The sequence below is a fragment of the Magnolia sinica genome, chromosome 10 (assembly GCF_029962835.1).
Source record: "Magnolia sinica isolate HGM2019 chromosome 10, MsV1, whole genome shotgun sequence".
NCBI lineage: Eukaryota > Viridiplantae > Streptophyta > Magnoliopsida > Magnoliales > Magnoliaceae > Magnolia > Magnolia sinica.
This window is the reverse complement of record NC_080582.1, coordinates 68,945,442-69,017,530: the sequence shown is the minus strand read 5'-3', so window position 1 is coordinate 69,017,530 and position 72,089 is coordinate 68,945,442. Positions and strand designations below refer to the sequence as shown.

General features: G+C 41.0%; 1 protein-coding gene across 6 annotated transcripts; it reads right to left on the bottom strand.

The window, feature by feature from the left end:
• Positions 1–14,271: 14,271 nt before the first annotated feature.
• LOC131216924 (putative 4-hydroxy-4-methyl-2-oxoglutarate aldolase 3) lies at positions 14,272–30,231 on the bottom strand. Of its 6 annotated transcripts, none has more exons than XM_058211542.1 (2): positions 30,066–30,231; positions 14,272–14,969 (listed from the first exon to the last, which is right to left on the bottom strand). In XM_058211542.1, exon 2 carries the CDS (start codon positions 14,950–14,952, stop codon positions 14,452–14,454), a length of 501 nt encoding a protein of 166 aa, XP_058067525.1. In that variant the 5' UTR covers positions 14,953–14,969; positions 30,066–30,231; the 3' UTR covers positions 14,272–14,451. The 6 variants fall into 6 exon arrangements, with proteins under 6 accessions (XP_058067525.1, XP_058067529.1, XP_058067530.1 ...); XM_058211546.1 differs by having other exon boundaries at positions 14,272–14,956; XM_058211547.1 differs by lacking the exon at positions 30,066–30,231 and adding an exon at positions 19,555–19,699 and having other exon boundaries at positions 14,272–14,956.
• Positions 30,232–72,089: the final 41,858 nt, after the last annotated feature.

The following is a 72,089-nucleotide window of genomic DNA, read 5'->3' as shown; positions in this document are numbered from 1 at the left end:
CGGTAACAGGCATTGAATAGGTGGCTGAGGTTGATTTCGCCACATAGGACGTGATCGATGAATCCGAGCCGTACTTGGGATGTCAGCAGTGGTTAGGCCACACGGAGTGCTTACGCACTTCATGTCGATCAACTCAACGTGCGCTCGTACTAGTCGAGCTCGTCAAGTAACCCGATTGACCCGATGTATGTTCACCATGTATGGACGCTATTGCTTGAATCTAAGGTACCAAACTCACCAGTGAAAACCCTTTTAAACCTTGGTACCTCGATCCGCTAAGACTCATGAGCCGGGCATGGTGGTATGGGACACCGTGGTCGAGCTGTCGGCCTACGCTGGGGTGACGAGCCTCCCCGTAGTGACCAGTGAGCAACCCAGACTCGTGAGCCGAATACGGTGGTATGGGACACTGTATTCGAGCTGTCGGCCTACACTGATAAGGTGACGAGCCCTTTGTAGTGACCTCGAGCGTATGCTAAGACTGCGTAGAGGTGACGAGCCCTTACGTAGCAACAAGAGTACACTAGGCCTGCACTGATAAGGTGACGAGCCCTTTGCAGTGACCTAGAACCGTAACATCGTATGAGATTTACTAGGATTGACGACCCTAGAATGGATCATTGTTTGGGAATTGATATAAGGGAGGTACCTTAGCTTCCCAATCCTGCTGTATGAAAAGGACTAATAAGAACTTGGTAATCACGTTCATGTACCGCACTGCATGTGCCGTTTGGCGTTGGGCAGAGCACTGAGGAAGTGACTGACATGCGCGACCGTTAGATGAAGATCGCAGAGGGAGTGCAGGCGAGGGCATGCATCATTTATATATACCATTCTTGCATTAACTGGAAGTGGGACTTCATCTCTATGAATTTCATCTCGGGGCTGCCAAAGACGAGGAAGGGTTATGACTCCATTTGGGTGATCATGGATCGGTTGACGAAATCGGCTCATTTCCTTCCTATCAGAGTTTCGAACTCTATTGTACGTCTGCATGGAGTTTCCTTGGAAATCGTGTCGGACCGAGACACACGATTTACATCTATCTTCTGGACTCGCATCCAGGAAGCGATGAGTGTAAAGTTGAAGTTCATTACCGCGTTCCACCCACAGACTGACGGGCAGACGGAACGGGTGAATCAGATTCTGAAAGATATGTTGCGGGCCTGTGTGCTGGATTTCAAGGACAGTTGGAATGACTGTCTTCCTTATGCAGAATTTGCCTATAACAACAGCTTCTAGGCAAGTATTGACATGGCTCCTTACGAGGCACTTTATGGGCGTCTGTGTAGAGCGCCGCATTGCTGGGTAGAGGTTAGTGAGAAGAGCTTGATTGGCTCGGAGTTATTCAGGCAACTTCAGAGAAAGTCGACATTATCAGGGGTCGACTTCTGATAGCACAGAGCAGACAGAAGAGCTACGCCGATATGAGGTGGCGACCGCTAGAGTTCGAGGTCGGAGACCATGTATTCCTCAGAGTTTCCCCTATGAAGGGAGTCCTTCGGTTTGGCAAGAGGGGGACGCTTCCGTCTCGATTCATTGGCTCATCCCAGATACTTGATCGAGTGAGGGCAGTAGCGTACCACCTTGCTTTGCCTATACTACTTGCGGGCTTGCATAATGTGTTTCATGTTTCTATGCTGAAGAAATACGTTCCTGATCCTTCCCACATTATCAAATGGGAGTAGGTCCAGTTGAGCAAGGACGCTACTTATGTACTGCGACTGACACGTATCCTAGACAGGAAGGAGCAGGTACAGCGTAGCAAGGTTATTCCACTTGTGAAAGTGCTGTGGACGCATCACACGGAAGAAGAGGCTACTTGGGAAACAGAAGCCGAGGTTCGAAAGAACTACCCTCAGATTCTCAATGAGTATGAAAAGGTACTAATTTCGAGGATAAAATTTTTCTTTAGGGGGGGTAGATTGTAACGTCTCAGAAAAATCCGTACAAGGACCCAAGTACCACCTCATGTAGAAATCACCCAGGACCAAAACCTTTAGAAATTAGGTTAATGTTAGCAAGTGCTAAACTAGAGTGCTTATGAAATTAGCACTAATCACTTTAAATATGATCTGCAAGACCCAAACCGTGCAGTATCATTGACGCTATGTTGCCCTGAAATCTAGAATCCATCCCTAAACCCGGTTGCTTTTGGGAGCACACCGAAACTTCGTATCGGACCTGGACCGCACATCGAAAGTCCGATTACACCGAAACTATATGGATATGACCGCATTACTGGACTTGACAACCCCCTCGAAAATCAAGTCCTAACTGTGTCTAGAAATGCACAACTTGAGCCCGGAGCAAAGTGTGTGAGAAATGTGAAAATATTTAGAAATAAAATCTGAATTTAAGTAATCTGAGTCGTGTCGCTTGCGGGCCAAATATAAAGATTCAGACCATCAGAATCTGACCCAAATACACCCTCGGATCAGGAGAAATGTCCCACACATGTCGGTGTACTTGTGACCCTGATCGAGTGACTGTGACCGTTAAACTGAAACTGGTCCGCCATGGCTGATCTGTAAATTCGATCGGAACGAAAACTCAGTCTGACCTAGATCCATGGTCAGGGAGCTTAAGTCCAACCGCACGTGGAAAATGGGCCACCAGAGGTGCTCCGTTGGGCCGGAACAGTCCATATTTGGATATAACGTAAGTATACCTTGGCCCTGGGGCCATTTCCATTAATCCTGGGCCTATATGAGGACCTTAAACACTCTCTTTCATATGCCATACGAATTTTGCAAACCCTAAGGGAAAGAAGAGAGAAAAGAGAAGAGGAAAGTGAGGAAGAGAGAGAGAGAGTGAGAGAGATAGATGTTGGGATCCTTCCCTGACGCTCCACATGCTTAGCCACCACTCCTGTGTCGTTATACGGGCAATATCAATCCCGTTCTTAGGTAAGAAAACCTAACTCTAACTTGTCTTAAGATTTCCGACTAGCGTATTAGATGAATTAGCTAACCTATTCCTTATTATAGGTTATTGTGGTGCCGTAGACAAGACTTAGCTTTAAAACTGAGTTTGTTACGAGTCTACAGGCGAAAGGTGCAGACTATAAATGTTTATGTTATGGTTTTTAAGGCTTTCAATGTCAATTAATGATTTATGACTGACTTGAATTGCTATCACATGCTTAGACACGTTATTCCCACACTTTACATATATATATATGAACTATGTTGAATATTGTGTATTCTTGTGTTTGTTGAAATGTTTGTATGTGTATGGATTCTGGATATGGATTTGCCATGATTAACTGTTGTAGACATATGGTTGAAGTATATGTGACAATTCCTTAGTGAAAGGATTTGCTCTAATACGTGCTATCACCAACATACGTCATGTATGTTGGAATATGTAGTCTAAGTGTTTGTAGAAATGTATGAATGAACAAGTGTGTAATAAATTGTATGTTATATGGGCGTTGAGAAGATATTCTCAACTATCTTAACGATGTGTATGATTTCCTCCATGTAACTTACATTCTTTGTCTGTTTTACTTAGGGACTACATATGTGTGAATTCATGTTTAAGTTGAAATCCATCAAATGCTCATATTGCTAGTATGATTGAAATTATTGATCCATTACTGTTCTGATTCGCTTGTATGATTATCTGTTATAATTGAATGTGTTTGGGACTACGGAATAGTCCAGGTAATCGGTAACAGGCATTGAATAGGTGGCTGAGGTTGATTTCACCACATAGGACGTGATCGATGAATCCGAGCGGTACTTGAGATGTTAGCAGTGGTTAAGCCACATGGAGTGTTTATGCACTTCATGTCGATTAACTCAACGTGCGCTCGTACTAGTCGAGCTCGTCAAGTAACCCGATTGACCCGATGTATGTTCACCATGTATGGACGCTACTGCTTGAATCTAAGGTACCAAACTCACCAGTGAAAACCCTTTTAAACCTTGGTACCTCGATCTGCTAAGACTCATGAGCTGGGCATGGTGGTATGGGACACCGTGGTCGAGCTGTCGACCTATCCCCGTAGTGACCAGTGAGCAACCCAGACTCGTGAGCTGAATATGGTGGTATGGGACACTGTATTCGAGCTGTCGGCCTACATTGATAAGGTGACGAGCCCTTTGTAGTGACCTCGAGCGTATGCTAAGACTGCGTAGAGGTGACGAGCCCTTACGTAGCAACAAGAGTACACTAGGCCTGCACTGATAAGGTGACGAGCCCTTTGCAGCAACCTAGAACCGTAACATCGTATGAGATTTACTAGGATTGACGACCCTAGAATGGATCATTGTTTGGGAATTGATATAAGGGAGGTACCTTAGCTTCCCAATCCTGCTGTATGAAAAGGACTAATAAAAACTTGGTAATCACGTTCATGTACCGCACTGCATGTGCCGTTTGGCGTTGGGCAGAGCACTAAGTAAGTGACTGATATGCTCGACCGTTAGATGAAGATCGCAGAGGGAGTGCAGGCGAGGGCATGCATCATTTATATATACCATTCTTGCATTAACTAGAGTACTTAGGAATGTTTGATTGTATTACTTTATCATTACTGCTTGACTGAATTGATAACATGTTAACCTTTGCTTTATTGTTCCACTGAGTTGATCACTCACTCCCACGTTACGGGACGGTGTTGTACACACCTACCAGACTCTGTCTTAGATGCAGATGGAGACCCGACTGATGAGGTGGAGGCGGACTTCGTAGACGATGAGGATGCCTTCTCCTATATGCAGTATTCTAGCGAGTTTACCTAGACCGTTCTGATCGGCGGAGCTTCAGGGTTATGCTTATAGTGGACTATTACATTTTGACAATTTGTAATTTGAATCAATACATGTAATTATTGACCTGATAATGCATACATACTTTGGGGACCTAAACCGGTTTATAAAGTTATACATACTCGTTTCAGTCTTCCGCTTGCGTATTACAACTATCCCTGGATTATGTTTTGCTGATTTGGCTTAATCTTATTCATGTTTTATGCACTACTACAGACAACATTTAATCATCACTAAATATGTTGCATAAGTGATGCGTTGGAACTCGGGAGTTGGACTTCTACTCGATCTCCGATTTTTAGGCATTACACATGCTTTGATACGATGTTTCCGTGTATTACACATATATATGAACTATGTTGAAAATAATGCATTTTATGTGTTTGTTGAAATGCCTGAATGAATATGGAATTTGGATTTGTGTTTGCCATGATTATTAATTGTAAATATATGATGGTTGTACGTGTGACAACTCCTTTGTGAAAGGGCTTGTCATAATATGTGTTATAGCTATTATATTACACGTCTGTGATATGTGTAGTCTAAGTGTTTGATAAAATGCCTAAATGAGAAAATGCTTGTTTAAATGTATGTAATGAGGGTGTTGAGATAGGATTTTCAATTCCCTCATCTATAGTTATAGTTTCCTTTATGTAACTTATCTTACTACTATGTGATTTAGGGATGAAATGCCAATATATGTTAACATGTGTAGTATGTGTTTTGTTGAAATGTTCAAATAAGATTTTTATGTAGATTTGGTTGTCACATGCTGTCTTTGGCTGTTACAAGCGAATGTTATTGTTTGGAGTGTGATTGGGGCTACGATGCAGTCCAGGCAATCAGTAATGGTTTACGATTGGTGGCTGAACTGTTTTAGCCATGATGGATGTGTCCGATGAATCCGAGTCGTACGGTGATTATCGACAGTGGTTAGGCCACGAGGGGTGCGTATGCGCTCCATGTCGACTAATTTAACGTACGCTCGTACTAGTCGAGCTTGTCAAGTAACCCGATTGGCCCATTGTATGTTCACCATGTATGGACGATATTGCTTTAATCTAAGGTACCAAACTCACCAGTGAAAAACCTGTTTAATCTTGGTACCTCGATTCGCTAAGACTCATGAGTCGGGCATGGTGGTACGGGACACCGTGGTCGAGCTGTCGGCCTACGCTGGGGCGACGAGCCTCCCCGTAGTGACCAGTGAGCAACCCAAACTCGTGAACCGAATATGGTGGTATGGAACACTGTATTCGAGCTGTCGGCCTACACTAAGGTGACGAGCCTTTCCCGTAGTGACCTCGAGTATACCCTAGGACTACGCTAAGGTGATGAGCCTTTCTGTAGTGACCTCGAGTATAAACTAGGCCTGTGCTGAGGTGACGAGCCTCTCTGTAGCGACATAGAACTTGCCTATCGTATATGATTAACTAGGATTGACGACCCTAGATGGATCATCGTTTGGGTAAACAATAAAAAGGGAGGTATCTTAGCTTTCCAAATCTGCTGTATGAATAAGTCTAAATAAATTACTTGGCTAACATGACCATGTACCGCATTGCATGTGCTTTGGCGAGGAAGCGCACGTTTAGGGAGTTTGCCATGCGCGATCGTGAGATGATGTCGCTGAGGGAGTGCAGACGAGGGCATGCATTATTATAACATACCATTCTTGCATTAACAAGAGTACTTAGGATATGAGTGTTGTACTACTTTATCATTACTGCTTGACTGAATTGATAACATGTTAACCTTTGCCTTATAGCTCCACTGAGTTGATCACTCACTCCCACTCTGGGATGGTGTTTTAAAACACTAACCAGGCACTGGTTTAGTTGCAGATGATGGCGATGCTTACGAGGTGGAGCTAATTTTTATGATGACGAGGAGGAGTTCTCCTACATGCAGTTATCAGGCGGGTCTATTTAGGCCATGTTCTGATCGACGGAGATTACTAGGATGCTGACTAGATGACATTACACATTTTGTATATTTTAGAATTTTACATGTAATTAATTGACCTAGTAACATGATCATACTCAGGAGACTTACAATCACTTATATGTTCTATATACTTATCACAGTCTTTCGCTTGCGTAATCTAATTGTCCCTGGAGTATGATATGCTGATTTGGTATAATCCCACTCATGTTTAATGCACTAATACGGACAACATTTAATCATCATTATCTATGTTACATAACTGATGTGTTGGAACTTAGGAGTTGGGCTCTTGCTCGACCCTCGATTTTCAGGGCGTTACACATGGTTGGACCAAAAGAAGTTGAACCATAAATTGGCTATAACTTTTGATCTGGGGATCGTTATGGGACGCACCTGACCAAGTATCGTGAACCGAAGTAGGACGAATTCTTATGAAGTGGAGGGGATGGATGTAGAGCGGGTCGCGGACACTTTCATGCCCAAGATGGACCAAAGAAGGCCCAATCGAAGGCGGAGGTGATCTGGATCGTCAGAACATTACAATAGGCATATCTCGCAAACCGGAATGAGTTACTCAACTTACCATTTATGATTTTGGGGTAGAAGAAGCTACTTTAGCTAACCATCCTGGCTATGCCGAGTTTCCCATGCAAAATTTGCGAGATTCCATCAGGTTGACAGTCGAAAATCCATTTTCTTTTCATTTTTACTATTTATAGTAAGTTTTAGTTTAATTATAACTCTTCATCCTTTGAGCTTTATGAGTTGTGTCCAACATGAAAAGTGCTTAGAAAAATTAGGAGAATAATGTGGTTAAACCAGATAGTATTCTTACTATAAATATTAAATTTACTATTTATAGTAAGTTACGAATTTTAGGGAGTTTGATTCTAGAATTTATTTCTATTTTCTTATTTTCCCTCATGGATTCAAGGTATCTTTGTGAGGAGTCCAGAGAAGCTCCGTGGATTTGGAGTAGTTATCCCGAGGAAGACGGTGATCAACCTCATCACGCCCATCCCTGTGTCACTACTCAAGTGAGCCATCCCATTAAGACTATACCTAAAACTTTTAAGTGGATATGTTATGGGCCACTTGAGTTTTGAAATAGTGTGGTTTTTGAAAATGCTTTCATCCTGTTGAGGCAATTTAGATAAATGAACCGAATGAAATATAGACACTATGGTACGACCTAAAAAAAGATTGTTCCATCCATTGTTCAGAGTATCCTGATATTATTGAAATATTCCTGATATTATTTTTATCTCTAGGTCAATGATGCTGATAACATTAGTAGCAATAACGATAACACCGATAGTCTCAGAAATTCTAGGTATCAGCGATGTATCACTACGTATCACCTGTATGTGGATATCGCTAATGTATTACCAATATTTCGATTATGTAAATTCCAGGTGTCGCTTGTATTGCCATTATATTGGCGAAGTTTCAATAATATCGCCAATGTATTGACATAAACAAAAAATTGTTTATTAAAAAACTTTCCATTTCAAATTTTTTAATGGGCGGTGCATGGTTATATGCGGTGTTCAAATTATTAACAAAAATATTGATCATATCATAATAGTATCGTTATCGCAACATGAACGATATCGAGACCACAATTTTTTTTTCCTTTTTAGTTATGACATTTCTCATCGAAATAGCATGTGTTGTCGATATTGTGAAATATCGATAGATATTTGGATGGAAGGTTAGATGGATGATTGGATGGATAAATGGGATGGAAGTGATGGTTTGACTGTTTTTTTACCACAACACATGCTTTTAGGCCCCCATTAAATATAAACTTGTTATGTATGTATTCTTTTTGTAAAATTTTTATTCCCAAATATACAAATATGTTTATTTTAGCATCTCTTGAAGTTTTACTGAAAAAAAATTCACCATTTTCCTTGTATTTCCGGTTATCGATGATATTATTAAGAATATCAATATTGTTTCTGTACCCCCGACTAGTGAAAATTATGGCGATAGAAATACTTTTTTTTTTTTTTTCAGTTATCGACAATTCTCAAGATTTCAAATGCACTGATGGGGCCACCTTATAGATGACAATGTTATCTAAACTACGAATACTTTTTTGGTTGTTGTTGTGTAAGATTACCTCATGAGTGAGACAACTTGAACTCATCTTCTATATGATTTTTTGCTCTATAATATATTTGTTCCTTTTAGTGGCAGTACCCTAATTTTTGGTTATTCACAAAGAATATTGATGAACCAAGAAGATTGAATTTTATGGTCCGCCTATACATTCAAGCCGATATTGAAGAAAATGATGATATCCTATCTAGAATGAAAATTGATTTGCTTTGTAATATGTCTGCAATTTCTAATTCTCATTCTATTGGAACTTGACCCAAGTGGAAGTTCCTATCCCTTTGGCCATCAGTTGAAGGATTAGGAACTTCCAATTTGAGGGCATGCTCCATCCACACAGATCCATGGGATTTATAGTGTGAAGTATCACCAACCCCACTTGGATGGAATAAATGCATCATGATAGTTTTCACATATATGTACTTCTATTTTGATGATGAGTTGCTTTAGTACGAATAAATGCATCATAATAGTTTTCACAACATTTCTAGGCTTTAACCAAAGATTTGATTTATAGTCTCTAGATTTTATAAGTGATGTTACTTTTTGCATTTAAGTGATTGATGAGAAAGCCTATGAGTATGCTTGACTAAGCTGCTCATCAGGTGGGGGCCCCTATATAGCTTCCCTTATACAAAATACAAGCCTATGAGAAAGCCTATGAGTATGCTTGAATGCCCTTTTTTTTTTTTTTTTGCACATGATTGGCTCACCTAATTTGCATTCCAACTTGATTCTTGGCCAAGCATAAGTCGTCGATGAGGTTTCATAATCCCAAGTGTATGGAGGATTGCCCCACCAAATATAGCCATATGTACCAATGTAGCATAAGAGTGTTAGATAAGAGCTTTCCATCAAGTGGATTAAATTTTTTTCAACTTCTAACTTAAAAATCAAGTGTTTCCCTCCTCAGGTAAACCGCTATGTATGAAATAAATGGATGTTTAGAAAGAGTTGCGTTAGCCATTTATTTCTTTTGTATATTGTGCCCGACTTCAGGAGCGAAAAGCTTGATTCTTGATTGTCTCATTTAATGAAAAGCTAGGATCTCACACATGATCCATAGTGGCATGTGCAGCTCCATGTGGATGGACATGATTCTATATGCGTGTGGGCTTAACCTCTATTTTATGTTTATTTGATATGGTTTTGAACTTGTTTGATGATAGTTGGTGTTACAACATGTATAAATGTTCAATTGCAGTAGCTTAGTTTTTGTTTGTGCAATGAGAACTCATCAAGGAGCCAATGTGTCCGGATATGTTCGCATTCAATCCATGCTTTGAAGCTCATAGTGGATGAGTATAGTAATTATTTCACATGGGTTCAAGTCCTTACCTCAGTGGTAGACTCTGAGGAGTTTCAACACGAGGTCTTGGGTTCGATACCCATAGGTGGTGAAATCCCACTACAGCGCATGCCTATCAAATCAAAGTTTGGATCTCAGAACTACTATCCCACCTGTAACACACATTAAGGCACTTGGACTGAATGCAATGGGAGCTTATACTCTCGGTTTTATCCATGATTAGTTTCTAAAGTCAGGTATATGCTTTGGCTTCTTTTATAGGTTTAAATAATCAAATTCTAGCATATAACTTTCAGGTTTTAGACACAAATTTCATTTTCGATTTTTTTTTTTTTTCAGAACAAAGAGTCCGATGACCTGCATGTGCAAAGTGCCTAGACGGAGTGAAGAATGGTGGAACGGTGACTAGACAGTGATGACATGCTTGGATGATATCTTATAATTGTAACAAGAGGATTCTTGAATGTTTTGTTGCAGATCTTTTGATATGGAACCATGTGTTAATATTCATTATATGTTTTGTACTTCAACTCGCACAAACAGTTCAATTAATGTTTGATTTATTTCACTGTATCCATTGTCTCCTCTACTATGTTATTTGAAAATTGAAATAGGAAGCAATTTCTTTACAGTACGTGCTTAGGAGGGCTTCTATGAATTTTCGTTTTTAGGTATCATATACCTTGAATAACTGAGAGTTTTCCGGTGAGCTTGATTTTCACTTTGCACAATTGGGTCCCATGTTTCAAAGATATCAATGGTTGATATGATTGCAAATGTTCCTAGCATGGCCTTCTCTTAATTAATCGCCTATCTTTTGACAACTAAGGGGTCGTTTGGATGCTTGTAATTTTTTAAGTTGTAAATGTTAGAATATTTGGTTGAATTAAATAGACTATGAAAAAATCGAGAACCAAAAAAGAAAATAAAACTTGAGAAAGAATACTTATTGAATTGAGTCAAGGCGTGACGTGAGTCACTCGGTTTGAAATCGAATATGCTCCTCTTGGATATTGTCCCAAGTGCAACAGGTTTTCAGAGCAATCGACCTCCATGATACAACGACTATGACCCAGTCCTAGCGGTGCACTCACTGTACGCGGGTTCGAACCATTTGCAGTTTAACCTAAAAGTGTTGAGTTGACTTAGAGACGAACTTAGCAATCAATATTTGTAAAATAGAATACCAGAGAGAGTTTTATAAGAGAGGAAAATGATTTTTGTATTTTCAAATATAAATCGGAAGTCTTTATATAGACTCTGAAGTGGTGCATTAAGCACTATTTAGAAAGGGTTAGGTTCATTGGGTTTAAACCCAACAGGTGCGACCAACAGGAATGGACACGTCTCTTGGGTTTAAAAGCAAGTGCGAGTACACTCTTGCAAATAAAGTCCCGCGAGTACCCATACACACACACCCACGCGAGTACACTTGCACTCACACTTGCACTTAGCCCAACCCGTCCCGTCACGTCATGCACACGGACATAGACTTGGTATGGCTCGGCTTGGCGCGCATGCGCGTGTGGTCAATGACATAGATTAGAGCTATTGGCATGTCCCCCCCCTCACATACCCACGCGAGTACACTCGCACTCACACCTGCACCCAGCCCATCCCGTCCCGTCACGTCATGCACACGGATATAGACTTGGTATGGCTCGGCTCGGCGCGCATGCGCGTGTGGTCAATGACATAGATTAGAGCTATTGACATGTCCCCCCCCTCCCCCCCCCCAGGACCAAATTCACATGTCCCCTGAATGGGACTCAAGCTCCAAGGCAAAAACCCTATCTTATATACAAGAAGATTTTATTTGGAAAATCCGATGTGAGACAAAACCCACAAACCAAAAGCACCAAAATTCCAAATGTGGAGGGAAACTGAAAAATTTAAAAATCAAATTTTAATGTTTATTTTGAAACAAAATACAACAGTAAATACATCACACCTAAAAAGAGTTTCAGGTGTAATCGGTTTACATGCTATTCCGTTTGACTTTTAAGTGATAATCTATTTAAAGGTAAACATATTATGTGTTTGGCTAGCCTGTAAAGTGTTTACAATGAATAAAGTAGGTATTCATACCAAAGAGCTTGGGCGTTGAACCTTCCAAAATCTGCAAATCACATGATTTTTTCTTAGGGCCCTAAGAGAGCATTAAAGCATGCACACACTAAACAGATTGGATGTCTTACACCCATCACAATGGGCCCCAAGTGCAATCTAGAAATTTTTTAATGGTGGAAGTCCGATCCTTCCCTTGTGTGGTCCATTTGATAATGAACTAGCTGTTTTTTTAGGGCCACATGCAAGCATCAAAGGAAGTACATGATGGATGGATTAAATGTACCATACACATTACGGTGGGCCCCACATATCATGAGTGTATATTAACCATTGTGTTCTAACATGTATAATGCCTTTTTAGCTGTAAAGACTTTACCTGTAAGTCTGTAACCTGAAACATGACTTTTTACCAGGTCATATTATAGCTTTTAACTATAATATGTTTATAGCTTGTAAAGCCTTTATAGGCAAATACATGCATCCAAACAGTCCCTTAATCAGATTACCTGTAATCCCTTTACAACTTAAGGACTTTATAGGCATCCAAACGACCCCTAATTGAAGGATTCGTGATTACACATCTTAAAGAATAATTGAAGGATTGACATGTTTTATGGGGTATCCAGATTGAGCCAATCATATCAACAGTTTAGATCACTGTATTACATGCTCCATTGTTCTGAAATGGTGATCCTAACCATTGAATCACTGGATAGGAACTGGGCAATTTATATCTATCAAACTAGAAAAGTTCCATCATTCTCCAGACCATCCATCATGTGAGGCCCGCCTTGATCATCAATTTCTCCCAAAAATTACTTTTGATCAGATGTTCTGAACCACCATGCAATCTAAGGCAAGGAAATGGGAAATCCATATTATATACACCAAAAAAGGCATAACCATTGTCTATCATACAAGGCCATCTTTGATTGCCCATCTCTCCCTCTCTCTCTTTGAAGAAAAATTACTTTCATGGGATAAGTCTAACCATCTGAGCAATTACTTTGAGACGGTCGATATTAATTATACTAAAAAGTCATCTTTTAGGGTATTAGGGAGAGAATCTCCTCTTAGGCAATGAGTTTAAATCAATAACCCACTTAGGTTTTATCAAAATTATAAATAAAATCGATTATAACTCCCAAAAACTTTTCTAAAATGGAGTTCCCATGTGTATGATGGTTCTAATCTTTGTACAGTATATTTCAGTTTTCAAATATCTAAACTACCTGTGGTGCGAGTCACTACTGGTTGCCCATGTGCCCAAAAATCTCTCAGATCCTATGACATGAAATGTTTAGCCTTTTCTCATTGGATGTGAATTGGCATATATTTCTTTTGGATAAAGACTTTCTCCTCTTTTTTTTTTTTTGGGAATGTGGGCTAATATAGGGGCATTTTCACACCAGGCTCGAGTGGAGTGGGCCGTGGGATGCAGGGGCACACTACACTCAGGGTGGGCAGCCCGTATGAGACGGGTGTCATGTGTGAGGCGGGCCCCATCTGTGTGAGGTGGGTGGCTTGCGTGAAGCGTAACCTATGTGAAGTGGGGCCCATGAGGGGGTTTCGGCCAAGGTCCTAAACCATGGGATGTTGGGCATGGGCTATAAGATAAAGGGATTGATTTGCCATGCTTTATCAGTTCGAGCTGTTAGAGCAATTAATTAATTGTCTTGCATCAAAGTGGTATCAGCCCGAGCGGTCTCGTGTTTGAACCCCCCAACAACAAAGTTTTAGCTGAGTGCATTGTATACTACCTCTTTATATCACTCCCCACAATATATGATAATGAAAAATACATCAGCATATAAGTATTACTTGGTGTGGCTCATGTGAAGCGGAACCCATGTGACGTGGGGCCCATGAGGGGGGTTTAGCCGACGCGGTTTGAGCCGAGTGCATTGTATGCTACCTATTTATATCACTCCCCACAACATATGAAAATGAAAAATACATTAGCATACAAGTATTACATGGTGCAAGCAGAGTCAGAATCATGTTAAACATTGCAAAATTTGAAAATTGCAGATTGACGACATATGAAATTTCAACATACTAGATTTATTTATACTTGCATTGATTTAGTCATCAATGTTCCAATTTTGATTGGATGAAACATACTGCTATACAAGTAAATGCATATAAAAGGAGAAGTTGGCAATTCAGAATAAATTGTACTTATTAGGCCCAATTACCTTCTACAGCCATGATGGGCAACTTTCACATGGACAACTCTCTTTTTGAAATCAGAATACCATCACTGTCTGCATAGAGCCATTCTCCATCGTGAATCCATTCACCTCCTATGTGAACAGAAACATGTTTTTCACCTTTGCCTTTTTTGTTGGATTTCAATGGATGAGATGCCAAGGCTCTAACTCCAATATCACAGCCATTAATCTCATCAACGTCTCTAATGCACCCATTCACCAAAATACCAGCCCACCTCGTGTTTTGGGCTAACTGTCCTAAGTTCCCCCCTACTAGGGCGCACCTCATGCTTCCTCCACCATCTATGACTAGAACCCTTCCATCCCCTCTAGTCTCAAGAAGCTCTCTTACCAATACATTGTCCTCAAACACCTTAAGGGTGACAATAGGGCCAGAGAACACTCGGCATTGTCCATAGATATTGAAGATCGGTTGAAGAACTCGCAGCTCCCCACTGGCCAAAAGCGTGGTGTTCGCATCACAAAGTTCTGCAGTTGCTAAGGCAGCCATGTCCCTGTAGTTACCACCTAATGTAAATGAATAGTTAGATGCAATTAGCGTTCGAAGTATCGGTATTGCTACAAATTTCGTTGGATAGGGATACAGAAACAATATCGATATTGTCGATAATATCGCTAATAATCGAAAATGCAGGGAAACATAGGAAAAACGGTGGACTTTTCAGTGAAACTTCAGGAGATGTTAAAATGTACATATTTACTCATTTAAAAATAAAAAAATTACAGAAAGAATGCATATATAACAAGTTTCCATTTAATGGGACCTTAAAAGCATGTTCTGTTGTAAGAAATCAGTCCAACCATCCCCTTCGGCCTATTTAACCATCCAACCTTCTATCCAAGCATCCATTAATATTGCAAAATATCAATAACACATCATATTTCACCAAAAAATCATCAATAATTGGAAAGGAAATGAAAGATCATGGTCTCAATATCTCACCTGTTACGATATCGATAATATCAAGATATTATCAATGACAAATTAAACACTACATACAACCATGTGCCCATGAAAAAAATTGAATTTTTTTCTTAATAAACAAAATTTTGATGATATGAATACGTTGACGATGTTATTGAAATATCGTTGATACATTTATGATACAAGCATTACCGAGAATTTACGTAGTCAAAAATATTGGCGATACATTCGCGATATTAATGCATCGACCATACAAGTGACACCTAGAATTTACGTAGTTGAAAATAGTGACGATTAGATTAGTGATATTGACACGTTGGCGATACTTAGCGATACATTGTTAATACCTACAATTTCTGATACTACTAGCGTTATCGGTATCGCTACCAGTGTTATTGGTATCGCTGAGCTGAAGATAAAGATAATATCGTAGATATTTCGATAATATCAGAGATAATTTGAACATTGGATCATTCAATATATATCTAATCAAGGTCTTTGTTACCTATTTTGCCACAACTACATAAACCGATAATTCTAGTTTCCAAACAGGACAATAAAACTCATAAGCATAACATCAGATGATGATGAGTTATCAGATTATGTGCAGGCACATGAAAAAACTCACACAAACATATACACACAGTTGGCCAACCAAAGTAGTCTACAATTAGATATACAATCTTAGCATCTAAATTTTCAAATGACAGATGATGTGAGGTTTCTAGCCCACATTCCTTTATACACAACACATATGCCAACTTGGAAACATTGTGAGTAATCAGAGCGACGGAGTGGCGCATAAGGTAGTATTTACCATGATGGGGAAATGGTGCAAAAATCAGAGGGGTCTGTTCATCAGGCATGCCACTTTTGTATGTAAAAAATGTGGACTAGTGACAGTTTCTTTTTTAAAAATCATGTCTTTTTATTTATAGGGTGTCTCAAATGATGAGTTGAACAGCCTGATTTTAGTGCTAGGTTAACTTTCTAGTGAGATCCACCTTACCCACTGATCATATGTCCTACACATTAGCCAGGCTGGCACCTTTGCTGCATATAGGGAGTGTGAATGTGAGGCTAGCAAAACTCCAGTGTTAAAATCCAACAACTTTGAAATTTGAGTTGAATCTATAAAACAACAATTCATGATTCATATAGATGTTTAAAAAAAAAAAAACATGTGAGGCGACAATACTACAAATATAAGTGAATTACACATCCAGATGGAATCCCATTGAGACTATGGTTTGAGTCTTTTGACTTAACAAAGGTAGGAGCTACAGATAATGGATGCATATTACATGTCTATAGGTGAAGGGGCTGTTGGGTGCCACTTAAAAATGAGTTTATCTCAACCATTTAATTGATACTATATATTAGAGAGCAACTTTCTTTGTATGGGTTATAGATTTAACCAACAATTTTCATAAACCATGATCTCTTGATGTTAGCTAAGATGAGATGAAATTTGAAGTAGCACCCAAGCATTCCCTACACGACTTCAAAGTCGGCCTCGGGCATCCAGCAAACATCGAAAATGGCGAATGATTGTTATGGCAGACTGTTATGGTGCTTCTATACTGTGCCTATAATTCATTACAATCCAAAACACGGGATAGAGATCATGGGAGTAGTAGTTAAACTTTGACTTCGACTACAACAGAAAATGCCTAATAAGGTGCTTGGAATAAGCATATGAGATTTTCTTGTCTTTGATATAGTACTTTTAATGTGGGGGCATTTTCATACCCGGCTCAAGTGGGATTGCCCGTGGGATGCAAGGGCACACTCGGGGTGGGCTAATGCGGGGACGTTTTCACACTGGGCTTGAGTGGGGTAGCCCGTGAGATGTGGGGATACACTCGGGGTGAGTGACACATGTGATTTGGGGCCCATGGGGGAGGTCTCGTGTTCGAGACTCCTCACCGGGGGTGATTAATGCAGGGGCATTTCACACCAGCCTCGAGTGGGGTAACCCGTGGGTTGCGGGGACACACTCGGGGTGGGCGGCCCATGTGATTTGGGACCAACGAGCCCACGAGGGGGGTTCAGCTAAGGTCCTAACCCATGAGATGTGGGGCCTAGGCTATGAGATAAAGGGATTAATTCGCCGTACTCTAATAGTTCGAGCTTTTAGAGCAAGTGGTTAATTGTCCTGCATCATGGGCGGCCCGCGTGAGGCGGCCCGGCGCGTGGCTCGTGTGAAGCGGAACCCATGTGAAGTGAGGCCCATGAGGGGGGTTCGGGTGAGGTCCTAACCCATGTGATGTGGGGCCGAAGTTATGAGATAAAGGAATTGATTCGACATGCTCTATCAGTTTGAGCTTTTAGAGCAAGTGGTTAATTGTACCGCATCAAATTAGTATCAAAGAGGGATGTCGGAGTGATTAATATAGGGGCATGCTTGTGTGAGGTGGGTGGCTAGTGCGAAGCGGAACCCATGTGAAGTGGGGCCCACGAGGGGGTTTGGGCCCATGTACTAAAAATACCCAAATTTGAAGCGGAGCCCATGTGAAGTGGGGCCCACGAGGGGGGTTCGGGTGGGCCCATGTACTAAATACCCAGATTTGAATATCCTAGTGGTGAATCTTTGCTCTTTTTTCCTCACTGAACGTGGATCTTTGCTGTGTTTTTATTCTTAACTGACTGTTTGCTAGCCCACAGACCACAGTAGCGCTGCCAACAGGCGGTCCTGGGGTTGGTTCAAACTTGGATTTTGAACTAGTCAGGCCAAGCCCACGCCATTATACCCTAGCCACCAGTTGAAGGGTTAAGATCTTCAAGTATGGGAGATTTTCTCTGGATGGGCGAATCTTGATCGGGCTAATAATATCAAGAATGTCTACCACTGAAACAGGAGCCCCATGTATAAAAAATATGAAATTCAGAGAACTCTACAAATTCTTAGTGCAAGTGTTGTATATTAACCCTTAGATCCATCGTTAGAACAACAGTGCATGTGCCTTCATGGCCCAACTTTTACTTTGATCTAAAACTTTAGTGGGCCATGAAAAAAGAAAACACTTTCCTCACTTGTTTTGCATTTTTCTTTGCTACGGCCCACCAGAGTTTTAGATCAGAGTGAAAATTGGTACCTTCTGGTTTCATGGGATGCCACATCACATGGACCGTTCGAATTAAATGCCCATGACACGTGTGCAAGGGTGCAAGTGATGAAGCAGCCCAGTTCGCAAAGAACTCGTGCCAACTTTTTGGTGGGCCCATACATGAGGTGAGTCCGAAATCTGAACGGTCCAAGTGAGGAAGCAGCCCATGAAACCTCACGGGCCCAACTTTTACTTTGATCCAAAATTGTTGTGGGCCATGATAAAAGAAAATTGTTTAATCCCTTGATTTGCATTTATCTTTTCTATGTCCCACCAGAGTTTTAGATTAGGGTGAAAATTGGCCCCTTGGGCTTTCATGGGATTCCGCATCACATGGACCGTCCGGATTAGACTGTCATGACACTAGTGCAAAGGTGCGCAGGTGATCATCTCTCTCTCTCTCTCTCTCTCTCTCTCTCTCTCTCTCTCTCTATATATATATATATATATATATATATATATATATATATATATATATTTCACACACGCCAAATATTCAAGAAATGGAATCTTCCAATTAGGGGATTTTTGGTTCATGGGCCATGAGTGGTGGTACATATCAACAGACTGGATTACTGATCCATGGGCCCACCAGCACTGCACATGTCTTCTAAATAAGTGAGTTACATGTAAACCCTTTACAACTAATAAAACTTAAAAGGCATCCAAACAACCCCCCAAAAGCATACTATTTCAGCAACCATTTAAGTAACCAATTAACAAACAGAATCAGTCAATCACTATCTCAGATACATAAAGCAACATCTCCAAATGAGGCATACAACACAATTAAATGATGTTTTCAGATACTATGCAGGAAACCAACATGGCAGAATTGGAAAAATGATGCTTGATCTTGAAAAAAAATCCTCAGAAACCAAATACCCAAGAAAAGAGATTGAGAACATGAAATGCAACGATCAGATGAGACAGAGATCGAGAACATGAAATGCAACGATCAAATGTGTGAGAGAGAGAGAGAGAGAGAGAGAGAGAGAGATGTACTTGGAAATTGAAAAGAAGCTGAAAGAAGAGAGGAAGAATCAAACAACCCCACCTCTGAAAATAGAGTGAATTCGATTCCGTTGAATTTCTTTGGTTTTTCCAAAAATAGAAACACTATCTCATCCACTCTGCGTTGCTTGCTGCGCCATTTATTAACGCAACGTCAGTTGGAAAGCGTTTTTCCGAGAAGGGAGCGGATTAGGTGAAACCCCAGCCTCACCAAAGTCGGTGCGGCCCTTACTGTGGGGCTCACCTTGATGTATTTATTCTATATCTACTCCGTCTATCCATTTTTAAATATCATTTTATGGTATTATACCAAAATTTAATTAGATCCAATTATCCTGTGGACCATACCACAGGAATCAGTGGTGACTGAACACCCTACCATTAAAAAATTATTAGGGAAAAATTTAATATTTACGTAGTGTTTATTTGAAATCCAATCTGTTTATAAGGTCAACTAATCCTGTAAGAAGTGAAAAAAACAAATATCATCTTGATCCAAGACTTCTTACCTATTAATGATCAGTCACCACTGTTTTCCGCGGTATGGTCCACTTGATAATTGGATCTGATTAAATTTTGGAATAATATCTTAAAATAATCAGTAAAATATATGGACGGTGTGGATACATAATAAATATATCAACGTGGGCCCCACGGTAAGGGCCGCACCGTCTTGGGTGAGGCCGGGGTCTTACGAATCCGCTCCCTTCCGAGAAAGCACTGGCATCAAACAAACGCATTCAAAGAGATTGCGACAGCGCGAGTATAATTAGAATCATACTCGCGAAGGCAAGTGTTGTTGTGCCACCCATGTGAAATATCCTCACCGTCCATTTGATTTTAAACAATTTATTTATTTGATATATTATAATTTTATTAGTTATATGAGTTACAAATTTACTTCGAATTTTGACCATTAGTCGTGTTTCTTTGATCATCTACTTTATTCATTAATAAATGGACTGCTCTTATCTGATGAGAGGACTGTATATATATATATATATATATATCAGACGGGCATAAACTGTGTAGATGCATGAGGAGACGATTGGATATGGTAGAATTTTGCTCGTGAGTAGGATTTATTTCCTACTCGCACATGTGAATTTTGCCGGCGCGGACCTAGGAAAGATATCTTGCTCAGCCGGAACAAGCTAGTTTTTAGTTGGGGCCCACAATATCTGACTTGATGCAAAACCTGTCATGGATCTAGTCCGTTAATATGGTGGGAATAACATGTATCAAGTATGTGAGTGAAAGAAATACCATAAAAATATCCTGAAAATGAAAGTTAAGGGAAATGAAGGTGAGGATTCAAATGCAAAGAGAATGAGATCCTGGTTTGTTAGATGGAGGAAATTTTCTGATTCATTGCTCATCAGTAATTGATTCTACCAGATGAACGATCATGATCACTAAAATGTGGGCCCCAAATATATAAAACACTTGCCCGAGCATAAGGGCAGGGTACTCGGTTGGCTCATCATATTCACATGGGGAACGTCTTAGTCAAGAAAGCTGACCGGAAAGAAGCTGGTTAGGTGTGTGACCCCGGCAAAACGTTAGTAAGTGTTTCCCTGACCGTGGGGCCCACCTTGATTAATGTATTATATATACAAGCTATATCAATTTCTCCATGTCCTTCTAACATGGAACCAGATCCAAATTTGAGGTGGACCACACCACCGCAGGAAATAGTTGCAATTGAACGCCTAACATTAAAAGCTTCCTTAGGCCCGCTGTAATATTTATTTAAAATCAAATCTATTGATAAGTTTACACGGATATGGATGAAGGGAAAACACGTGTAATAGCTTAATGTATAACTTTTGTGGTGAAGAAGTTTTTAGTGGTCCACGTTCAATCATAACTATTTCCTGTAGGGTGGTCCACTTGAGATTTAGATCCGCTTCATTTTTTGACTAGCCTTAAAATAAGCTGGAAAAATGGATTGACAACATGGATACAAACATTCATTAAGGCGGGTCATGAGTACTGGATTAAATGATATTTAATTGAGAATTAATACACTATCATACAATGATTATATGTATGGAAATACCATGGTATTTTTGGTTATCCAATCTAATATTTGGAATTATATTCTCCAAGGGGGGAATCAATCTATTAGCTAAGGAGTTGTTTGATTTTCTAATTACAACTATAATTGGTAATAATTATTTACTTTTATAATTTTGGCGAAATTGAAGAGGAAAACATTAAAACTGTGGAGCTCACCGTGATGTATGTTTCTTATCCACCAAATATTGAATTTGCCTGGCCTAAGCCCAGGCCATTATACCCTAGCTACCAGTTATGGGGTTGGGATACTCATGTATGTGGGAGATTCTCTAGATGTGCGAATCTTGGTGGGACCAATAATATCAATAGTTTCTAGCACTGAAACATGAGCCCCATGTGTATAAAATATGATCTCTCTGGCTAGCATTGTATACTAACCATTGGATCCATCGTTAGCACGGCATTGCATGTGCACCAACTGCTTTTTAGATAGTTTAAGTCATTCGTCTCTTATTTTTATTGGGAATGCAATGAAGTATGAAACATATATACCGAAAGGACAACAATGTAGATAACTATGATTCAAAAACATCCTCAACACAATTCAACAACATCATGCATTTTTACGAAGTGCTAAGCAAGAAATTTCTCAAATCCATCTAATGCTTGCTAATGTAACAAAAGTACTTCTGCTCCAAATCTTTGTGTATGCAGATAATCATGTGTTGCCGAATGTCTTAAATATGTTTGTAATAGGGTATGTCGATGTCATTGACAGACTGCTCAATTCCATCCAAAAAATCTAAAAAAATCCTAGTTGATTGTTGGACAGTTTTGGAATTTGTTACTCGATGGCATCGAATGATCTTCAATGTCATCGACTGGTCTTCGATGTCTCTTGATGCCATTGAAGGACCCATTGAAGGCGCGCACAGTTTTGCGTGTGTGATTTGTTTCTTATTTCGGTTGGATAGTATATATACCGGGTGTAATCAGGATTATGACAAGGATTAGAGGGGAATATGACTTTCTAAGTTGTTCTAAAGGGTTTAAGGGTATTGCTAGGGATTCAAAGGAGATTCGAGGGTTGTTTGAATCGGTAAGATCATCTATATCTAGTAATATTGCTTTCACAGTGGATTACTTGTCACTTTGTGGCGTGGTTTTTTCCAGCAAGAGTAAAATTCGGATTGCATTCTTGTTGAGTTTGTTTATCCAATTGGGATTACTTTACTTGATTCTGCTCAATGTGCTTTCGCGAGTACCAACAAGTGGTATCTGAGTGAACGTTGGAAAACATATCGAATTTGAAAGTAAGGTATCAATGGCATCTAATATGAAGTTCAATATAAAGAAGTATTCTGGAAAAACAATTTTGAACTATGGAAAGTTAAGATGAATGCCATCATAATTCAACAAGGATTGAAAGATGTACTCCTTGGAAAGCAACCAGAAACCATGAAAGAAGAATAATGGAACAAGTTAGATAATAAAGCTAATATCTCAATCCAGTTGTGTCTAACAAATGGAGTCCTTTATAATGTTATAAGAGAGAAAACTGCAGTAGATACATAAGCGAAATTAGAGAACATCTATGCAAAAAAGTCTCTTGAAAATTACTTGTATATGAAGCTACAGTTGTTCAATATGAAGATGACAGAAGGGGTTTATGTTGAGGCCCATATCAGTAACTTCACTAGGCTCATTTATAAATTGTTGGATATAGATGGGATGATGAAAGATGAAAATCAAACTTGTATTATATTGAATTCTCTTCTAGAATTATATGAGTCATTTAAAGACTCTTTGTCCATAAATAGGGCGATCATTAGCATTGAGACTGTTAAATCAATACTTTAGTCGAAAGTGATAAGGAATAAAAGCAGTAACATGGGTGCTTCTATAGATGCACTTATTACGAGGGGGATGAATTCTGAGCGGAATAGTAGATCTTTGCGATCAGTATCCAAATCCAAGGGTAAGGGTAGAGGCAATCTGAAGTGCTAGAATTGTGGTATGATAAGGCATATGAAGAAGGATTTTCAGAATCTTAAGTTGAGGAAGGAAAAATCAAAGTGTTTTTCTAGAGAGGCCAATACTGGGGAATCTAGTGAGGAGGCGAGTGCGATGGTGGCTAGGTGTTTATGGGCAATGACAATGCCTGTAACGTGGTTGGTGTTGGATCGGTGCGCATCAATATGTTTGATGGCATAGAGCGTATCTTGATACATGTAAGACATATTCCTAAGTTGAAGAAGAGCCTGATATTTTTAGATGCACTTAAGGCACTTGGGTGCAAATTTACCGGCTTTGATTGTGTCTTTAAAGTTTTAAAGGGGGCACTCATAGTCATGGAAGTATAGATGAATGGTAACCTTTATAGGTTGATTGGAAGCACTTCATCGGGTATAGTTGTAGTAGCTAGTGGATTCCACGTCTATACCTATGTGGTATGTGTGCCTAAGCCACATGAGCGAGTGGGGCATGAAGGTACTTTATGACCTTTGTTTGATTCAATTTTTAAAAGTATTGATTTTTGTATATGCAGGTATTGTATATATGGTAAATAGTCAAGGTTGTTTTTTAAGTTTGTGAAACATATATGTAAGGAGGTTCTGGATTATGTGCATTTTGATGTATGGGGGCCATCGCCCGAAGTTTCTAGTGGAGGATCATCATGGTTTTGTTATATTCATTAACAAGTACTTTATAAAAGTGTGAGTTTATTTTATGAAAAGTAAATCTAAAGTTTTCATCAATTTCAAACAGTGGAAGATAATGATGGAAAAACAATCAGGCAAAAAGGTGAAAACGTTAAAGATAGATAAGGGTGTGGAGTTTACTTATGGGGAATTCAATCAATTTTGTAAGGATGAAAGGATCTGAGGTACAACACAGTGCGCCACACACCAGAGTAGAATAGTGTTACTGAGCAGATGAATCAGACTCTCTTAGAGAGGGCCAGATGCATGAAGAGTAATGATAGATTGGGCAAGTAAATGTGGACTAAAGCCGTTAATACAGTTTGTTACTTAGTAAATCAGTTCTCTTCTACAATTATAGATTGTAAAATTTCAAAGGAAGTGTAGAGTGGTCAGCAGGTTGATTACTCAAGACTGTGTATTTGGTTGTAATGCTTACTCTCACGTACCATCAGTTGAGAGAGATAAGCTGGACTAAAGGGCTAAAAAGTACATCTTTGTCGGCTATAATAGAAAATCATCCTCAGTCGTGAGGTCAAATTCAACGAAGGATCCTTGTTCCATAAGAATGAACACAAGGGGGATGAAAAGTCAGCTGTGTATGTTCGGATAGACAGCGATGGGACACATGCTAATTAGAGATGTACATGAGTCGAACCGAGTCAAGCTTGGCACAGCTCGACTTAACTTAGCCACTAGCTAACTGTAGCTCAAACTCAGCTCGGCTCGGTAAACAGCTCAAGCCAGTTCGAGTCGAGTTTAAGCATGTGTGGCATTTTCTCAAACACATGAAGTGGACCTTCAATCTCTCACGGTTTACAAAACAACAACAACAATTTATAAATCAAACACTCGGTACGCTACATCAATCAAGATCTAATGGTAGTTTTATCAAGTAGTGTTTATTTTTTTTGTAGTGATTTGTTTCATATCCATAAATTCCTCACCAGCGGCCGATCTTAAGGAGAATGTATCCACTTGAAACAATACTTTGTTGAGTCATTTCATTAAACACTTGGTGAGCAACATTAATATTAAAATAACCAAGTCACCGAACTAGTTCGATTCGAGCTCGGCCAAGCTTGAACTCAGCTCGAAATTGTTTCCAGCTCCAAAAATAAGCTCGATTTGGCTCGAACTCAGTTTCGAAATGAGTTGAATTGAGCTTTTTTGAGTCCAGTCGTGCAAGTTAACGGAGTTAACTTGGTTTGTGTACAGCTCTAATGCTTATACTAAGACGCATATAGAGGTATAAGAGTAGGGTTTATCAACCACATGTGAGAAGTACTCCGTTAAGGGATCGTAGGTTACTGACGAGATATAGTGATGACTTGAATATTGTTTTTACCCTCATTACAGATGACAGGGATCTGTCTACTTTTTAGGAGGCTTTTGATGATGTAGATGCTAAAAAGTGAAAAACGGTGATGCATGACGAGATGGACTCCCAGTACAAGAATGAGATGTGTGAGCTGGTAGAGCTTTCCGTTGACCGTAAAGCAATCGAGTGTAAGTGGATCTTCAAGAAGAAACATAATAAGTAGAAGACAAGGCTGACAGTGAATGGATATGCTTAGAGAGAATGTATTAACTTCACTAAGATATTCACACCCGCAGTGAAGTAAGTATCTATTAGATTCATATTGGCATTGGTTGCCCAATACAATATCAAGTTGGAACAAATGGATGTGAAAACTGCTTTCTTACATGAGGATTAGAAGAGCATATTTACATGAAGCAATTAGAAAGTTTCAAAATACAAGGGGCAGAGAACAATGGTTGCAGGTTCAAGAGGTCATTGTACTGCCTGAAACAGTCGCCTAGCTAGTAGTACAAGAAATTTGATTTTTTTCATGGTGAGTAAGAGGTTTACCAAGAGTGAGTATAATTATTGTGTCTATTACAAGACACTGAGTGATGTGAAGTTCATAATCTTGGTATTATATGTTGTTGACATGTTTATCGTCAATCATATCATATCTAAGATCAACATACTAAAGACTCAGCTATTGGGGACATTCGAGATGAAAGATCTGGGGGCTAGAAAGAGGGCTCTCAACATTAACATACACAGAGACAAGAAGATGATCAAACTGTAGTTATCTTAAGCAGAATATCTTGAAAAGGTATTGGTGAAGTATGGGATGGATAAGGCAAAGCCAGTAAGAGTTCCTCATGTGGTTCATTTTAGGCTTTTTCTGAATAGTGTCTTGAAATAGATGAAGAAAAGCATGTTATGTCACGCGTGCCTTATTTGAGTGCGGTTGATGGATTAATATATACTATGGTCTGTACGAGAATAGATATTTCACATGCAGTGAGTATTGTTAGCAAATATATGTCTAACCCCATCAAGCAATACTGAGAGACACTGAAATAGTTATTTCGATATGTTCGAAGCATGTAGGACTACAGCTTGACATTTGAAAAACCAGGTGATGAGTTACTAGGATATGTGAATTCAGATTACGAGGGCAGTATAGATAATAAAAGCTCGAATTTCGGTTACTCGTTTGTGTTAACGAGTGGAACGATTAGTTAAATGTCGAAGCTTTAGTCTGTGATGGATCTTTCCACAACCAAAGCTAAGTATATGGTAGTGATGGAAGCATACAAGGAAGTGATTTGGTTAAGGGGAATGATAAATCAGTTAGGCTTCAGCAGGAGGTCGTGCTAGTTAATTGTGACAGTGAAAACATGATTAATTTAACGAAGAACTCTGTTTATTACTCACGTACTCAACATATTGATGTGAGTCACCATTTTATCGATCTGACATATGCTTGAGGAAGGAGGCGTGACTCTTGAGAAGATATACACAAGCGTGAATTCGGTTGACATGCTTACGAAGGTGGTTCCCACAGAGAAGTTCAAATTACATGCAACTTTTATGTGTTGACGAAGGCTTAATGTGGATGGAGTGTGCATGACAAGCGATGATAAAGTTATGATGGAATGCAGTTAGAGATGGTGATGACAAATGAGCAATAAAGACTGAAGATTGAAGACATGGTGGAGATTGTTGTCGAATCTCTTAAGTTTGTCTATAATAGGGTTTGTTGATGCCATTGATAAACTGCTCGATCTCATTAAGAAATTTCAAAAAAATCCTAATTGATTAGTGAAGAGTTTTAGAGGTTGCTACTCGATGGCATCAAAAGATCTTCAATGTAATCAACTGGTCTTCGATGTTTGTCAATGCCATCGAAGGACCCATTGAAGGCGCGTGCAGTTTGTGTAAATGCGTGATTTGTTTCCTATTCTGATTGGGTAGTATATATACCTGGTGTTAGAGGTGGGCATCGAGTCGAGTCAGATCGGATTGGGCCCAACTCGACTTGGTCCGAAGTTTTCAATGCCTGACCCGAACTCGATCCGATCCGGGATTGAGTCCGGGTCCTCTGACTCGATCCAATCCGTTGTACTGCTGGCCTGACACGAACCGAGTTTAACTCAGTCAGGGAAATCGAGTCGGATTGGGTTAGGTACGGTTCAGATAAAATCTTCTTGACCTTAAAAGAGTTTCAATGGTAGATGTTCAATCCCCATTGCTTTTTGCGGTGTGGTCTACTTGATCTTTAGATCTATCTTATTTTTCAGCTCAAGCCTTAAGACGAGCCCGTCGAGTGGATGGATAGTTTAGATATAACACATACCTCATGATGAGACCCACAGAACTTACTGATAGCAACACGCCAAACCAGCTGGGCTAGTGCGTGGTACACCTGCCAATCCAGAGTTTTTTCTTGGGACTGCAGCCATGCATTAGGATGCTATGTGGGCTCACAATGATATTTGTAAGAAATTCACACCGTCCATCAGCTATGAGAGCTCATTTTAGGACATGATACCAAAAAATAGGTGGATCCAAAGCTCAAGTGTGCCGAACGAGAGGAAAAACTGAGGAAGGTGGTCATTAAATCTACACTGTTTCCTCTTGTAAGGGCCACTTAAGTTTTGGATATACTTCATTTTTGGCCACATGTCCTAAAATGAGCTCCCAAAATGGATGGGCGGTGTGGATTTATCACAAAAATCATGGTGGGACCCACCTAGCATCCCACACAGGAACTTTATGTGAAAGGCTTTGGTGTTAGGGAGCTTAGTGCTCGAGGCACCTAGAGCCGCCTGCGGGTGAGAAGACGGATTGACTACTCCCCATGCCACCAGTCAATGGATAGTAAGTCGGTGCTCTGTAAAAAAAAAAGTCGGTGCTCTGTGGACCCCACCATGATGTATTTATTTCATCCATGCCGTCCATCTATTTTTCTAGATCATTTTATGGTATTAAAAAAAAAAGAGGTATATCACAATCTCAAGTGGACAACATTACAGGAAACAGTATTGAATAAACATCATGCGGATCAAATCAGATCGGATTGGTCCAGATTGACCATTGATTCAAACTCGATTCGATTTACAGTCGGATCTGACTGGGCCAACTTGATCCGACCCGATCTTGGCCTTCAGTTTGGGTTGAAAGGGGTTGGATCGGGTTGGATCCACCGGATCGGGTCAGAAATGCCCAGCTCTACCTGGTGTAATTAGGATTATGGCAAGGATTAGAGGGGATTAAGGTTTTCTAAGTTATTCTAAATGGTTCACGGGTATAGCTAGGGATTCAAAGGAGATTCGAGGGTTGTTCGAATTGGTAAGATCATCTATATAGCTCTTGTAATATTTCTTTCATAGCTCATTATCTGTTGCTTTTCGCCATGATTTTTCCCCCCAAAAGTTTTTCCACATAAAATTTGGATTGCATTCTTGTTCGGTTTATTTGTGCGATTGAGATTAGTTTGTTTGATTTTGATACGTATGCTTCTGTGAGTCCCAACATCATGAACATAGATCACCTATTAAACATAAAGGTAATGCCAAGCACAGGAGTTTGGACAATACACCTAAGTTTTCATCTTGTACAAGTGAGCCATGATTACATAGATCACCTATTAAATGTAGAGATAATGCCAAGGCCATACAGGAGTTTGGACAATACACCTAAGTTTTCAACTTGTACAAGTGGGGCTATGATTCAATGATCAAAATTTTTTGCATCATAGGCCGTGCTGTGGCCCGAATTATAAAACTCCAAGATGGGAAAATCCTAGCCCTTGTTGCCCATTAAATAAACAGTTAAAATGGAAATTACAACAACAGTCCATGTTCAACAAAAAAAGGCCGAAATTCAAGGGATGGAATCTTCCAATTAGGGAATTTTTTGGTTCATAGGCCACTCATGGTGGCACACATCAACAGACCATGGGCCCAACATCACTACACAGATTTTCTAAATAAGTGAATTACATGTAAACCCTACACAACTGATAAAACTTAAAAAGCATCCCAAACCCCTAAAAGCATACTATTTCAGCTACTATTCAAGTAGCCAATTAACAAACAACATCACCCAATCATCACTCAAATGTAAAGCAACACATCCAAAAGAGGCACAAAACCCAATTAGATGATATTTTCAGACACTACGCAAGAAACCAACAAGATATAAGTCATGTAAACCCTTTACAACTAATAAAACTTAAAAGGCATCCAAACAACCCCTGAAAGCATACTATTTCAGCTACCATTTAAGTAGCCATTTAACAAACAGAATCAGTCCATCATCATCTCAAATGCATATACCAACATCTCCAAAAGAGGCACAGAACACAATTAGATTATGTTTTCAGATACTATGCAAGAAATCAACATGGCAGAATTGGAAAAAAAAATCTTGATCTTGAATAAATCCTCAGAAATCAAATACCCAAGAAGAGAAATTGAGAACATGAAATGCGATAATCAGATGAGAGAGAGAGAGATAGATATATACTTGGAAATTGAAAAGAAGCTGAAAAAAGAGAGAAAGGATCGAGCAATCCCGCCTCCGAAAATAGAGAGAGTTCGATTGAGTGGAATTTTGTTGGTTTCAGTTCTAAAATAGAGGCATTATCTCATCCTCTCTCCATTGGTTCCTGCGCCAAATGATAACCCATGGAAACTGCGAAGCGTTTTCCGAGAAGGAAGCGGATTGCGTACTGCCTCGGCTGGGACGTTAATCCGTCCAGGCAGGGCTCTTAGGGGTCCACCGTGATTTATGGATTTTATCCACTCCGTCCACCCTTTTTTTTTTTTTTTTAAAATATCATTTTAGGTTACTATACAAAAAATGAGATAGATCCAAGGCTCAACTGGACCATACACTGAGGATTGAACTCTCACCATTAAAAACTTCTTGGAAGCCACAGAAGTTTTAGATCAAGCTGATATTTATTTTTACCTTCATCCAGGTCTATATGACCTTATTAACAGGTTTGATGGAAAATAAAAATCACGATGGCTCCTAGAAAGTTTTCAACGGTGGGTGGAATTATCACCACTTCTTCCTTTGGTGTGGTCCAATTAAGATTCTGATTTAATATATTTTTTGTATACTAGTCTAAAATGATCTGAAAAAAATGGATAGAAGGCGTGGATAGAAATAATGCATTATTTTGGGCCTCACAAGGCCACTGACTGAACGGAGTCCAGTCAGGCGAGGGCAGGACGCAATCTGCTTCCTTCCGAGAAATTCTTGTTCCAAACAATAACATTCAAAGCACGTGCAATAGCGCGAGTATAATTATAATTCTACTCGCGAAGGAAAGCGTTGTTATGCCACCCATGTGAAATATCTGTGCCGTTCATATGATTTTTAATGATTTCTTATATTATATCTTTGAATTATATCAGTTATACGAGGTACAGGTTTTCTTCGAATTTTGACGATTAGTCGCGTTTTTTTGCTCATCTGCTTTCTTTGTAAATGGACTAGGCTTATCTGATGAACGAACTAGATTGTTTCATATCAAAGAGTCGTGTAGATGCATGATGAGACGATTGGATATGGTAGATTTTTGCTCGTGAGTAGGATTTGTTTCATAATCGCACAGAAGATTTTGCCGGGCGCAGGTTTTTTAAGAAGAAATTTGCGACTGTACGACCCATTTATGGCCCATTTAGGAAACGACGCCCACCTCATTTTCCTGGGCGAGAATACGCCCCAGCTGTACGGAAGGCTTGCCAAAGGTCGAAAATGCCCCCTGTTTGTTCCTTCAAGCGGATACGTGGTGCTCGAAGACGAGCGCTGACACTCCTCGAACTCCGAGTTGTACGAACGGTTCAAAAGATATCAAAGTTACATGGGCCCCACAGTTACGTATTTATTATATCCACAACGTTCATCCATAGTTCGAGATCATTTCGGAGCATTATCAAAAAAAAAAAAAAATCCTATCCAAAGATCAACTGGACCACACGACAGAGCAACGGGAAAATTGATTTTAAGGGTTAAAAATTTTGTAGGGCCCACCATAACATTTATTTCCCATCCAATATATTCATAACGTCACAAAGACCTGGATGAAGAGGAAAAACAAATTTTGTAATGATCCAAAACTTCTGGGACCCCTGAAAGGGTTTCAATGGTAGACGTTCAATCTTCCACGGCCTTTTACAGTGTGGTCCACTTGATAGCTAAATCTATTTTATTTTTTTTCCCAAGCGTTAGTACGAGTTCGCCGAATAGATGGACGGTTTGGATATAACACATACCTCATAAAAGGACCCACAAAGGCGGTGGGAATTACAACAGGGAAAAAAAAGCTGGTATCTATGGCTACGGATTATAACCGTAGCGATAACCGCAGCCAATGCGTTTTCAATATGTCCTCTACCATACATCGAAGGTCTTCCGATATGTACTTCGATATATCGATTGTCTTTCGATTAATCGGAAAAGGTCTAAAACTGTCCAGCAACTTTGCATAAAAAATCCTGCAAATTTCGATTAATCGAAGTGTATTCGATATGTATCGAAGATATAGCTACAGATTATAGCTGTAGCCATAACTGCAGTCCGTAAAAGTCTATGCAAATTTTTTTATTTTTTTATTTTTTATTTTTTAGTTTTTATTTTTTACATGGAGAATTTTATTCTACCTACAATTTTCTCAAATACATATTTATATAAATATGTATATATAAGCATATAAAAAAAAAATTCTCTCTTTTTTTCATTTATTTCTCTATTCATTCAACAAGAATATCTTATAAACCAAAATTAGTTACTTGATGTACCCTATATGATTTTGGGGTAGGAGAAGATACTTTAGCCAACTAACCTAGTTATTTTCCAAGATTCCATCAGGTCGATGGTCGAAAATCCATTTCATTCACTTTGCGGTCAATTTCAATCAGTTCGTGGTCATTTTCATGCATTTCACCGTCAATTCCCTCCACTTCATGGACAATTCCATGCATTTCAAGGTCATCCCAAACTATTTCGTGTTGATTCACGGTCGTTTCAAGGCATTTCACAGTCAATTCCCTTCACTTCACGATCATTTGCATGCATTTCGCACTCAAATCGCTTCAAACCATGATCATTCCCATGCACTTCACGGTCATCCCAAACAATTCCGTGTTGATTCACGGTCATTTCGAGGCATTTCGCGGTCAATTCCCTTCACTTCATGGAATTGTTTGGGAAGACCGTGAAGTGCATGGGAATGATCATGAATTGATGCGATTTGAGCATGAAATGCATGCAAATGACCGTGAAGTGAAGAGAATTGACCGCGAAATGCCTCGAAACGACCGTGAATCAACTCGAAATTGTTTGGGACGACCGTGAAATGCATGGGAATGATCATGGCTTGAAGCGATTTGAGCGCGAAATGCATGCAACTGACCGTGAAGTGAAGGGAATTGACCCGAAATACCTCGAAATGACCGTGAATCAACATGAAATTGTTTGGGACGACCGTGAAATGCATGGGAATGATCATGGTTTGAAGTGATTGACCGTAAAATGCATGCAAATGATCGTCAAGTGAAGGGAATTGACCGCGAAATGCCTCGAAACGACCGTGAATCAACATGGAATTGTTTGGGATGACAGTGAAATGCATGGGAATGATCATGGTTTGAAGCGAATTGACCGCGAAATGCATGCAACTAACCGTGGAGTGAAGGGAATTGACCGCGAAATGTCTCGAAACGACCGTGAATCAACACGGAATTGTTTGGGATGACCGCGAAATGCATGGGAATGATTATGGTTTGAAGCGATTTGATTGCGAAATGCATGCAACTGACCGTGAAGTGAAGGAAATTGACTGCGAAATGCCTCGAAACGACCGTGAATCAACACGGAATTGTTTGGAATGACCGTGAAATGCATGGGAATGATCATGGTTTGAAGCGAATTGACCGCGAAATGCATACAAATGACCGTGAAGTGAAGCGAATTGACCGCGAAATGCCTCGAAACGACCGTGAATCAGCACAGAATTGTTTGGGTCGACCGTGAAGTGTATGAGAATGATCATGTTTTGAAGCGAATTGACCGCGAAATGCATGCAACTGACCGTGAAGTGAAGCGAATTGACAGCGAAATGCCTCGAAACGACTGTGAATCAACACGGAATTGTTTGGGATGACAATGAAATGCATGGGAATGATCATGGTTTGAAGCGAATTGACCGCGAAATGCATGGAACTGACCGTGGAGTGAAGCGAATTGACCGCGAAATGCCTCGAAACGACCGTGAATCAACACGGAATTGTTTGGGATGACAGTGAAATGCATGGGAATGATCATGGTTTGAAGCGAATTGACCGCGAAATGCATGCAACTGACCGTGGAGTGAAGGGAATTGACCGCGAAATGCCTCGAAACGACCGTGAATCAACACGGAATTGTTTGGGATGACCGCGAAATGCATGGGAATGATCATGGTTTGAAGCGATTTGAGTGCGAAATGCATGCAACTGACCGTGAAGTGAAGGGAATTGACCGCGAAATGCCTCGAAACGACTGTGAATCAACACGGAATTGTTTGGAATGACCGTGAAATGCATGGGAATGATCATGGTTTGAAGCGATTTGACCGCGAAATGCATGCAACTGACCGTGCAGTGAAGGGAATTGACCGCGAAATGCCTCGAAACGACCGTGAATCAACACGGAATTGTTTGGGATGACAGTGAAATGCATGGGAATGATCATGGTTTGAAGCGATTTGACCGCGAAATGCATGCAACTGACCGTGGAGTGAAGCGAATTGACCGCGAAATGCCTCGAAACAACCGTGAATCAACACGGAATTGTTTGGAATGACCGTGAAATGCATGGGAATGATCATGGTTTGAAGCGAATTGACCGCGAAATGCATGCAAATGACCGTGAAGTGAAGCGAATTGACCGCGAAATGCCTCGAAACGACCGTGAATCAACATGGAATTGTTTGGGACGACTGTGAAGTGCATGGGAGTGATCATGGTTTGAAGCGAATTGACCGCGAAATGCATGGAACTGACCGTGAAGTGAAGCGAATTGACCGCGAAATGCCTCGAAACGACCGTGAAACAACACGGAATTGTTTGGGATGACAGGGAAATGCATGGGAATGATAATGGTTTGAAGCGAATTGACCGTGAAATGTATGCAACTGACCGTGGAGTGAAGCGAATTGACCGCGAAATGCCTCGAAACGACCGTGAATCAACACAGAATTGTTTGGGATGACCGCGAAATGCATGGGAATGATCATGGTTTGAAGCGATTTGACCGCGAAATGCATGCAAATGACCGTGAAGTGAAGGGAATTGACCGCGAAATGCCTCGAAACGACCGTGAATCAACACCGAATTGTTTGGGATGACCGCGAAATGCATGGGAATGATCATGGTTTGAAGCGATTTGACCGCGAAATGCATGCAAATGACCGTGAAGTGAAGCGAATTGACCGCGAAATGCCTCGAAACGACCGTGAATCAACACAGAATTGTTTGGGATGACCGCGAAATGCATGGGAATGATCATGGTTTGAAGCGATTTGACCGCGAAATGCATGCAAATGACCGTGAAGTGAAGGGAATTGACTACGAAATGCCTCGAAACGACCGTGAATCAACACGGAATTGTTTGGGATGACCGTGAAATGCATGGGAATGATCATGGTTTGAAGCGATTTGACCGCAAAATGCATGCAAATGACCGTGGAGTGAAGGGAATTGACCGCGAAATGCCTCGAAACGACCGTGAATCAACACGGAATTGTTTGGAATGACCGTGAAATGCATGGGAATGATCATGGTTTGAAGCGAATTGACCGCGAAATGCATGCAAATGACCGTGAAGTGAAGTGAATTGACCGCGAAATGCCTCGAAACGACCGTGAATCAACACGGAATTGTTTGGGACGACCGTGAAGTGCATGTGAATGATCATGGTTTGAAGCGAATTGACCATGAAATGCATGCAACTGATCGTGTAGTGAAGGGAATTGACCGCAAAATGCCTCGAAACGACCTTGAATCAACACGAAATTGTTTGGGATGACCGCGAAATGCATGGGAATGATCATGGTTTGGAGCGATTTGACCGCGAAATGCATGCAAATGACCGTGGAGTGAAGGAAATTGACCGCGAAATGCCTCAAAACAACCGTGAATCAACATAGAATTGTTTGGGATGACCGCGAAATGCATGGGAATGATCATGGTTTGAAGCGATTTGACCGCGAAATGCATGCAAATGACCGTGGAGTGAAGGGAATTGACCGCGAAATGCCTCGAAATGACCGCGAATCAACACGGAACTGTTTGGGATGACCGCGAAATGCATGGGAATGATCATGGTTTGAAGCGATTTGACCGCGAAATGCATACAAATGACCGTGAAGTGAAGGGAATTGACCGTAAAATGCCTCGAAACGACCGTGAATCAACATGGAATTGTTTGGGATGACCACGAAATGCATGGGAATGATCATGGTTTAAAGGGAATTGACCGCGAAATGCATGCAAATGACCGTGAAGTGAAGGGTATTGACCGCGAAATGCCTCGAAACGACCGTGAATCAACACGGAATTGTTTGGGATGACTGTGAAATGCATGAGAATGATCATGATTTGAAGCGATTTGACCGCAAAATGCATGCAAATGACCGTGCAACTTAAGAGACTAGAAGAAGCACACTATGACCACAACTTGGAAAACATGGAGTGTGTACCGACATGGGTGTGTACTAACAAGCTAACCTAAAAAAGTAAAATAAAAAAATATATATAAAAAATAAAAAAAACACATTAGAAAAAAAAACAGAAAAATTACACTTTGATATATCGAATAGAACACGATATATCGAAACTCTTCGATATAATCGAAACCTAATCGATTAATCGTAGAGTAAGTTGTCGATTATATCGAAATCTAGTCGATATAATATTAGTAAGTCATCCTTATAATCGACCGATATATCGACTATTATTCGATTGATCGAAAATAGTCACACACTATCCAGCGACAAAATACTTTTTAAATTGTATTATCGATATAATCGAGTAGATGTCGATATATCGAGGTATCGATATATCGACTAGATTTCGATATATCGAAAATTGTCAGAAAATGTCCAACGTCGAACTGCTTGTTTAGTGCAATTATCGATTATATCTTCAATATTTCGATATATCGAAGTAAGTATATATCAAGTAAATATCGATATATCGAAAATATACCTCAATGGTCCAGCAACCAGAATCTTATTGATTGGGGAAGGGTTTCAAGTGGAGGAGATGGGCCACCATTCGCTGATCGAGAAGCTCGATTTAAAAGAAGAAGGGGGAGGAGATGGTGATGGAATCGAGGGTATGTTGTTGTATGGGTCAATTGAGAATGATTGTCCATCATCATCTGCTAAAGAATCTTTATTGATCGAAGTGCTCAAAGAAGGATATGATAATGGACTGGAGGATGTGATATTGCATCTGGTAAACAATTTTGTATTGATTTACGGTCGTTTCGACGCATTTCGCGGTCAATCCCCCTCACTTCACGGTCATTTGCATGCATTTCACGGTCAAATCGCTTCAAACCATGATCATTCCTATGCATTTCGCGGTCATCCCAAATAATTCCGTGTTGATTCACAGCCGTTTCGAGGCATTTCGCGGTCAATTCCCTTCACTTCACGGTCATTTGCATGCATTTCGCGGTCAAATCGCTTCAAACCATGATCATTCCTATGCATTTCGCGGTCATCCCAAACAATTCCGTGTTGATTCACGGTCGTTTCGAGACATTTCGCGGTCAATTCCCTTCACTCCACGGTCAGTTGCATGCATTTCGCGGTCAATTCGCTTCAAACCATGATCATTCCTATGCATTTCGCGGTCATCCCAAACAATTTCGTGTTAATTCACGGTCGTTTCGAGGCATTTCGCGGTCAATTTCCTTCACTTCACGGTCATTTGCATGCATTTCGCGGTCAATTCGCTTCAAACCATGATCATTCCCATGCACTTTACGGTCGTCCCAAACAATTCCGTGTTGATTCACGGTCGTTTCGAGGCATTTCGCGGTCAATTCCCTTCACTCCACGGTTAGTTGCATGCATTTCGCAGTCAAATCGCTTCAAACCATGATCAGTCCCATGCATTTTCGCGGTCATCCCAAACAATTCCGTGTTGATTCACGGTCGTTTTGAGGCATTTCGCGGTCAATTCGCTTCACTTCACGGTCATTTGCATGCATTTCGCGGTCAATTCGCTTCAAACCATGATCATTCCCATGCATTTCATTGTCATTCCAAACAATTCCGTGTTGATTCACGGTCGTTTCGAGGCATTTCGCGGTCAATTCCCTTCACTCCACGGTCAGTTGCATGCATTTCGCAGTCAAATCGCTTCAAACCATGATCATTCCCATGCATTTCGCGGTCATCCCGAACAATTCCGTGTTGATTCACGGTCGTTTCGAGGCATTTTGCTGTCATTCCCTTCACTTCACGGTCATTTGCATGCATTTCGCGGTCAATTCGCTTCAAACCATGATCATTCCCATGCATTTCACGGTCATTCCAAACAATTCCGTGTTGATTCACGGTCGTTTCGAGGCATTTCGCGGTCAATTCCCTTCACTCCACGGATGCATGCATTTCGCCATCAAATCGCTTCAAACCATGATCATTCCCATGCATTTCGCGTCATTCCCAAACAATTCGTGTTGATTCACGGTCGTTTGAGGCATTTCGCGTCAATTCGCTTCACTCCACGGTCGTTTCGAGGCATTTCGCGGTCAATTCGCTTCAAACCATGATCATTCCCATGCATTTCACTGTCATCCCAAACAATTCCGTGTTGATTCATGGTCGTTTCGAGGCATTTCGTGGTCAATTCGCTTCACTCCACGGTCAGTTGCATGCATTTCGCGGTCAATTCCCTTCAAACCATGATCATTCCCATGCATTTCACTGTCATCCCAAACAATTTCGTGTTGATTCACGGTCATTTCGAGGCATTTCGCGGTCAATTCCCTTCACTTGACGATCATTTGCATGCATTTTACGGTCAATCACTTCAAACCATGATCATTCCCATGCATTTCATGGTCGTCCTAAACAATTCCATGTTGATTCACGGTCATTTCGAGGCATTTCGCGGTCAATTCCCTTCACTTTACGGTCAGTTGCATGCATTTCGCGCTCAAATTGCTTCAAGCCATGATCATTCCCATGCATTTCACGGTCGTCCCAAACAATTTCGTGTTGATTCACGGTCGTTTCGAGGCATTTCGCGGTCAATTCCCTTCACTTCACGGTCATTTGCATGCATTTCGCGCTCAAGTCGCATCAATTCATGATCATTCCCATGCACTTCAAAATGCATGCAAATGATCGTGAAGTGAAGGGAATTGACCGCGAAATGCCTCGAAACGACCGTGAATCAACACTAAATAGTTTGGGATGACCGTGAAATGCATGGAATTGTCTGTGAAGTGGAGGGAATTGAGTGCGAAATGCATGCAAATGATCGTGAAGTGAAGGGAATTGACCGCGAAATGCCTTGAAACGACTGTGAATCAACACGAAATAGTTTGGAATGACCTTGAAATGCATGGAATTGTCTGTGAAGTGGAGGGAATTGACAGTGAAATGCATGAAAATGACCACGAATTGATTGAAATTGACCGCAAAGTGAATGAAATGGATTTTCGACCATCGACCTGATGGAATCTTGGAAAATAACTAGGTTAGATGGCTAAAGTATCTTCTCCTACCCCAAAATCATATAGGGTGCATCAAGTAACTAATTTTGGTTTATAAGATATTCTTGTTGAATGAATAGAGAAATAAATGAAAAAAAGAGAGAATTTTTTTTTTTATATGCTTATATATACATATTTATAGAAATATGTATTAGAGAAAATTGTAGGTAGAATAAAGTTCTCCATGTAAAAAATAAAAAATAAAAAAATAAAAAAATTTGCATAGACTTTTACGGACTACAGTTATGGCTACAGCTATAATATGTAGCTATATCTTCGATACATATCGAATACACTACGATTAATCGAAAATTGCAGGATTTTTTATGCAAAGTTATTAGACAGTTTTGGACCTTTTCCGATTAATCGAAAGACATTCGATATATCGAAGTACATATCAAAAGACCTTCGATGTATAGTAGAGGACATATTGAAAAAGCATTGGCTGCGGTTATCGCTACGGTTATAATCCGTAGCCATAGATACCAGTTCTTTTTTTTCCCTACTGCAATCCCCACCGCCTTTGTGGGTCCTTTTATGAGGTATGTGTTATATCCAAACTGTCCATCTATTTGGCGAACTCGTACTAACGCTGGGAAGAACAATAAGATAGATTTAACTATCAAGTGGACCACACTTTAAAAGGCAGTGGAAGATTGAACGTCTACCATTGAAACCCTTTCAGGGTCCCAGAAGTTTTGGATCATTACAAAATTTGTTTTTCCTCTTCATCTAGGTCTTTGTGACATTATGAATATATTGGATGGAAAATAAATGTTATAGTGGGCCCTACAAAATTTTTAACCGTTAAAATCAATTTTCCCGTTGCTCTTTGTGGTGTGGTCCAGTTGATCTTTGGATAGGATTTTTTTTTTTTGATAATGCTCCAAAATGATCTCAAACTATGGATGAACGTTGTGGATATAATAAATACGTAACTGTGGGTCCCATGTAACTCTGATATCTTTTGAACCGTTCGTACAACTCGGAGTTCGAGGAGTGTCAGCGCTCGTCTTCGAGCACCACATATCCGCTATATCCGCTTGAAGGCACAAGCAGGGGCATTTTCGACCTTTGGCAAGCTTCCGTACAGCTGGGGCGTATTCTCGCAGAGGAAGATGAGGTGGGCGTAATTTCCTAAATGGGCCATAAATGGGTCGTACAGTCGCAAATTTCTCTTTTTAAAGGAGAGCAGATTACGTGCGGCCCGGCCTCACCCAAGACGGTACGGCCCTTTCATGCGGCCCACCTTGATATGTGTAATATAAATCCAATCCGTACATCCGTTTTTTCAAAATCTTTTAAGGGCATGAATATAGAAAAGAAGCAGATTCAATTCTTAAATGGACCATACCATAGGAAAAAGTGTTGATTGGCCATTAATGAGCCACAAAAGTTTTCGATCAAGCTGATATTTTTATTTTATATTTTTTATTTACCTTCATCTAGTTTTATGTGACCTTATCAAAATTTTGATGGAAAATAAACGTTATAGAAACATTACGGTAGGCCTAGGCAGTTTTAATTGTAGGACGTTCAATCATCACTGTTTCCTAAAATATGGTCTAATTGAGATTTGATCTTCCGAATTTTTAATTTTATAATATAAAATGATATGAAAAATTTGATGGACCGTGTGGATATAGGATAAATACATCAAGGTCAGCCCCACATTAATGGCCGGACTGTCTAGGTAAGGCCGGGGCCGCACCTAATCCATCAACCTTTTCGAGGTATCTTGCTCAGCCGGACCAAGCCAGTTTTTGGTTTAGGCCAGCCATTCCTGATGTGATACGAAACCTTTCAGGGATCTAGTCCCTTCATTTGATGGGACCACCGTGCATCAAACACGTGAGTGAAAACACACCATAAAAAAAAATCCTGGAAATGAAAGGTAGAGGAATTGTAGGTGACCGTTCAAATGCAAGGCGAAGGAGAGCCTATTTTGTCAGATGGTGGAAATTTTCTAATCTGTTGCTCATCTGTAATCAAAGACACCAGATGAACGATCATGATCACTAAAATGTGGGTCCCACATGTACACAACACTGGCCTGAGCATAAGGGCAGGTTGCTCGGTTGGCTCACCATATTAACAAGAGGATACTCTTAGTCAAGAATGCTGTCTCGAAAGGGAGCGGTTTAGATGTGACCCCGGCAACAGGAAGCGGACTGGCTAGTGTACCGCACACCAGCTATATAGCTCGGGCTGGCTAGTGTACCTCACGTCAGCGAGTTCTTCGGGTCTGACCATGAGGTCTGTGTTATATCCAAATTGCCTATTCATTATTCGTGCTCGTCTTAAGGCTTGAGATGAAAAAGAAGACAGATCTAACTATCAAGTGGACCACATTGTAAGGATTGAACATTTACCATTGAAATCCTTTTTGGGACACAAAAGTTTTGGATTCATATGAAAATTTTTTTCCCTCTTCATTTAGGTATTTTTGACCTTATGAACATATTGGATGTAAAATAAATGTTACGGTGGGCCCTAAAATTTATTTAACGGTGAGAATCATTATCTCCGCTACTATTTATGGTGTGGTCCAGATGATATTTCGATACAATTCATTTTGGATAATGCTTTAAAATGATGGTGTAGATATAATAAATACATCACTCTGGAGCCTATATAAGTTTTATTTTATTTTATTTTTTTAATTTTAATTTTTTTTTTTACACGTGCACACACCCCCACACCCTTGACCGGGTGTTGAAACACGTAAGAGTCTACCACCCGAGCAAGAGTAAGGACCGAGCCCATGTAACTTTGATGTCCTTTGATCTGTCTGTACAACTCGAAGCTCGAGGAGCGTCTGTGCTCATCTTTGCATAACACGTACCTACAGGCTACACAACATCTATATGCATGGTTGGTGTGAGGTACACCAACTAATCGACTTCCCCGGGGAAGCGGATTAGCTAGTGTACCACACCACCGATATAGCTAGTGTAATGACGAGAGCAAGTTTTGTGGGTCCCACCATGAGGTATGTGTTATATCCAAATGGTCTATCTATTTTTTGAGCTTAAGGCTTGATACAAAGAATAAGACAGATATAAAGATCAAGTGGACCACACTGAAAAAAGAAGTGGGGGATTGAACGCCCAACCATTAAAACCCTTTTGGGAGTCACAAAAGTTTTGGATCAATATAGTATTTGCTTTTTCTCTTCGCCCAGGTCTTTGTGATCTTATGAACAGATTGGATGAAAAATAAACATTATGATGGGCCCTACAAATGTTTTAACGGTGAAAATCATCATCTCCGCTGCTATTTGTGGTGTGGTCCAGTTGACCCTTTGGATATGATTTATTTTTTGGTTCATGCACTAAAATGATCTCAAAAAATTTATTAACGGTGTGGATATAATAAGTACAACATTTTGGGGCCCATGCAACTTTGATCTCCTTTGGACCGTTCGTACAACTCGGAGCTCTAGGAGCATCTACGCTCGTCTTCACACGACACGTACCTACATCAGCCATATCGCTAGTGTGTGGTACACCAGCCATTCCGCTTCCGGTAACAAGTTAAAAAGAGGGACAGATTGGCTACTCCCCCTAACACCTGCCCCCGTGGCTGGTGGTTAGTGCTCTGTGGGCACCACCATGATGTATGTGTTTCATCCATTCCGTTCATCCATTTTTGTAGATCATTTTAGGTCTTGACACAAAAAATGATAGCGATATAAATATTAGGTGGACCACACCACAGGAAAAAAAAATAATGATTGGATATCTATCATTAAAATCCTCCTAAGGCTCAATGTACTGTTTATTTGACATCCAATCTGTTGATTACGCCATAAATACCCAGATGATGGGAAACAATAAATATCGGCTTGATCCAAAACTTTTATGGTCCTCAAAACGTTTTTAATGGTCAACATTCATTCAACACTGTTTCCTGTAATGTGGTCCACTTGAGATTTGTAAATACCTCATTTTTTCGTTCATACTATAAAATGATCTATAAAAATAGATGGACAGCATGGATGAAACACATACATCATGGTGAGGCCCACAGAGCACCGACCATCAGCCAATGGCTGATGGCAGGGGGAGTAGCCAATCCGTTTCCGTAAGTGTTGCCCTGACTGCTGGGTCCACTTGATGCACGTGTTTTGTGTCCGGAAGTGGATTGGCAATAACAAGTTCTGCGGGTCTGATAATGAGGTATGTGTTATATCCAAACCGACCATTCATTTGGTGAGCTCGTCTCAAGGTTTAAGACAAAAAATAAGATAAATCTAACTATCAAGTGGACCACACTGCAAAAAGCGGCGGGGAATTGAACCTCTACCATTGAAACCCTTTTTGGGGTCGCAAAAGTTTTGGATTAATATAAAATTTGTTTTTCCTATTCATTCATGTCTTTGTGAACTTATGAATAGATTGGATGGAAAATAAATGTATTATTTAACGGTGAAAATCATTATCTATTTGTGGTGTGGTCCAAATGATCTTTGGATATGATTTATTTTTTGGATAATGCTCTAAAATGATAACGGTGTACATATGATAAATACATCACCGGGGGCCAAGTAACTTCTTTTTTTTTTAAAAAAGCTTGTTAATACACCCATCGATACCAAGACCTCATTGTTGAAACGAGGTATCCTTTCACTCAGTCTACCACTTGAGCTATGGATCTGGGTGTGGGGCCATGTAACTTTGATCTCCTTTGAATTGTTCGTACAAATCGAAGCTTGATGAACGTTCGCGCTCGTCTTCACGGAACGGATTGGCTACTCTCCCTGCCACCAGCCAATAGCTAGTGGTTAGTGCTTTGTGGGCCTCACCATGATGTATGTGTTTCATCCATGCCATCCACATATTTTTCTCAATCATTTTATAGTATGAGAGAAAAAATGAGATATATCCCAATCTCAAGTGGACCACATTACAGGAAACGGTGTTGAATGAACGTCAACTATTAAAAACTTTTTGGGGTCCATAAAAGTTTTGGATCAAGCTGATCTTTGTTTTTTCCTTTCATCTGGGTCTGTATGACCTAATCAACAGCTTGGATGTCAAATAAGCAGTACAGTGGGCCTTAAGAGGATTTTAATGGTGGATATCCAATCACTATTATTTTCCTGTGTGTGGTCCACCTGAGATTTATATCCCTCTCATTTTTGCGATTAAGCCTAAAATGATCTTTAAAAAAGGATGAATGGAATGGATGAAATACATACATCATGGTGGGGCCTACAGAGCACCGACCACCAACCACCGAGCTGGTGGCAGGGGGAGTAGCTAATCCGTTTCCCGTCTTCACACGACACGTACTTACAACAGCTATATAGCTGGTGTGTGGTACACTAGCCAATCCGCTTCCTCTGTGTCCACGCAGTCCAGGCTTTCATAGGAAGTTCCTGTGCAAGGATGTTGGGTGGGGCGCACTGAAATGTACGTGAGAAATCCATTTCGTCCATCCGTTTTGCAGCTCGTTTTAGTACATTCTAGCAAAAAATGAGGTGGATACAACACTCAAGTAGGTCACACGAGAGGGAAAATTGAGGAACGAAGTTCCTAAGGCTGAAACCTTCCTAGGCTCTACCTTGAAGTTAAAGGGGTCATTCCCAATTGGATGAAGTGAAAACACCAAAAGTATAGCCTTATACACAACTTTTATGGCCATAAAAATGCTTCAACGGCAGTGAATGCCCACTGTTTCCTCTTATATGGCCCACATGAGTGTTGGATACACCTTTTTATGGAAAAATACGATTTGACCACTCTCAAGGTCGGCTCAGGCTGATGAGCATACACTCCCGCACCATCTCATCTAGAAATGTTAGAGCTTGCGTCCCTGAGCGTAGCCATCTGCGGCACACGTCCCAGAACTTCTACCTATGTACCTCACAACGACTGTCCTGAAGCACTTTGGTCAGCCTAGCTTGGCTTTGGGCAGGCCCAAGCAGTGGTTTGGCTCAGTGAAGTTGAGTGTAAGCTCACCAAGGACAAATGAGATCGACAAGAAGACTTATCCAACCGTCGGTTCAGAAAGCCGATAGCCCAGACGACCAAGGTAGAACTTCCGAGCCCCTTTCAGTTCAGTTCGGATCAATTTAGCTTGAAATTAGTTCAGCTCAGATTAATTCAGCCCAACCTATCTCCGGTCTACCAATGGAATTCAGATTGGATTAGTTCAACTTAGCCCATCTCCGGTCAAACGAAGAGGGATTCATACCATGTCGACCTACCTCCTCGGCCGAGTGAACGACCCTCTTCGATTACACACAACTCAAAAGTGACCGCCAACGCCCACCTCTTGTGTAACCGTCCTCCGCGTGATTCATTGGTAACTGCCCACAATCATCAGTTGTGCACATTTCGCCCAACGACTGAAGTTGTGCCTAAGATTGCGGATTACCCTACCATATATACACTATAAAAAAGGGTTAGCTCTCATCGATAAGGTACGCAAAATCTCTCGCCCTAAACCCTTCAACACAACTAGACCTAGATTCTTGGCCTAACTTTAGCATCGAAAGGTCCCCTGCTTTAGCCAGTGTCTTCTTTGTTCTTCTCTTGTGCAGGTGCTTGGAGGTCTGAAGAGTGGTCCGGATTCTTGCATCAACACACCTCATTTTTGGTCGCACGTCCTAAACTGATCTCATAAAATGGATGGATGGGATAGATTTCTCAAAAACATTACGATGGGCCCCACACAACATCCTCGCGTAGGAACTTCCTACGAAAGGCTTTCGCAGGAAATCTGCATCCCGCCGTCCATCAGTTTCGCACGAAATCTGCATCCCGCCATCCATCAATTTTTCCATCTCCTTTTACTATGAATGCGGATGGCGTCTAACCCCCACCCATCCCGAGCTGGGAACAAGGATCTTTGAGTGGCTACTATGATGTATTTGTTTTATCACACTTTCTATCCATTTTTTTTTTCTTGCCATTTTATGCGATGGGATCAAAAGTTATACTGATCGAAGGCTCAAGTAGACTACACCACGGGATGAAATGGTGACAATGATTCTCACCGTTGAAACTTTTCTAGAGGCCCCCTTATGTTTATTTGCCATCCAACTTATTCGTAAAGTTACACGGATATGTGTGAAGAGAAAAAACAAATATTAACTTGATCCAAAACTTGGGTGGCCTTCAAAAAGTTTTCAACAATAAAATATTAATTCCCATTGTGTGGCCTGCCTGCGCATTGGATTTGCCTCAGTTTTAATCTTGTATCTTGAAATGACATGAAAAGTTGTGGCCGGATTGTATGGATAAAACCCAAACATCACCATGGCCATTCAAAGCTCTGCCCGTTCCCAGTTGGAGATTGGTGGGGGTAGGATACAATCCGTGTCCTTTGACTACTGGTTTCAAAATTAAAAAGCTTATTGGGGCCACATAATATTTATTTAACATCAAATTAATTAATAAAATTACACATATGTGGATGAATGGAAAATACATATATATCAGCTTCATACGTAACTTTGTGGTCCAAGAAAATTTTAATGGGGGGCGGTCAATCACCATTGTTTCCCATTGGCCACCTGAGATTTGGATCTACTTCAATTCCTTTTTTATTTTAAATTTTCTATATCATGTCCTTAAATAAGCTTGAGAAATAGATAAATAACATAGATATACAACACATTTATCAAGGTTGGCCCACGGTTAGGGCAACAACCACTAGGGTGTTATCCCAGTAACAAGGCAGACAGTTTGAGCCCATGCATATCAGAGCCTTTTAGGCCTGTTTGGAGTAGTATTAAATTGTATTTAATTGCATTAGGTGGAATTAACATTATTATTATACCATGGTATTTTGATAATCCTACGGAACTTCGGGGCTCAAATTCTTTCCTCAGTATAAACACTATATTAAGAGGCTATTAGATTTATTTATTAATTCTAATTGAAATTCATAAATAAGGAATAATTATTTACTTTTGTAATTCCCGTTGGCTTTCCAAGGTGACATTGTGACAATCATTCTAACATATAACTCAAGGAAAGCATTAAATTTGTGAAGTCCACGACGATGTATGTTTCTTATCCACGCCGTCCATCCCTTCCACCAGCTCATTTTACGGATGATCTTAAAAATGAGGTAGATAAGAAGCTCAAGTGGACCACACCACAAGAAACATAGGAAATTAAACACCATCGTTGAAAACTTCTTGGGAGTCCTATATGTTTTGGGTCAAGCTGATATTTATTTATTTATTATTATTATTATTATTATTTGTTTTGTTTTCCCTTTATCCCTAATTGTGTGAAGTCAGATGACAAATAAGCATCAACGTTGGCCCTAGGGAGGAAACAACTTTCAACGGTGGGTGTCCTTAGGACCATTATTTCCTAAGCTGTGGTCCACTTGAGCTTTGGATCTGCCTCAATTTTGAGCTCATGTCCTAAAATATGTTAGTAAAACGGATGGAAAGCATGGATAAGTCACATAAATCATGGTTAGGCCTACAAATTTAAATTAGTACTAACAAAATCTTTTTCCGACCGATTTTTAAGGAGAATACTTATCAATTTCTAACTCAACTAGATGGAGAAAGTCATTATTACCTAGTTACCTGTATTTACCAAGGAAAATCGAAAATCAAACGGTAAGTGAAACTTTTGTTTGGTGGATCATGAAATTGTAATCAACATACCAAATTTTACAAATGATGCCGATAACTTATATACATATGGGCACATGGATGGACGTCGTGGATAAAACACATGAATCAACATGGGGCCACAAATGAGGTGAATTTTAAAATCTATTAAAAATCTCACCTGCTAAGACTCTGGTTGATATGATAACTGCAGTAATCCAATCCATTGCAGCATTTCCAAATGCTAAATGTAATTTATGTTGAATCAAATACAATTCCATACCACTTAATCCCTCATTCCAAACATGTGCTTAGTTTTCACTATTATAAAGTTGATATTATCAAATTATAGATTTATTAATTTCAGAAAAAAAAAGCATGTGTGATCACACTATCCTTAAAGCATTATTCGCCTATTCACAGAGTAATTGAGATTGCTGACAGGTTGTAGATAGATAGCTTCTAGGATATGATGAGCATGTATGTGGTTATGTGTTCGACAAGCATGAAGAAACCTCTAATGGAACTATGTATACACGATTTGCTAGTAGATAAAAACGTAAAGAAAAATCCCATATCAGAGAGAATATTAGAAATGAAATAGCTGACTTAGACCACTATACTAGTTTATTTCTTGAGGACTTGCTGGCTAAGGTTCATATTGAACCTTATTGACTTGATTAGAGAGAACTTAAGTTGTTCTTGGTGGGTCGTATGGGATAGTGGTTCGAGTGGTCGGTGGTCCAATAAACCACCCAAACACTATTTATATAGGTTAGGATTGCTGGATGTTTTGGTCTAGGGTCATAACTCCACATGACAGTTTCTAGTTGTTGGTGAGAAACTATCCGTTATTTGGCAGTTTCTGACCGTTTTTCATATGGGACAACTAGTTATATGCTAGCCATCAGTTACACCATCTCTTAAACGGCTAGTTCCAGTCTCTATATAAGATGGATAAATCTTTTTTAAAGTGCGCCACTAGCGTCTCTACAGCTACACCGCTTCACATGCCCATGCCCATGCCCACACCACGCCCTCGTACCGAGCTCGAGCCTAAGCCCAAGCCCGTGCGCGCGTGTTCCAGTGCGACGCGGAAGTCTCGGTACTCCACAGATCCACCAAGTAAATAATAAGGTACTCAACACCCTATATCTAAACACAAGATTTTATTCACTCCTTTCGGATATTAGACTATTCCTAAAAACACCAAAAATCAAGTTTTAACAAACACTTACTATATATATAGGGTTGTACACGAGTAGAGCTAGCTCGACAAACTCGCTCAACTCGGCTCGAGTCAGCTCGGATTGACTCGGCTTGAATGGTCGATTCGGGTCAAGTCAAGCTATTTTTGTGAAGCTTGAGTTGAGTTCAAGCATGGGTCATTTCAACTCGACTCGACTCGAAGCTCGAACTCGAACTCAACTCGACTCGATTAATAAATATAAAATTTTTAATATTATATATATATGTAATATTTATATTAAATATTATATATATATATATATATATTTAATATATATACTTAACTTAAGTTTAAGTTTTTTTTTTTTTTTAAAAAAAAACCTAGCTAACCCGACCGACCCTACTTTTGGGACTTTCCCTTTCTTCTCCTCTCTCTCTACTACCCTACTCCACCCAGCCGATGCTCGCACGCCTGCCCGACCAGCATCCACCAGACCTTCAGGGCTTCCAGCATGCTGTTCGCACGCCCACACGACCTCGTCTCCATTGGACCTCTCTTTCTCTCACTCTCCCGACTCCCGGTCTCTCTGAACAAACCCGCGCCCAATTGGCCAATCCCGATCGAAGGTGGAAGATAGTATTGTTAAAATTGGAGGTCTTAGTGGGCCATCAAAGTAGGCTAACAACATCGGACAATTCTGATTGAAGGTGGAATATAGCATACACTTGTAACACTTCTAAAATAGCTAGGTAGGTTACCATGCATCTTCCTCATTTTTATTTTTCCTTCATTCTTCATTTTTGTTTGTTGGGATGGCCCACTTGAGACATATGTTGTTGGCCACTCATCTATTGGTGGATTAATACTTCTTGGATCGGTCCATTGATGTATGAGACAATCTGGCCATCCATCCACTTAGTGGACCACCATTGGATTGGGCCACTTCATGTATGTATTGTATTCTTGATGATATGAACAAGCTCGACCTCGACTCGAGGTAAACTTGATTCGACTCGAACCACTAACTTGACTCGAATTCGACTTGATAGTTTTGGCAAACAAGCTAAGCTTCAATGTTGAGCTCGAGGCAGGGCTCGAGTACAGCATGGACGAGTCGAGCTGAGCTTGGCCCACCTCGACTTGACTCGGCTCGATGTACAGCCCTGTGTGTGTGTGTGTGTGTGTGTGTGTGGAAATGGTTCATGGGAACTTCCCACGAGGTCGAGCTATGTGGGCCCCACCGTGATGCGGGCCGAACATCTACCCCATCAGCCATATACAACATTCCATGGTGGGCCTCGTGCTTAAAAAAAGTCAATCCATGACTTTTGTAGGCCACACCACATACAAAAGTTAAGAGGGGTTATCCTACCATTAAAACATAATCATTTGTTGGGCCCACCGAGGCGTGGTTCACAAATCCAGCCCATCCATTATGTGTGTCCCACTTGGAAGAGGGGTCAGACCAAGTTTCAGACACGACCAAATTTTAGGTGGGCCCCACCAAGTGTTTTTATATGTTTTAGGCATGTCTTCATATTATTTTAGATAGTATGGCCCACCTAAGTTCCTTATACAGCTGATTTTTGGGATATCCCATCATTTAAAGGGGACCCATCAAATGCATGGTGTTGATGTTCGACATGCATCACGGTGGGACCCACATAGCTCGACCTCATGGGAAGTTCCCATGAGCTACACCGCATAGAACCATTTCCCGTAGTCTATGTGATTAGACCCTCTATTAGCGTAGAAGCCTTGGAGTTAATTACCTCACTTAACTTAATTTCATATTAGCTTAAGCAGTCTATTGTGATTTAAAAGATGAAATTTTATTTGGTCCTAATCACTCCCTCTATAGGACATAGCCTTCATTCAGTAGCCCCGCATAGCTTCTGCAGTGTAACCGTGGTAATCCCATTACAACACGTGTGAATTTTCAATTTTACCCTGGGTGTCATGCCCCGAACTCGGAAACCGGGCTCACAAAATTCCCGATCGCCGAATCCGGCGCCGACAGCCTCCGTAGAACCCCATTTTCGGATCCCGGCACCCATTCACCAGGTTCCGATCCTGGAATACTACAAGGAGGATTTCAAGTCATCAGTCTGATTCATAATGAGCATAACAAAAGCATAACCCACAAACAATAACCACAAGAACACCACCACAAAATCCACTAAGATCAAAAACTTTTGAGTACAATGCGATAGAAAAGGAAAATACAATGTGATAAAAAAAACAAAACTCCAGAAGCTCGTCTGCACGGTCCAACTACGGCGAGACTATGGCTGCGACTGCGTCCTGGCGTTACCTGCACGCATCAATCGTGCATAAGCTTATGGAAAGCTTAGAGGGTGGTGTAAGTGTGTGCGCAATATAAACGTGCTCAAAATGCAAGGTCAGAGTGATGCGGAATCATGGTGATGAGCACATGAATGCAATCAGCCGTACCAAGGCTATGCGGTGCAAGATATGAATGCTATCGGCCATACACAGCCATGCGATGCGAGATGCAACTCAAGCATGCCAATTCTCAACATGTATCAGTACAGTTTTCATTCTGGATAATCACCGGGGTTCAATACACTCCAAATGGCACTGTCGCTCTCCTAGCCGCATCCAAATGAGCGTAAGAAACCTCACTATCCGCCTGACCAATAGTCTGCCAATACCTATCCGGCACGTCGATAGCGGACCCATTCGCGAGCTGGTCAAACTCAGCCTAGTATTGCCCCCTACCCTCGGGCGAGTAAGGCCACACTCCTTTCCAACCGACCATGACACAGTGGGAGACGCGGCCTCCTGGTATTCGGCCCTCGTGCGCTCATATATCCACTCGGTCTCGACATTGGAGTCATCCTCTGGTACCATCGGATTTAGGGATTTTCACCCAGGGACATCTATGGTGCCCGTATGCTAGAATCAAATATTTTCGGTCTCCAATCCTGCCATCCACGATGTATCTGTGGAGGCTATGGCCCTGATGTCGCTAGGGCATATAGTAACTATAATCACACAAATGCAAGTGCATGAGTCACATTATCAGTCATGCAACAGTCTGTATGTACCATGCACTTATATGGGGCAACTCCGCCTATCAGGGAGCCCATAAACAGTCTGCCCAAAGGCATATGCTATGATCGGTCACTCCTCACGTCAGGCATACATATGATGCGAATGATCATGAACCATGGATCTATACTAAACATGTATATAGGGATGGGCTCTGCGTATCACAGAAATGGGCCTAGACGGCCTGTAGAGTATAAGTATGAACCTATCAGTGGCCTTAAGGAGTGTGACAATGCGGACATTTAACCAACATTGTCCTTACAATGTGGACGTCAAACCAACATTGTTCCCAAGGCTTAGCCCGCCATAAAGCACCATTACACAAACCATAGGAAATCACACATTGCAATGGACTGATATGTGGACTTATTGAGCAGGAGTTGCATACTCATTCATTCATTCATTTACTATTCACTCGGGCTGGTGGTGCGCAACTATCTGTTGTGTGTACCTTCGCAATGGCCAAGATTTCGGTTGGGGAGCGCGACTAACCTGAGATCAGGAGTTTACCACATTGAGTCTGACTATCCAAATTAGGTATGGGACTATTTTGGATAGAAGTCCCTTGTGATAGACCCCATAGTCTGCGATACTACGTACCACCATCCCGACTTCACTCCAGCATAGTCATTTCATTCGCACCACATATTGTGTTGCATCCTCGACATCTGATATTTGACTCTTTATAACTCCTCATTTACATGCTGATTTATATTGCGTACTCTGATATTGTATGACTCATGGACTTGTCAGTATTTTCGATATTGTATAATTACGACATGACAATATGATGATGATGACGTGATTACGGATGCATGTAATATGGTTATGGCTATGGTATGATTTCCTTGTAGTACATTTATCTTGCCTGCTTGTAGGACACACTGCACACACGTGTGTACTCACTAGGCTTTTTGGCCTAAGCCTCCTATTTCCCATTTTTTTCAGGGTTGGAGTAGCTTGGAAGACTTAGCTTTCTCGATGCATTGCATTTATTCTTCGATTTGGCAATGTTGACGTTGCGTATATTTTGTAAAGCATTATACTTATAACCATCGGGACTTATGATGGAGAGTGTTGCTTAGTAGTTTGATCATGGATCTTCATGCTCAGGTATTACTATGTATATATAAAAAAAAAAAAAATTCAGTCAAAAATCTTCCTTGTGGTGCGCCGAACTTGGGACTTGGTGTATGGAAGTCGAGTGCCGAATTCGGGGCATCACGGAAGCTGTCCGTCCCCGGGTTTGGGGCGTGACACTGGGGCAGGAATATTATTGCCAACGAACTTTTGACTTTTCTCTATAGCTATCCAGGGAAATCTTGGGAGAGATCTTGAGATTGTTTCCAGATTTGTAAAGAATTATTTGTTAATACTATCACCACCTTCACATAATTTTTACAATTTTCAATCAGGGACCCATGGGCAGTGATATTATCGTCGCCCATTTGAGCCTTTACTTAATTGATCACAACAACTTGAGGCAAATTTGTGATGATTTGTTGTGTCCTCAAACTGTTAGAATAGCCCTGGGAGGCAATATTACTGTTGTCTATGTGGAGTTTGCCATTCAAGTTGCTTGTGGCATTTGATGGCCCTATGGGATCTTGGACCTTATTGTGGATGCAGGCTTTAGGTTGGCTGAGTTTGTTTCCTAAGGGTTCCAAGCCCTCAAGTTATCTGTTATAGTTTAAGATAGATGCATAGTTTACTAGGGTGGGGTGTCTACAGGGGTTAACTCGTTAAAAGGCTCAATTCTTACAACCATTGCCACTTGCATGACAGGGCTAGCCCATAGGATGGTTTAGAACCTATAGACGCATGCAACCTAAGTGAAGGTGGGAATCGATAAATGGGTCAAATCTTATGAACATATGGATTGGGGCTAACAAACTAATAGCTTAACCATTTATAGTTAAGCCGTCATTTAACAACAATGATGGTTTAAAGATTTATGAACCACAAGGAAGGTGTTATTTACAAATATAAAAATGAGAGGGGGTTTAGTCTCTTATAACAAAAAAGGGAGGGTGTATAAAGAAATTTCTTAAGATTTTCTCATCACTTTTGAGTTTTGACCCATCTTCTTTTGAGTCGAGATTTCTCCCCAAATCTAAACTTTGAAAATATCACCAAATATCAACGATATTTTCAATAATATCGCTAAATATCATTGATATTTTCAATTAAATCGGTGACACAGAGAAATTTTTAACTATAAGTACTTTCGGTCTTGTCAACCTAGTAATACTGATTAAATTATACTAACAATATTATCAATAATATTGTCAATATTTGGAACACTATAATAAGGACAGGAACAATTGGTTTATACTTGTTGTTGTTATTGCCAAACTTATGACTAGTGTTTTGATCTCCATCCTCATCTATGCCCAAAGCCTAAGAGTAATGCAAATAGTGTCAAGGTTGAAGGGGAATAATCTTCAGGTGGTCTTTCAAATTATGGAGACTAGATTATTGCCCACTACAGGTTGGTCAATGATAAGTTACTTTTTCACTTAAGTTACTTTGGTAAGCATCATTATAAAAGTAACATATGTGCTAAAAGCTACTTATCTTAATAAGTAATTTTTAAAGCTTTTTAACTTATGACTTTTTTCCTTTTCTCACGGTCCATGTCGAAGAAGGCTCCCCCTCACAGTCCATATCAAAGGAGGCCCCACATGGTGGACTATCCACATTAAAGGTGGGGCTCACACGGTGGATGATTCACATAAAAGGTGGGCCCCATATGATGGATGACCTTGTTAGTGCACCTTATTTGTTAATCACGTGAGTCCGTGTGAATGTAGTCGGTTGAGCCCTTGGAAGCTGAAGACTGAAGACACAAGTGAACATGAGTATCAAGGAGCAAGAATAGGTAAATGAGGTGCATTGGTGATCCTAACCCTTGATCCAAAATAACTCTTGAACCTCTAAATGATCCTAGCCCTATAGGTAAACCGTATTGATCATCCCTTAGCCTTAGAAGCATAATTAGAACATGATAATTAAGGCTAGAGGGGGTGCATAGCTGTTGTGAAATAATATACCCAAAATAATAGTTTTTGAGGGGTCTTCAATCCCATTGATAAGTTGTTGATGGGACTTAATCCAATCGAAGGTCCACTCGATTAAATCGAAGAATGAGTCCAGCAACCATCGGATAAATTCTTGAATTTTCTTGATGTGATTGACGCATTGTTTGATCCCATTGAAAGTCCTTTGATCCCATCAAAGGGACCTTCGATCCCATTGAAAGCGCGGTTAACTAGCCATTTTATCGCTGTTGTAAATCGGGTTCTTATAAAAGGACATTCGGTTATTGGGCATTTGGTGTTTTTAGTGCAATAGAAGCCTAAGTGATTCCAAGTTCATATTTCTCATCGTAAGCCTCTAAACTAATGAATTTTAAGTTATCTTCTTTGAGATTAACACTCTAATGAGGATTCCAACCTCCACCTCGAAGATGAGTTTGAACTCTATAAGACCTGTATCCTAGACTGTACCGTTCCTTAGGCTTCTGCGGTCCTTTCGGTCGAATTTCGGCAACCCTCGACCTGTATCTGATATTTGCGCATGATCCTAAGCAGAGTCTTGCATACTAACGTCGGATCGATTCGAAACTTGTACCTTAGTGACTGCGCCATCATCGCGGTTCCAACGCCGCGACTCGCGCACCGATCTGATACCCAGGCTAGAAGTTGTGGGTCCACGTTCATTTCGAAGAAACGCTGCACGTTGTGAATTTTGAGGGAATCTTTACAACATGTCTCATCAATCAATCAATCATCAATGTCAAGTACAAGCCATACCCCAAGTACAAGAACCCATCCCTCCTTTTCCATAAGTCAACTCTCTTTCTCCCCTCACCATTCCTCATTTACAAATTTTCAACCTAACCCATACCTCACCTTACAACAACCACTCCACCCATCCATATCATCCCATTCTCTCTCTCTCTCTCTCTCATTTCTCAAACCTCCCAAGCACCACACATCCAAGCCCTCTCTTCCCCAAAGCCAAGTGTGGCCCACTTTCCCTACCCTCTCATCTCTCATCCTCACCATCCAAACTCCATCAACCTCCATCAAAGTTGAAGGCAAGAGGTATACAAGCCTAAGGGAGCAAGAAGGAGGCCAATAGGTGGGTGATCGACCGTTGAATTCCATTTTTTTGGGCCCACATGTTGTGGCACCCACTTGATATTTGTATTGCATTTGGGAGGGCCCAATAGTGGCGGGGTCCCTCCCCTTCACATGTCATCTTCTCTCTCTCTCTCTCTATCCGTTTTGATGAAGTGAGCCCCACTAATTTATGTTCTATCTGCACCGTCCATGGGACTCCACCGTAGAGTGCTCACCCAGATCCATAGCTTAACTGGCAGACCGAATGGAGATACCTCGTATCAGCATTTGAGGTCTTGGTGTAGATCCCTAGCAAGGGCGGCTAGCATGGAGTATGTGTACTGACATCACCAAGCTGGTGAATGTGGGCCCCACCACATGATGCATGTGTTGCATCAAACCATCCATACATGTGAGGCCCACCATCAACTGTCCGTCCAGCGTCCAGAGACGTTGGGCGTGAACTGGAAACAAAAATAAAATAATATTAGCTTGATTCCAAACTTTTGGGTGGGCTGCTCCTACAGGCCCCACCTTGATGTATGTACTAAATCCAAGCCGTCCATCCTTTTCCTCAGATCATTTTAGTCATTGAACCAAAAAATGAACTCAATCTGATTTTTCCTGGCGGGCCATAGCATAGAGAATAGTATTTTTGCCGTTGAAATACACCATGATGTTTCTATATACCAAAACCCATCAAATATTGGGCTTGATGGGTTTGTATTGAGCCATAGAAACCAGTTGCTGGGTTGGATTTTCCTAAGGCCGGCCCCACCTGGCAAAAACCACGAGAAAACGGTTTAAAAAAAACACAACAACAGTAGCAGGCGCTGTTGCTGCTGACCATCAGGACATAGCAGCGTCTTATGCTGGACGTCCGTGGGTCCCATCCGTGGGCCCCACCGTGATGTGTGATGTACATTCACACCGTGCATTGGGTGGGCCCCCCTCCTAGCTATGGGCCACCCAAAAATCAGCTGTATACGTGACTCAGGTGGCCCACATCACGGGAATAGTTGGATTGAATGTCTGCCATTGAAACCCTTTTGGGTGTCACAGGATTTTTGGATCATTATAAAATTTGTTTTTCCTTTTCATCAGGGTCCGTGTGACCTTATCAATGGCTTGGATGGCAGATAAACATTATGGTGGGCCCCATGTGGGACCCACTGATGTATGCACTGTATCCCATACCGTCCCAGGGTGGGACGGCTGGTGTACCTCAATCCAGCTAAGTAGCTGATGGAGTGGCGCCGTGGGCCCCACCTGTATAATCCAGGCCTTCCATCTATGGGACCCACCATGATGCATGTGTTGCATCGAAGCCATCCAACCATTTTGAAAGCTCGTCTTAAGGCTTGAGGAGAAAAATAAGACAGATCTATTTATCAAGTGGACCACACTGCATAGTGAGGATTGAACGTCCACCATTGAAATCCTTTGGGAATGTAGAAGTTTTGGATTAGTAGGAAATTTATTTTTCCCCTTAATTCAGGTCTGTGTGACCTTATAATCAGATTGGATGGGAAATCAATGTTATGGCGGGCCTTGGAAATTTTAATGGTGGAAATCAATATCACCACTTATAATTGGGTGTGGCCCATTTGACATACATGGGACCCATTGGTGTAGCCCATCTGATGTACATATAGCCCATGTGATGTGGCCCACTTGCCATATGAGGGCCCATTTGGTGTATGCAAGGCCCATGGGTTATGGCCCATTGTAATGTACATAAGGCCCATTAGTGTGGCCCATTGATGCGGCCCACTTGATGAATATAAGGCCCATGTGATGCGGCTCATTTGATGTATTTGGAGCCCTTGGGTCGAGGCCCAACGGGATGTACCTAAGGCCCATTGCAATATGTGGTTCCTCCATGGTCTATGTAATGATGTTCATGGCAGGCCGTGCCTTGGGAGTAATGATGGTTTGATGCCCACATTGTAAGTACAATGTCGGTTAAATGTCCGCATTGTCACTCTCCCTAGGGCCCATTGATAGATCCATACTTGTAGGCCGTCTAGGCCCATCTTCGTTATGATCAGAGCCCATTACCATATAACATGTTTAGTATAGACACATGATTCATGCTCATACGCATCATATGTATGCCTGATATGAGGAGTGACTGATCATAGCATATGTCTTCGAGCAGATTGTTTATAGGCTCCCTGATAAGTGGAGTTGCCCTTCATGAGCGCGCGGTACACGTAAGATTGTTGCATGACTGGTAGAGTGATTCATGTACTTGCATTCGTGTGATTGTAATTATTGTATGCCCTAGCGACATCAGGACCATAGCCTCCACAGACACATAGTGGATGGATGGAGTGGATACCGAAAATACTGTTTCTAGTATCGAGGCGTCATAGATGTCCCTGGGTGAAAATTTATAAACCCGATGGTACTAGAGGATGACTCCAATGTCGAGATCGAGTTGACATATGAGCGCACGAGAGCCGAATACCAAGAGGCCGCGTCTCCTACTGTGTCGTGGTCTGTTGGAAAGCGGTGTGGCCTTACTCTCCCAAGGGTAGGGGGCAATACTAGGCTGAGTTTGACCAGCTCATGAATGGATCCGCTATCGACGTGCCAGATAGGTATTGACAGACTATTGGTTAGGCGGATAATGAGGTTTCTTACGCTCACTTGGACTGTGTGGCTGGGAGAGCGGCAGTTCCATTTGGAGTGTATTAAACCCTAGTGATTATCCAGAATGAGAACTGTACTGATATATGATGAGGATTGGCATGCTTGAGTTACATCTCGCATCGCATGGCCGTGTTATGGCCGATAACATTCATATCCTGCACCGCATAGCCTTGGTACGGCTGATTGCATTCATGTACTCATCGATATGATTCCACATTACTCTGACCTTGCATTCTGAGCACGCTCATATTGCACACACACTTACACCACCCTCTAAGCTTTCTATAAGCTTGTGCACGATTGATGCGTGCAGGTGACGCCAGGACGTAGCCGTAGCCTTGTCGCAGTTGGAGTGTGCAGCCGAGCTGTCACGCCCCAAACTCGGAAACCGGGCTCACAAAATTCCCGATCGTCGAATCCTGCGCCGACAGCCTCCGTAGAACCCCATTCTCGGCTCCCAACACCCATTCGCCAGGTTCCGATCCTGGGATGCTACGAGGAGGATTTTCTTGCACCAATTTGATTCGTAATAAGCATAACCAAAGGCATAACCCACAAATAATAACCAAAAACTCCATCACATTTTTACTACGATCAAAAACTTTAAAAGTATAATGAGCATAAAAGGGGAAATACAATGTTAATAAACAAAAAGCTCCAAGATGATCTGCAAAGCGCTCTTGCCTCAGCGCTGCTGTGCTCCAACGTCACCTGCACGCAACGGTCATGCATAAGCTTATGGAAAGTTTAGAGGGCAGTGAAAGTGTGTGCACAAGGTAGTAGTTATGCAGTATCAGAGTGCGGAATATGCTGATGAATCCATGAATGCTACTAGCCGTACCAAGGCTATGCGATGCGAGGCATGGATGATGTCGGCCATACCAAGGCTATGCGGTGCGAAACGCAACTCGAGCATGCGAATCATCATCTAAGTCCACATATCAATACAACTCAACTCTAAAATATCACCGGGGTCTAGTACACTCTAAGATAGATTGCCGCCCCATTGCGCGCAATAAGGTGAGTGGAAAAGACCTCACTATCCGCCTGCCAATATCGGGCTCGGCTCGTCAATAGCGGACCCATTCCTCGAGCTGGTCAGACTCAGCCTAGCTTTGCCCCCTCCTCTCGGGCGGGTAAGGCCGCACCCCTTCCAACCGACCACGACACAGTGGAAAGTGCAACCGTCTGGTATTTGGTACTCGGCCCTCATGCACCCACTCAGTCTAGGCGTTGGAGCAACCTCCTGGTACTATAAGGGTTTAGGGACTTTCACCTAGGGATATCTATAGCACCCTATGTAGAACAAGATTTTCGGTATCCAATCCTGCCAACCATGATACGCTTGTGGAGGCTACGGCCCTGATGTTGCTAGGGCGTACAGTACCATATCACATAATGCGAATGCATGAATCACACTATCCAGTCATGCAGCAGTCCTGCGCGTATCGTGCGCTCATGTAGGGCAGCACCGCCTATCCGGGAGCCCATAAACAATCTGCCCAAAGGCATATGCTATGATCAGTCACTTCTCATATCAAGCATACATATGATGCGTATGATCGTGAATCATGGAACTATACTAAGCATATTATATGGTAATGGATTCTGTTTGCAACGAAGATGGGCCTAGACGGCCTACACATTATATGTACGGGCCTATCAATGGGCCCTAGGGAGAGTCATAATGCGGACATTTAACCAACACTATACTTGCAATGTGGACGTCAAACCACCATTGCTCCCAAGGCATAGCCCGTCGTAAACATCGTTACATAAACCATGTTGGGATCACACATTGCAATGGACCTTAGGTACATCCCATTGGGCCTTCAATATATCACATGGGCCGTATCACATGGGCCTTATATTCGTCAAATGGGACGCATTAATGGGCCTCACCAATGTGCCTTATGTACATTGCAATGAGTCATAGCCCATGAGCCTTAGAATACATCACAATAGGCCTAATCACATGGGCCTTATGTATATTAAATGGGCCGCACCAATTAGGCCACATGCACATCCAATGGGCCACAAATAAATTGAGATGGGCCTCATACATATATCAAGGTGGGGTCTCAATGGGTAGCCACAATTAACTTAAGATGGGCCCCATACATATAACAAGGTGGGGTCCACTTGATCTATAGATTTGACTCATTCCTTAGCTCATGCCATAAAATGAGCTTCTAAGATGGTTGGATGGTTTTGGATGCAACACTTTCATCATGGGGGGCAGGGGGGGGGGGGGGTCCACATGAAGGCCCACCACCCAGTATATTATATATAATATAATATATAATTTATATATAATATATACGATATTATATATAATATAATATTATATATATATATACACACACACACACGCACACGTACACACCCACCGTCCCCTGGACGGTGGGGATAAAACACATATAACACAGTGGGCTCCACCGTCCGCCTGGACGGTGGGAGTAAAACACATAAATCACTGTGGGCTTTATGTGGGGCCCACCATAATGTTTACATACCATCCAATCCGTTGATAAGGTCATGTAGACCTAGATGAAGAGTAAAAACAAATTTCATCTTGATCCAAAACTTCTGTGGACCCAAAAAGGGTTTCAACGGCAGAGATTCATTATCACAGTTTCCTGTGATGTGGGCCACCTGAGTGCTGGATGTGGCTGAAATTCGGCGGGGGCCCACTTAAGGAAGTGGCCCACCTAATGAACGGCGTGGATGGTAAACACGCATCATGGTGGGGCCCACGGCTGGGACCGTGGGTCCCTGGTCCGTCCGCCCGCAGTGTCCGCAGCGCAGGACGCTTGCGACGTCCTTTCTTGTCAGCAGCGGCAGCAACGCTGCTGTAGTTTTGTATTTTTTTAAAAAACCAAAAATTCAAGGTTTTTCATATGTAGGGCCCACTCCAAGTGAATCCATTCCAGCCATTAGATTCTACCACTAATAACAGATCCAATGAGCCCAATATTGAGTATTTTTCTGTATATAGAATTGTCAAGGAAGATTTTAACAGTGAAAATCGCCATTTGCCATGGTATGGCCCGCCAGAACCTCGGATTGACTCCATTGTTTGGTTCAATGCCTAAAATGAGGTCGGGAAAGGAATGGATGGTGTGGATTGAACACATACATCAAGGTGGGGCCTATATGAATGGGCCACCCCATAAGCTTGAAAACAAGCTGGTATTTATGTCTTCCCTTTTGTCCAGCATCCAGAGACGTTGGACGGTTTTGGCCTTGCACAAGCATTGAGGTGGGCCACCAAATGATGGATGGTGTGGGTACAACACATTTAAAGTGGGCCCCACTTATAAATGACTTGAAAAAAAATACCTACCTCATGGTGGGGTCCATCTTGATGGGCCACATGATCATATTAACACAAGGAACGAAAAATGAAAAAGAGAGGGAGAGAGAAAGAAAGAGAGAGTGGGACACGCGTCATGGAGGGACCCCGGCACTATGGGCCCTCCGTTGCAATCAATCATACATCAAGTGGGTCCCATTATATGTGGCCCCATTAATTCAAAAAAAGAAAAATCCAACGGTGGAGATCCCTTCTCCACAAAAATAAACGGTCTAGATGACCCATATACTAGCTAGGAAGGTAGACATAATGATGGGGTCCATGGAGAGTGGCTCCATCATGGAATGATATGAGGATCAAGGTGGGCCATCGGCCACACCTAGGGTCCAAAGTGAGATCCATACCATCAATCAGTAGGCCTCACTTGGCCCATCTTAAAAACATTAAACTACTCTATCAAAACACCCACCGCTTGATCTTCTTGCTCCCTTGGCTTCCTTAGCTCCTTAGCTTTGATTCCAATGGAGGAGATAAGGTTTGGATGGTTGAGATGGGAGATGAAGGGGTAGGAAAGTGGGCCACCTTTGTTGCTTGGGAATGCTTGGAAAGGCTCATACGTATGGTGCTTTCTCTCTTGCTTGAGAATGAGTTTGAAAATGAGAGAGAGACTTGTAAAGGAAGAGAGAGTGATGGGTGATGGAGTGATGGATGTGGTGAGTAATGGGTGTGTAAGAGATTTTTGACTTTTAGAATTTTTGGTGTAAGAAAGGTATGGGCTTGTAAGAACTTTTTGACTTTTATGGTTGCTTGGGAATGGGTGAAAGGTAATGTGTACTTGACATGTTGAGATTGATGGATTGATGTGACATCTCGTAGAGATTCTCTTAGAATTTGCACGCGCAGCGTTTTCCTTGCACCGAACGTTGGCCCACATTTCCTGGCCAGAGTATTGCATCGGCGCGCGACTCACAGCATCGGAACCGCAGCGATGACCTGGTCGCTAAGGTATCAGTCTTGGGTTGAGTCGACTCGGATTGACAACGTGTGAATCAGGGTCGCGCGTAAATACCGGTTAAGGGTCGAAGGTTGACGAAATTCAACCAGGAAGACTGCGGAAGTTGACGGAACAGTACGGTCTAGGATACGGGGCTTACACGAGCTTTTGGAGTTTCTGTTATAATCATTATCTTGTATTTCCCTTCATACGCACTGTATTCAAAGTTTTTGATCATAGCAGATTTTGTGATGGTGTTCTTGTGGTTATTGTTCATGGGTTATGCTTATGGTTATGCTTATACTGAATCAAAATCATCCTTAAAATCCTCCTTGTAGGATCGTAGGATCAGAACCTGGTGTATAGATATCGGGAGCCGAGAATGGGATACTACGGAGGCTGTCGGCGCTAGATTTGGCGATCTGGGCATGACAGAAGTTGGTATCAGAGTATAACTTGGGAATAACTGAGAACAAAATCACATGCGTAACCTTCTGATTGAGTTTCCTAACGTGCGATACTCAAGGTTGATCAACGTCCTTATTCTTCCTATAGGACATGCCACGCTGGAGAGTGACCCGATCGACTCCCGCTTCACCACTTGAGGCTCCCACTTTACCACTTGCGGCTCCCGTTCCACCCCCAGAGATCCCTGCTCCCTAACCTGAGAATGTCGTTCCTCCACCTGAGACCGGTGTGGATCCAACTGTACCTGTGAGTGCCTCTTAGTTACAGCAGATGTTACAGGCTGTGACAGCCGCACTTCAAGGACAGGGCAGGTGCCCAGTTGTTTCACCATCCTAGGAAGAGTAGGAGCACGCGAGCGCCCTTTTTCTTGAGTTCAGACAGCTCGATCCTCCGCGTTTCCAGGGTGAGCCGGATCCGACAACAGCTGAGTGGTGGCACTCCGATATGGAGAAGATTTTTGATACAATGACGTATACGACAGAGCAGTGAGTCCGGTTGGCAGTGTTTCTTCTCCATGGTGAGGCCGAGCACTGGTGGACCTCCATTACCCGTGTTGCAGGGCCTGATTATGTCTGGACATGGGATGATTTTATAGACCAATTCGAGCAGCAGTACTTCCCTGACCACATTCGTCGTCAAAGAGCACTAGAGTTTGAGACTCTGGTGCAAGGGGACATGTCCATGGTACAGTACGCGGTCCGTTTTGTGGCGCTGTCGATGTTTGCGCCGTATTTAGTTGACGATGAGGGGCGGAAGGCCCACCGTTTTGAGAACGACTTACGTTACGGTCTCCAAGGCCGTGTTATTGGACATGAGCTCCCGACCTTCCAGGCTATAGTACGGAGGGCCCTGATTTGCGAGACTGAGTGGGCCGGCTCACAGGGCGATCGAGACTAGAGGAGTGGCCGGAAGAGGCAGGCCCCCTCTAGTAGCTCCCAGCAACATCGACGCCCATAGAGGTACAAGAGTCACTCACCTGCTAAAGCACCAACAACCCCAGCAGCATCTCTAGCACTACCCCAGCAGCCATTTACAGAGACTTGTTATGGATGCGGTGGGACAGGGCACCGTAAGTATGAGTGCCCTTGCCCTCATCTACAGCAGTCGAGAGGGCCACAGCAGCCTCCAGCACAGCAGCGACCTCATCAGTAGCCTCCAGCGCAGCAGTGATCCCATCAGCAATGATCGTAGCCACCTTAGCCGTCGAGGTCCCAGCAGCAACAAAGACAACAGTACAGGCCACTGCAGAGGCAACAACAACACCAGGGACCTTAGAGGGGACAAGCACCTCCCCAGCCAGCTCAGGCTAGATTCTATGCTGCTGAGCAGGACCCGCAGTCTTTTGGAGGAGTCGTTGAGGGTATACTTCCAGTCTTTTCATACATCGCTCGAGTATTATTTGATTTTGGTGCTTCGCACTCATTCATGTTTGAGAATTTTTATCGATCGACTGGATTGCCAACAGAGTCTGCTAGTGAGGGATTGACAATATCAACGCCATTGGGGAAGACAATAGTATTAGGCCATTTCTGATCGTCTTGCCCCATGTTAGTGGGAGAGATCTTCTTACCCGCCGACTTGTACGTGCTGCTGATGTCAAACTTTGACATTATCTTGGGCATGGATTAGCTTACCAAGTACCATGCCATCTTGGACTGTTCTGCGAGGACAGTCACGTTTTGCATACCAGGCTTTGTAAGTGCTATAGTTTATATCCCTGTCTGTTGTCAAATTTGTGGTGCCAAAATCACTGTTATGTTATATATAACTTGCATAAGTGAAGCTCTCTCAAGGATCAACATTCATGAACAAGCAAAGCTCACAAGACAAGACTCAAGCTGCAAGACTTCAAGAAGAGTACAAGGCAGAACTCAAGACCCTTTCAAGATTGAGCTACATGAAGATTTCAAGATTGATCTATATCATGACCTCAAGACTCTTTCTTTAAGGTCACTTGTTTCTAATGTTTCAATGTCCATACTTCATGATTGAGGTTTGACTGACCATAGGTTGACCTTAGAAGTAGGTCATTTCGGATACATAAGTCGAATGTTATTTTACATGTGATTGGTCTGTTCTTCGACTAGTCCTAGGCCTTCTTCTACTAGTCCTAGACTTGCTTCGACCAGTCTAAGAAATTCCTCGATCAGTCGTGAGTTTGTTACAAATTTCGGATGAAATCTGTTAGGCTTCGACTAGTCCAGGAATCTGTTCGACCAGTCGTAGGAACAGTGTTGACTGCATCTTCGACCAGTCGAACATCTTCGACTCGAATTCCAGTGAAGCTTTTTAGGACCTACGACCAGTCGAAGAAGAGCTACGACTAGTCATAGGTGACCTAGGACCAGTCGTAGGAGAGCTTCGACCAGTCGTAGAACGGTCAGAGCATATCCCGCCGGATTTTTCATATATCTGTTGTTGCTTCGACTAGTCGAAGAGCTCCCTAGACCAGTCGAAGACACGATCTGCTCACCTATAAATAGTGCACGAATCTCAGAAGAAATTATTGAATTAATTAATCCATTCAAGCCAATCTTCGTCGAACTTCTGAGAGATAATTCTGTGCTCCATCTAAGCTAAGTGTGCTTATTTAATATTCTCTTTCCTTAGCTTTATTTTAATTGATTTTGTTTCTGTTATTCCAATCTGATTTGATAAGAGGAATTGTTATTCCCTTTCTTTGCAATCAAAATCAATTAAGGCAAGCCCTATTAGGTTTAATTTAAAATCTATTAGAATTAAAACCATTGTAATTGAGTACTGGACATTGAACTTGGACATTCAATCATCTACTTTGATTTGGTTCTACCGGGCTGCTACAACGAAGGAGATAATCAGGTATTTTACATTTAATTGTAAATCCCTTTCTATTTTGGTTTCTTTCAAGATTTGCCAGAAAAATCTTGTTGTATTGGTTTTCTGAGGAGAGCCAGGAAAACTCAGAAGTGGGGTTTTTTTAATTGTGTAAGCCCACAGACAAAGACACAATTGTAAACGTTTTGGGTGAACCTGGGAATACGTATTTTTAGTGAACGCTAATATGGGCTGGGTGAGGATATTAGGAGTGGAGTAGCATTTTGTGTGGCTGTTGTATAACAGTTGGTGAACACACAGGCGAACCACTATAAACCCTTGTGTTGTGGTTGATTTATTCTTCTAATCTTTAATTAATTTTTATGGGATGTATGTATGGTGGTGAATGTTGTAATTATTTAATTCAAGCTTTGTGAGAATGTTGTAATAGCTTAGAATTTATTTTCTGCTATTCCTTTATCAGCTTGATTTTCAATTTCTTTTGAAAGTTGTTCCAGCAAGGTTGCCCTGCCATTTTTATGGTGTATGGCTGTCCCTAGAACAATACATTTTTGATTACAAGTTATTTCAATTCAGTTTGTATTTATTTTCGTATTCCTCTTCGATTTGAGACTTGATACACAGATCTTTCTAGAAAGAAGGTTGTCCTACCATAAACTCTGGTTGTGGAGTAAGGTTGTCCTTAGAACAACGTTTGTATCAACCTCTCAAGATCTGAATTTTGAGGTTATTTTAATTTACTGCTTTGTGATTTACTTTGGCTATCATTTTATTTTTATTTCTGCTGTTATAAGTTTTATTTGGCATTGTCCTATTCACCCCCCCTCTAGGACATATAGCTTGGCCTTTTCAAGTGGTATCAAAGCCTAATAGCTCTTTTTTTTGGATTTAATTCCTGAGCTAACGATTTAAGCTATTTAAGATGTCAAATTTTGATAGCCTTTCAGTCACTAGGCCTCCACCCTTTGATGGCTCCAACTATGCCTATTGGAAAGCCAGAATGAGGATCTTCCTCAAATTAATGGATGAAAATGTGTGACAAGCCACAGTGACTGAATGGAATCCTCCTATCATGGAAGTTACTGGGGTTGATGGTTCAAAATCTATGAAAGTCACCATATTACCAATGGACCACTCTTCAGAAAAGTGAGAGTAGTGCAAATGCTAAAGCACTAAATGTAATTACTTGCGCACTATCACCGGATGAGTTCAAAAGAATCATTTCCTGTGATACTGCAAAGCAAGCTTGGGATATATTAGAAATGACACATGAGGGTACTACAATTGTCAAAAAATCTAAAGTTCAACTCCTCACAACCAGATTTGAAGAAATTCATATGAAGGAAAATGAAATGTTTATGGACTTTTACACTAGATTGAATGACATTGTAAACTCAATGTGGGGTCTTGGCGATAAAATCCCAGAAAGTAAAGTGTGTGCAAAAATACTACGCTCACTTCCTGAACGATTCAATTCTAAAGTAACCGCGATCCAGGAACTTCGTGATACGGATAATATGAGGGTAGAAGAACTAGTTGGTTCTCTACAAACCTATGAGTTAAACTTTAAAGCTCGTAAAGGTAAATCTATCGCACTAAAATCTTCTAAATGTAATTCAGAAGAAAATTCTGATTCAGAAGATGATATGACACTTTTAGCTAAAAAATTTTACAAAATTTTCAAAAGCAAGAAAAGGGTTGATTTTCAAAAATCAAATGATAAAAAGAAGTTTAGACCCAAATCTAGAAAATCTTTGAAAGATAGTCAATGTTACAACTGTCAAGAATATGGGCACTTAGCAAATAGATGTCCTAAAAGGGACAAACCCAAGAAGAAGGGTATGTTGGCTACATGGGATGAATCATCTGATTCTAAAGGTACTTCTGAATCAGAAGATTCTGAAACTGAGTCGGGCAATGAGGTTAAAGCTCTTATGACTCTAGCCAAATTCACATTTTCAGATAAAGACTCTACAAGTGAAGAAAATCTGAATAGTGAATGTGAAAATGAAGATGATCTTCAAGACGCTTACAATGCCCTATATAAGGAAAGTTGTAAAATTGCTGTCAAACTTAAACTTCAAAAAGAAAAGTTTTCTAAACTCAAAAATTGTTTTGAATCACTTATCTTAGAAAAATCACAAATTTCAGATTGTTTTGAAAAATTAAAATGCGATTTGAAATTCAAAAACTCTCTAATTATTGATTTAAAATCTGAAATTGAGAAACTTAAAACTGAAGTATCTTCTCTTCTGAGTTTAAAGGACACATGGAAATATGCCCAAGGTGATCCAAAGTTAGAGAAACTTTTATCCGGATCAAGAAAATGTGGCAATCGATCTGGGTTGGGCTATGATAAAAATTTACCTCCTAAACAAAAGTATACTCCTCCTATGTTTGTTAAAGGAGAGTCCTCAAACTCAAAAGGGAAAAGTACTTATCAAGATTTTTCTAGAAATTCAAAAACTTTTCAAAAACCTACAAGCAGACATGTCAACTTTAATCAGAAACGAAATCCACTAGCTGAAAAGATAGTTGATTTACTCAAGGAGCTCTTAAAATCTAACTCTATAGGTCATTCCTACAAATATACACAAAAGAAGACCAACTATGTTCCTAAACCCAAAACAGTTATGAAATGGGTTCCTAAAGTTACCTGCTTGGTTGCTCACACTGCTTTCAAAGCAACAAGTCATTCAAAGTGGTACCTAGACAGTGGATGCTCCAGGCATATGACAGGTGACAAAGCTTTATTCATCAATCTGAAAGATATGACTAATGGTTCAGTCACATTTGGTGATGGTAGCAACTGCAAGATTATAGGCCAAGGTACGGTTCAACTTTTTAATCTTCCGGTGTTTAAAAATGTTTTATACGTTGAAGGCTTAAAACATAACTTGCTTAGTATATCACAAATATGTGATAATAACCATAATGTTCGGTTTTCTAATTAAAGCTGTGAGATAATAAACAATAAGGGTTTTGTAATATTAACTGGACGTAGAACGTCTGAAAATTGCTATATTATTAGTGAATCCAGCTCATCTAATCAAACATGTTACATGGTCCATACAGATGAGACGGATTTATGGCACAAATGTCTTGGACATGTACATTATTGAAATTTATATCGATTGAGCAAACGAGAACTTGTAAGAGGTTTACTCAAACTTCAAAAATTAGATAAAATATGTGGTGAGTGCCAGATAGACAAACAAACAAGGAATTCACACAAAAAGGTGAATTTAAATACCACATCAAGACCACTCGAACTTCTCCACATGGATCTGATAGGACTTACCAGAACGGAAAGTCGTGGTGGTAAAAAGTATATCCTGGTAATAGTTGATGACTTTACCAGATTCACTTGGGTAGTCTTCTTAAGGGATAAATCTGAAACTCTTGAAGAAGTAAGAAAAGTTCTCAAAAGGATTCAAACTGAAAAATCTTCTCAAATTAGTAAAATTCGTAGTGATCATGGATTTGAATTTGAGAATAGCAATTTTGAGAAGTTCTGTACCGACCAAGGAATATTACACGAATTCTCTGCTCCCAAAACTCCATAACAAAATGGAATTGTAGAAAGAAAGAATAGGGTGCTTCAAGAAATGGCTAATGTTATGTTGAATAGCATGAAGCTCTCTAAAAATCTTTGGGCTGAAGCAGTCAACACAGCTTGCTATATTATTAACCGAGTATACATTAGCAAAGATAATAATAAAACGGCTTACGAATTATGGTTCAATAAAAAGCCTACTGTTAAATACTTTCGAGTTTTTGGCAGCAAGTGCTATATTTTACGTGATCGTGAAAATTTGGAAAAATTCGATACGAAGAGTGATGAAGGTATTTTTCTAGGATATTCTTTAAACAGTCGAGCTTATAGGGTTCTGAACAAAAGGACTGGTGTGATTCAAGAATCCATTAATGTTGTCATTGATGATCACTTAAACACACCAATTTCTAATTCAGATAATGATGAAGTACTAATCATTGATAAATCCGATACTTCATCAAATCAGACTGATTCTGAGTTGAGGACTGTTAAAGATCATCCAACCACACAAATTCTTGGAAACCCTCTCACCGGTGTTCGCACCCGTAGACAACTTCAGGATATATGTAATTATGTATGTTTTACATCCCAAATTGAACCATCTAACGTAAAAGAAGCTCTGGCTGATGAGAACTAGATTGTTGCGATGCAAGATGAACTCAACTAATTCGTAAGAAATGATGCTTGGTATCTCGTACCAAGACTTAAAGATAAACACATCATTGGAACAAAATGGATTTTCAAAAATAAGTCTGACGAATGTGGAAATATAATTAGAAACAAGGCTAGATTGGTGGTACAAGGTTATACTCAAATTGAAGGGATTGATTTCGATGAAACCTTTGCACCAGTAGCACGCCTTGAATCTATCAGACTATTTATATCCATTGCATGTTTTAGAAAGATAAAGATCTATCAGATGGATGTAAAAAGTGCTTTTCTAAATGGCGATTTACATGAAGAAGTCTATGTTGAACAACCAATGGGATTTGAAGATTCCAAAAATATTGATCATGTATATCGGCTTAAAAAGGCACTTTATGGATTAAAACAAGCACCTAGGGCATGGTATGAGAAACTAACAAAATTTCTTTTAAGTCATAATTTTCAAATAAGATCTGTTGATAAAACTCTGTTTGTTAAGAAACATAATGATCATATCTTAATGGTGCAGATTTATGTTGATGATATCATTTATGGATCAACTTGTACTGACTTGACTACTGAGTTTGCAGATTTGATGAAATCACAATTCGAAATGAGCATGGTTGGGGAATTGACTTATTTCCTTGGATTGCAAGTAAAGCAACAACCTGAAGGAATATTCATTTCTCAATCTAAGTATGCCTTGAATCTAATCAAGAGATTTGGATTTGAGAATGACAAGAATTTCGATACTCCTATGAGTACTACCCTGAAACTATCAAAAGACTCTAATGGTAAAAATGTTGACTCAAAACTTTATCGGAGTATGATTGGTAGTTTGTTATATTTAAGTACGTAGACCTGATATTTCTCTAAGTGTTGGTATTTGCGCAAGATATCAATCTGATCCAAAAGAATCTCACTTGATTGCTGTCAAGCGAATTATTAGATATGTCGCAAGTACTATAAATCTTGGTCTCTGGTATCCTCATGAAACCAATGTTCAATTAGCTGGGTACTCGGATGCTGACTGGGCTGGTAATCTAGATGATAGAAAATCAACCAGTGGTGGTTGTTTTTACATTGAAAATTGTCTAGTTTCCTGGTTTAGTAAGAAACAAAATTCTATATCACTTTCAACAGCTGAAGCTGAGTATATCGCAGCTGGTAATGCATGTACACAGCTTGTTTGGATGCAACGAATGCTAAGTGATTATGGAATTAAACAGGATTCTATGTTATTACATTGTGATAATTTCAGTGCGATAAATATTTCAAAAAATCCTATTCAGCATTCTCGTACTAAGCACATTGACATTAGATTTTATTATATA

What these genes read in the sequence shown, in the direction of transcription:
- LOC131216924 (XM_058211542.1), bottom strand. Translation starts at nt 14,952, where the DNA reads ATGGCTGCCTTAGCAACTGCAGAACTTTGTGATGCGAACACCACGCTT.